We start from the raw sequence: 71,686 nt of genomic DNA, 5'->3' as shown, positions 1-71,686 counted from the left end.
ACTTGGGACCCATCATTAGTCCATATGAGTAATTGGTGAAGGATGGAGTTGGTACAAAAACATGCAATGTCCGTGAAAATGTATCTACTCATTCTTTTACATTTATGACTACTATCTCAACCAAAAAAATTATCAGAGTTCATATTACTCCAAAGAGGCCTTCATGTCTATTTTCCTTTTTCATGTGTTGTCACATCCAAGGTTTTGAATTGTTAACTTCAAGATAAAAATATTATATTTTTGAAATTTTGTATCATCTTGGCCTAAAATTTCTAAAACAAAAAACAAAAATCACCCTCTCACTTTGAATATTGATTATAGTGATCATAACGTTAAATAAGATAATGAAATTGTAAATAAATAACAGATGTATGAGATGGGAAAGTATCCATTCCATGGCTGTTAGGTAAAATTAGAGGAAGAATGGAAAGAATGGAAAGCCCCGGAATTCATTTAGGGGGGAAAGGAATCATGTGGTGGTTGAGCATTCACTATCAGTTCGTTGCATCTCCACATTTCAACTATTACTGCAGCCATCATTCAGTTACCCCACCACGCAAACTAAATAAATAAACAAGAATCCATGTGCTAAAAGTTACAATTCATTCAACATTGCTGCATTGTTTTGCAAACAAATAAGACAGATTTAATTTTTGAAACACAGAAGACTAACCACAAGCACAAAGTTTCGTGATTGCTACAACCATACACTGGAAAGGTCATTAAATTTGAAAGTACTAACAGGAAATTCTGTAACAATTTTGAATAGCATTACTAGATTTCAAATGATGGAGATGTTGTAGTGTCAACGAAAACAACCACATATAATTATGTACTACACAATTCGCTCCAACTCTCTCGCATAACTTAGTGTCTGGTTGATAAGTTGCAGGGATGGTATTTCCTTGCAAGGTGCGGTTTCTTTTGCTTTCTGGAAGAAAACAAATCCGTTCTTTACCTCCCACTCAGGATGATCCTGCAATCGAGCAAACATATCATTGCTTTGGTCCAATAAAATCATGTAATATTTCTAAAACAAACCCGTAATAATTAGAACAGGTACTAGCTTTACAATCCTCTCCAAAAGCAGTCTCAAAACTCCAGTAATATGAAACACTACAAAATTTTAGGACAGTGGCCCAAGTCATGGACCAAAGACAAATTTACCAGCAGCCTGCAGCATTGCTGGGAGCATGCTGATGCATTTTTTTAAAAAAAGGATAAAATCAATGTATATATTTTTTTATTTTAAAAAGGATAAAATCAATGTAAAAATAATTTCTGCATCCAAATGACATTTACCTCCTTGACGTACTCCAAAAGTTCTTTCTCAGAAGAGAACAACAACATTTTCGTGGCATCACTAATTGAAAGATAATCATATGCCTTCTCACTGCATCCAGCTATTTCATCCCTGGAATCAACAGGGGAGGAAAACAAAGTAGCATGTGAAAAAATAACATTTGAAAGAGCATACAAAATCATTGAATCTAAAGAACAAATGATGAAAAGGGTAAACTTCCAACTCCAATCATAAACAACCACTACTTACAAAACAATATACCTCATGCTAAGATTGAGAGGAATTAATTTCCACAGCACTCTGGCTTGAAATGGCAAAGGATAAAACTGACTTCAATGATGCAAAATTAACTACCACACCATCAAATATGCAAGGGGCAAACTCAAAATTTTGTCTATGCCAAACATGATCCATTTTTATTCCCACACAGGATGATCTATAAGCAACATTTTAGAGGAGGATGATATTAAAATATATCATCCATTTTTATGCAGTGCACACATCTCATCCCTAAGCACTTCATATGTGAAGGCAAGTAAGACAGCCTTTCATTGGCATCACAAGCATAAATAAAGCTAACTCCAGCCTCATAGCATCTGGATACAAGAACCTGTTGAGTGGTGTATCACTTCAAGTCGTGTTATATATCAGACTGTTATCATCAATTTGGGTACTCACCTGACTGTCTTTGCCAGGAGATCCATGAAATAAACATAAGTTTCATCAGGGGCAGTCTGCCTAGCACTCAAGACACGGTTGTAAGCACCTTCCATAAATGATTGCTCCAACTCCACAGCATGCTTGATGCAAGGATTCTCCAAAGCAGTGGATGAAAGTAACTCCAGTTCGGTGTGAAACTCAGCAATTCTATTTTGCACAAGTAGTCTCAGTAGATTAAGACCCAAGATTGGGTACTCCTGTGGTGATGGGGGAAGACGGCTACTGCTCCAGAAAAAGAAAAGAGAGGTTGTTAACACTGACTTCAATAAAAGAAATGTCAACAATTGCTATAAACTTTAATGTAATTCAAAAGAATTAGTCCAAACAAAACAGCCTGAAAATCTTGCAACAGTAGACTAACATATTCACTTACAATGTAGTCAGCAGTGATAAGAATCTTAGTTAATGAATCTTTATTAGAGAAACAAGAGAATAAAATCGCAGGGAGAGGACAGAGAGATGAAAAAATCTTTCTCCAACTACAAATTAACCCTTTAAGTAAAAGCTCAAACTTAAGGCAGAAGTATATTACCTGGCATCTGTATAATAAGGTTTCAACTGAAAGAAATCCCTCTCAAAGGCATCTTGATCCTCAACTTTCACACTTAAAACAACAGCATGCTCATAAATTTCCCCTGAAAAATTTTCATGCACAAAAAGCATGAGAGAATGCTTAAAACCCAAGAACTAGAACAAGCCACAATAACTAACATAATCTTCTAATTATGCAATCTTAGGATATCTACTTGTAACAAACTAAGAACACAATGCTTAAAGCATCCGACAAATATGAGATTTCTATTTCCCAAATTTCACTGGCTCGAAATATCTTCTTAAAGAGGATTTCATGTAAAGTCTAAATAGTATAAGTGACAGAGCAAACCAAAAAAAAAAAATTATAAAGGCATCAGAGGATCCATAAAAGTAAGCATATCATAATCAAGGGATTTACTTCTTCAGGTCAGGAACCTTACTTGCTATCATCAATTCCTGAACAGCATTAGGTGTATCTTCAAACAATGGCGGAAGGCTTCTAAATCTTGTTAGCAAAACCTGAATGAAATCCCAATCAATCATGTAAACTGCAACATAAAATAAAATCCAAAGGGGTATATGTATCAAGCAGTCATAACAGTGGCCTATTACGAAGAACCTAGCAACTCTGGACAGTAGAAATATCCTTTCAAAAAAAAAAAGAAAAAAAAATATATATCCTGCCAACAAGTGAAGGCCAAATAAAACTACCAGCAAAGAAAAACCTAAATATCCCGAACCAGATAGATTCACGAATATCGAACGATTCCTATTATTCCTAATAAACAAAAAGAAGCCCCAGTTTTCCCTCCCCATTTGCCAATGAAACTGGAACCAGAACATATTGCCATATTTATTGAACATCGAACAAGATGGAGCACATGAAGCACATAAGGATGAAAATCACGTAACAGAAGATTAGGGTTTTAGGATTTGAAACCTTAAGCTGCGAAAGTAAATTGATGCAACTATCGTAATCCCTCCTCAAAAATGCAGCCTTGAATCTTTCGAATAGCTGGGATACTTCTGTTAGATCCATGACTGACTCCTTGTTCTCAACTCTTGCTCTGATGACTTGGTTTCGAAGAAAGGAAGAGAATTCACTTATTTTAAATCTTCTTGGAAAATGGGGGAGAGGGTTAACTGGCGTAATAGAAAGAAATAATAATAATAATAAACAAAACAAATCAAAACAAACAAACAAACAAAAAAAGCCATAGGGAAGAGGATAAAAATTCTTTTTAATTATAACAAATTTTGATAAATTAAAATTTTTATGTTTTTAATCTAAACTAAGTTTTTAAGAATGATAAATTAAAATATTTTTATGTAATCGGATAATTTTAATTTTAATATAAATTTTAACTAAATATTTTAATATTGCAATTATAATAAAATTTTTAATCGAATAATTTAATTTTACTTAACCATATTGATAAAAGTTTCAATTATAAAATTTTAATTTTGATAAACTTTTATAACATCTTGGACAATATAAACCAATAAAACAGAAGACAAAGGTTTAGTAAATAAATATGCTAATTAGTGATGCGAACGAATTTGTAGAAACTTAATAGAACCAAACTATCGATGATCATAAATAAAATGACAATCAATTTTTAAAGAATCTCACTAGTTATAACAATTGAGGCACGAAAATAGTTTTCAGCTTCTTATTCTTCTAAGATATAAGAGAATCACCTAAGAAAATACAGAAATTCGTAATGAATTTTTAAGATCAAGATAGGAGACCCAATCAACATCTAAAAAGCCTGTAACTGTAACACCCGAATAAAAATAAATATTTTATTTATTTATTTTTATTCTTATTTATTTATTTAAATTTTTTATTTAATTTAATTCAATGAAAATAAAAATAATAATAATGATAAAATTAGGTAAAAATATTATCTGGATTTAATTGAAATTGATTTTGAGAAAAAGGGGTGAAAATTTAGATTTTGGGGGTGTTTTTGAAAAGAAAATCGGAAACCGGAGGTCAAAACGCAATTTAGAAGAGTTGTGCCACGTCAGTAGCCCCGGCCAACCAGAACGCGCCGCGTGGCAAGGCAATGCTGACCAGGGAACGGGCCACATGGGCGATCCGCGTGCGCGCGATCGGACGGCCCAGATTCGTTCCCGCGCACACGGACGACCTAGATCAAACGTGCGCACGGACGGCGCAGATTGCATCGCGATGAACGGTCCAGATTTAATCCCAATTAAATCGCGATCGAACGGCCCAGATTCAATCTTGATGGACGGTCGAGATTAAAAGGCAAAGGGTATAAATACCCCCACCCACACCTGACCAAAGAAACCCTAGCCGCCAGTGCTCACCGGAGAAGAAGAACCAGACACCGAAGGAGCTGGCAGCCGCCACCCGCTGCCGCACCAGGGAAGTTTTCGACAGCTGATCGAGGTAATTTTTCTCCCCCTTGCTCGTTTTTCGACGCTGAGTCCGCCTATGGTCAAACAGGAGCCAAACCACCGGCCAGACGGCAGGAAAACCCAGCCGAAACCCAGCGGCGCCACCGCGCCCCTCTTCGGTTTTTGCCTCCGATGAGGCCCTTCTCGGCCTCCGTTTGATGCAAATTTTATACCACTGTGATCACCGTTATTTTTTCTACAGGTTGATCGGAGCCAAACATCAAAACGCGACTCACGCTGGAGGAGCCGCCGCACCCGAGAGCACCGCCGCCAGTAAGTTTCAGTTTTTCGTGATTTTTCAGCCCACCGAGGGCCCTAGGGTTGTTCTATCGCAGGGACCGATGCAAGTGTGACCGAATTCGCCCAAAAACGGCCAACCCGAGGTGAATCGCCGCCGCTTGCGGCGGCGCCGTCGCCGGAGCACGCGGAGCCGCCGTGTCGGAATTGCGATATTAGCCGAAAAGGGGCCCTAGGTCTAATTTGGAATTTTTTGGGGCACGTGCAGGTACCAATAGTGCGTTTCAGTTCCCCGGAAAAAATTCAAAAAAAATTAGGGACAGCCTGTAGGCGCACTGTAGAGCCGTATTCAGACCCCAAAACAAGTAAGGACCCCTCACCCTATTTCCTATCACGGTATTAAAGATAAATAAATCATTAAACTGTACTGTGTGACTTTATAGATGTATAATTGATTAAGGTTGCCAATGGAGCCCGAGTATGATACTGGGTTGGTCTGTTATTGTTTGATTTAATTTCCATTATTAAATGCATTATGATGTTTGATGTAATTATATTATGGTCCCGTATGCATGAATTATAGTTTTCTTATTATGGTCGGTATTATGCTTAACCCGATACTGCGTTGTCTTGTTTGGTGTCCATTACCGGTTTACATGTTGTGTGTGTTTGGTTGATTGAAACCAAGAAAAAGGTCAAAAAGGTTATGTGAATTGATAGTGGATAATGTGGACAGCCTGACTAGATATCCTGGGAGATGGTGGACGGACCGGGTCCGTAGGGAACCCTACCGGAAACGTGGTCTCTCATACCGGACGGGGTATGGGGACGACCCGTTTCACCCTCATACCGGACAGGGTATGGGGATGGCCTTGGAATCAGGTTATAAATGTTAAGGGTTCACGGGTAGCGAGACCTCTATGGATCCCCATGGATACTAGTAGGCTGGTAAATGAGGAAAATATGTTGTTTAATGATTGAAATGCAAAAGCGTGGTAAGTATTATGTTATACAGTTCATATGATTTCATGATGATGATAATGTTATTGCTTTCATATGTTGTTTTATGGATCTCACCGAGGTAAGTGAACAGTAAAGGATTTTATTACTGATAAAAGAATTTGTTATAAATTATGCTCTATGGGTCTTTTTGTGTTTTCTACTCACCTTTACCTCCGTGGCAGTGAGATAGTGTTATGTCTTTACTGGGCTGGTGTAGCTCACTCCTTATTTAACCATTTCAGATCAGGAAGACATTGTTCCCGAGCCCGTTCCGCAGGAAGACGACGAAGGGGACGCCTAAAGACTCCGTAGTTATATTTATAGTTCTTATTTTTGAGTATCTCTTTTAGTTAGTTTCCTCTTTTATATTTTGAGCACGTTTTTGGTTTTGTGTAAGAGATGTTAATCAAAATTTTTGTTACGCTTCCGCATTTGACATTTTTAATACACATATTTCATTTTAAATTTTCAGGGCCGTTACAGTAACTGTAAAGAATATATTGTTGAGAAAAACAAACCTTATCCAAGTTTAGAATTAAGGTAATGCAAGAGGTGATGTGCGCTTCGCAAATGAGGTTGTCTTGGCTATGAAACAAGCTGAGAAAGTTTGTGCATAGCAAATGGCCGAGATATAGTAGCTTACTGACCAGGCACTTATGTTGTGTAGAATCATAAAGTAAAGGGCCATCATCAACAGTCAAATTAAGTTTGACATATAGAGAAAGAGGGGTAGGTTTAGAAGAAAAAAAATTAGTGTCCTCGAGTAACTGAAGAGTATAATATTATTTAGATAAATTGATTTCTTCCTTGGAATGAACAAATCTAAAGCCCCAAAAAGTACTTTAACGAGTCAAAATCCTTTAATTTGAATTGAGTCTATAGGAAAAACTTGATAGCTTAAATCACTTCTAAAGAGGGACTATTGATAAAAATGTCATCCATATAAACTAAAACAACAATAAAAGAGCCATTCCAACTCTTACTAAATAATGAGCAATTGAATTTAAACTAATGAAGCCAAATTGTAAGAAGGCAGAAGAAAGTTTTGCATTCTACTATTTTAAAACCTATTTAAACCCATAGATAGACTTACACAACTTGCAACCCAATTTTATACCATATTTAGGCTTTAAAAGCTCCCCCCTTATTTGGTAACTAAGGGCTAGATCCATATATACTTCCTCAAATAAGTCACCATTGAGAAAGTCATTGTTAATATCTAATTATGCCAAATGCCAATTCTGAGAGGGTGTAAGAGCTAAAAGCAATTTTAGAATGACCAGTTTAGCAACTGGAGAAAAGTCTCTAGGAATTCAATGAAACACCCCAAGTGTTTTTATTTTTTTTGAATTTTATTTTGTAATTATTTGAATTTTTTTTTTATTTTTAATTAATTTAATTTGATTTAATTTAATCTAATTTCATGAAAATAAAAATAATAATAATGATAAAATTGGGTAAAAATATTATTTGGATTTAATTGAAATTGATTTTGGGAAAAAGGGGTGAAAATTTAGATTCTGGGGGTGTTTTTGAAAAAAAAAATCAAAAACCGGAGGTCAAAACACAATTTAGAAAAGTTGTACCGCGTCAGCACCACGTCAGCAGCCACGTCAGCGACCCGGTCAACAGCCCGACCTACCAGGACGCGCCGCGTGGCAAGGAAACGCTGACCAGGGGACGGGCCACGTGGGCGATCTGCGTGCGCGTGATCGGACGGCCCAGATCCGTTCCCGCGTGCACGGACGGCCCAGATCACACGTGCGCACGGACGGCCCAGATTGCATCGGGATAGACGGTCCAGATTTAATCCCAATTAAATCGCGATCGAACAGTCCAGATTTAATCTTAATGGACGGTTGAGATTAAAAGGCAAAGGGTATAAATAACCCCACCCACACCTGACCACAAAAACCCTAGCCGCCAGTGCCTCGCCGGAGAAGAAGAATCAGACGTCGGAGGAGCCGGCCGCCGCACCGGGGAAGTTTCCAATCGCTGATCGAGGTAAATTTTCTCCTCCTTGCTCTTTTTCGATGCTGAGTCCGCCTATGGCCAAATCGGAGCTTAACCACCGGCCAAACGGCTGAAAAACCTAGCCGAAGCCCAGCGGCGCCGCCGCGCCCCTCCTCGATTTTTGCCTCCCATGAGGCCCTTCCCGGCCTCCGTTCAATGCAATTTTTATACCACTGTAATCACCGTTCTCTTCTCTACAGGTTGATTGGAGCCAAACATCAAAATGCAACTCACGCCGGAGGAGCCGCCGCACCTGAGAGCACCGCCGCCGGTAATTTCGGTTTTTTGTGATTTTTTGGCCCACCAAGGGCCCTAGGGTTGTTTTATCGCAGGAACCGATGTAAGTGTGGCCGAATTCAGCCGAAAACGGCCAACCCGAGGCGAATCGCCGCCGCAAGCGGCAGGGTCGTCGCCGGAGCACGGCGGAGCCGCCGTGCTAGAATTGCAATATTGGCCGAAAGGGGCCCTAGGTCTGATTTTGAATTTTTTGGGTCACGTGCAGGTACCGGTAGTGCTTTTTAGTTTTTCGAAAAAAATTCAGAAAAATTAGGGACAGCCCGTAGGCGCACTGTAGAGTTGATTTCAGACCCTGAAACATGTAAGGACCTCTCACCCTATTTTCTATCACGGTATTAAAGCTAAATAAATAATTAAACTGTACTGTGTGACTTTATAGATGTATAATTGATTAAGGTTGCCAATGGAGCCCGAGTATGATACAGTGTTGGTCTGTTATTGTTTAATCTAATTTTCAGTATTAAATGCAGTATGATGTTTGATGTAATTATGTTATGGTCTCGTATGCATGAATCATGGTTTCTTTTATTATGGTTTGTATTATGGTGAACCCGATACTGTGTTGTCTTGTTTGGTGTCCATTACTGGTTTACATGTTGTGTGTGATTGGATAATTGAAACCAAGGGAAAGGGCAAAAAAGTTATGTGAATTGATAAGTGAAAAATGTGGACAGCCTAACTAGATATCCTGAGAGATGGTGGACGGATCGGGTCCGTAGGGAACCCTACCAGGAACGTGGTCTCTCATACCGGACGGGGTATGGAGACCTTATGTGTTTTGGCGCCCATACTGAACGGGGTATGGGGACCGCCCTGGAATCAAGTTATAAATGTTAATGGTTCACGTGTAGAGGAGACCCCCTATGGATCCCCAGGGATACTAGTAGGCTGGTAAAAGAGGAAATTTGTTTCCTAATGATTGTAATGTAAAGGTGTGATATATGTTGTGTTATAAAGTGTATATGATTTCATGATATTGTAAGGTTATTATTTTCATATGTTGTTTTCATGGATCTCGCTGAGGTAAGTGGACAGTAAAGGATTTTATTATTGATAAAAAAATTTGTTATAAATTATGCTTCATTGGTCATTTTGTTTTCTACCCACCTTTACTTCCGTGGCGGTGAGATAATGTGATGTCTTTACTGGGCTGGTGTAGCTCATTCCTTATTTAACCATTTCAGATCAGGAAGACGTTGTTCCCGAGCCCGTTCTACAGGAAGACGGCGAAGGGGACGCCTAAAGACTTTATAGTTATATTTATAGTTTTTATTTCGAGTATCTCTCTTAGTTAGTTTGTTCCTTCATGTTTTGAGTACGTTTTGGTTATTGTATAAGGGATGTTAATCAAAAAAATTTATTACACTTCCGCATTTGGCATTTTTAATACATATATTTCATTTAAATTTCTAGGGTCGTTACAGTTGGTATCAGAGCCGCGTTCCTCGGACCCATCCCTTACACAATAATGCTTAGAGAAATATTCACCGATAAACCGTTACTCAACCATTCCTTATGAAATGCAGATGCAGAGAGATGAGGAGAGGAAGACCCCCACTAAACCGAGCAACCCGGGATGATTCCCTTCGGGAAGATGTGGACAGAATATTTGAGATGCTGGAAAGGATCATGGCCTCCCAACAAGGTCGAGAGGAGAGAAGGGAGTTACCCAAACCTCCCCCACTACCACGGGTTGAGCCACCGCTACAGCAAGCGGATCCCGAGCCACCCCGGTACGAGCCTGCTCCACCAGAGTACCACCCGGCACCACCGCCGCAGTATGAACCGGTGCCTCAGCCACCGTACTGCCCGGCACCGCCACAGTACAATTCGATGCCCCCACCATTTCAGCAGGTGCCACCACAGGGCCCCACAGTCTATCCCCAACCGGGTCCAGTCCCTCCTCCACGGGACCCCGCTCATTCCTTGATCGACCCGGGCTACATAGAGAGGTATAGGAGACTGAACCCTTCCACCTTTGCAGGGGGATCCTCTTTTGAAGAGGCCCAGTACTGGCTAGCGGAGACTGAGAGAGCTTTCAGGATCTTGGGAGTAGTTCCTGAGCAGAGAGCTGCCCTTACTTCCTTCATGCTGGTAGGGGAAGTAGGACGTTGGTGGGAGCTCAAGCAGACCACCCTGCCTACACCAGTCACTTGGGAGCAGTTCCTAGCGGCCTTCCATGCGGAGTATCTCCCTGAGCACATCCGACACCTAAAGGAAACGGAGTTTGTTCAACTGGTTCAGGGAAACATGACAGTATCAGAGTATACTCGTAAGTTCCTAGAGCTGGGCCGATACTCCCTGGAAACATTGATGGATGAGGGTCGAAAGGCCAGGAGATTCCAGTCGGGTCTTCGCCCAAAGATCAGGAAACACCTGGTAGTACTGGAGCTCAAGACATATTCAGCAGTCCTAGCAAAGGCACAGATCGTAGAAAGAAGCTTCAACACCCATCCTCAGCCAGGAGGGAGTTCACGACCCTCAGCTCCGTTCCGCAGGCCAGCACCTACTGCGCCTGCCCAACTAAATAAGAGGCCCAGATCAGCCATCTAGGCCCCTCCTCAGGCTCCAGGGGTAGCACGTGGGAAAATCTGTCAACACAGCGGCAGAGATCATGGGGACCGACCCTGCTACCGCCTCAACAACACTTGTCGCATTTGTGGCAGTGTCCAGCATTATGCCAGAGAATGCCCGAGGAACCAGAATTAAGGGAGGCCTCCTATTCAGGGTAGAGTTTACAACCTTACCCAGCAGGATGCCGATGCTGACCCGGATGTGGTAAAAGGTATGTATACTATCTGTGACCATATTGCTCATGTTTTATTTGACACTGGTGCATCACACTCTTTTGTTTCACATGCTTTTGCTTCCAAAATTAATGTATCACCTGATAAACTTGAATCATTATTGTTTGTGTCTACTGCAAGGGGTGAAACACTACTAGGGGAAGCTATCTATAGGGCTTGTGCCGTGGAGATAGCAAATAGGAAACTGAGGGTAGACCTGATAGGATTAGATACGGGGGATTTTGATGTAATCTTAGGAATGGATTGGCTAGCGGCGTATCACACCACCATAGATTGCTTTAACAAGAAAGTTGTATTTAATCCTCCTAAGGAGGAGCCATTTATAAATTAATAAAATTATTCATTACGTATTCCTTGATGGCAAGTTTTCTTAACTTCTAGTGCCTTAATCTTGTTATTTTCTCTGACTAGGCAAGTCCAAGAAGGAAAATTATGTTCAAGAGATTCTGGTAGTCCGAGACTTCTCAGATGTGTTTCCGGACGAACTACCCGGTCTACCAGTGGACAGAGAAGTCGAATTCACTATAGACCTACAGCCAGGTACCCAGCCAATTTCGGTTGCTCCTTACCGTATGAGCCATATTGAGATGGAAGAGCTGAGAAAATAGATCACTTAATTGCAAGACAGTGGTTTTATTAGACACAGTGTATCTCCTTGGGGTGCTAGAGTCACTTTTGCAAGGAAGGGAGATGGAACGTTGAGACTGTGTATTGATTACAAAGGATTGAACAAGGTCACGATAAAAAACAAGTATCCCCTTCCCCGGATTGATGACCTCTTTGATCAGCTGCAGGGTGCACATGTCTTCTCTAAAATAGACCTACGATCAGGTTACCATCAGGTGAAGATAAGAACAGAAGACATCCCCAAGACGGCCTTTCGAACCAGGTACGGACACTATGAGTTCCTGATCATGCATTTCGGGCTAACCAATGCCCCGACAATCTTTATGGATCTGATGAACAGGGTCTTCAGAGAGTTCTTGCATCAATTTTTCATCGTGTTCATCGATGATATCTTAGTATACTCAAAAAGCAGAGAAGAACATGCTCACCATCTAGCCCAAGTTTTGCAGGTCCTCAGAAACAAGAGGTTATATGCGAAGTTGAGTAAGTGTGAATTCTGCCTTGAGCAGACCGCCTTCCTAGGACAAATCATATCGAAGGAAGGGGTATCAGTGAATCTTGAAAAGGTTGAAGCGGTACTTGGCTGGGATAAGCTGACATCAGTCAAGGAAATCCGTAGCTTCCTAGGAATGACAGGCTATTACCGTAGGTTCGTTGAATGATTCTCCAGTCTAGCAGCTCCTCTAACCTGACTCACAAAGAAGAATGCCAAGTTTGAGTGGAATGAAGATTGCAAAAGAAGTTTTTCAGAATTAAAGAAGCGGCTGACCACTGCACTCGTACTAGCTTTACCGAGTGGATCAGGAGGATATACAGTTTATAGTGATGCCTCCTATCTGGGCCTGGGTTGTGTCCTGATGCAGCATGAAAAGGTTATAGCATACGGGTCCAGACAATTAAAGAATAATGAGAAGAACTATCCCACCCATGACTTGGAGCTTGCCACAATCATTCATGCCTTGAAAACCTGGCGCCATTATTTATACAGAGAGACCTTTCAGATCTATACCGATCACAAGAGTTTGAAACATATATTCACTCAGAAGGATCTCAACATGCGTCAGAGAATGTGGATGGAACTCCTTAAGGACTATGATTGTGATATTTTATACCATCCGGGTAAAGGCAACGTGGTAGCAGATGCCCTCAGCAGAAAAAGTGCAGGTATCTTAGCCCATTTGATGGTTTCAGAATGCAGACCAATTGGGGCCACACAATAGGTTTGACTTCATGATCTGAAGAGAGTCACATGTTTGGGCCGCTTGACAGTCCAGCCCGAGTTAATCCAGAGAATAAGGGAAGCTCAGACAGTTGACCCCGCCCTGGTAGCCCGCAGGAAGGATGCAGAACAGGGAGGGAGCTCAGAATTCCGAATCTCTGCCGATGGATAACTTCGTTTCCAAGACATGGTGTGTGTCCCAGATGACAGTGAGTTAAAAAGGGACATCATGATGGAGTCCCATAGCTCGAAGTTTGCCATGCATCCAGGAAGCACCAAAATATACCAAAGCATGCGGCCCCAATTTTGGTGGCATGGGATGAAGAGAGACATAGTCGACTTTGTCTCTAAATGCTTGGTATGTCAGTAGGTCAAGGCAGAGCATCAGCACCCAGGTGGGTTACTTCAGCCTTTACCGATCCCGGAGTGGAAGTGGGAACATATCACCATGGACTTCGTATCGGGGCTACCCAAGGCACGTTCAGGACATGATGCCATATAGGTAATCGTTGACCGACTTACCAAGTCTTCCCACTTCCTAGCCATCGGGATGACCGATTCATTGGACAAGTTGGCAAGGATGTATATCCGGGAGATAGTCATATTACATAGAGTTCCAGTGACAATAGTGTCCGACAGGGATCCCAGGTTTACTTCTCGGTTTTGGAGTAGCTTCCAGCAAGCTATGGGAACAAAGTTGTCTCTTAGTACTGCCTTCTATCTCCAGACTGATGGACAATCAGAGAGAACAATTCGTACGCATGAAGATATGCTCCGAGCTTGTGTCCTTGACTCCGGGGGCCATTGGGACGATCATCTGCCCCTGATAGAGTTTGCCTACAACAACAGCTACCAAGCAAGCATCGGCATGGCTCCATATGAGGCGTTATATGGGCGCCTGTGCAGATCACCGATTTGTTGGGAGGAAGTGGACGATAGAAGATTGTTTGGCCCGGAGTTGGTAGAGGAGACCACGTCCAAGATAGTTAAAATCAAGAAGAACATTCAGACAGCTCAGAGTAGGCAGAAGAGTTATGCAGATACCCGGAGGAGAGACCTAGCATTTGAGAAAGGTGACCGGGTGTTTCTTAAGGTCACTCATTTCAAGGAAATTAGTAGGTTCGGCAGGAGGGGAAAATTAAACTCCCGATATATTGGACCCTTTGAAATCTTAGACAAGATTGGTACTGCTACCTATAGACTAACACTGCCTCCAGAGCTCTCTAGAGTCCACAACGTGTTCCACATATCCATGCTATGTAAGTACAACCCGGACCCTTCTCATGTCTTGGCTCATGAACCGCTTCTACTCCAAGAGGACTTGTCTTATGAAGAAGTACCAGTCGGTATCACGGACCAAAAGAGCAGAATACTCCGTAACCGAGAAATATCATTTGTAAAGGTCGTGTGGCAGAACCATACGCCCAGGGAGGCTACTTGGGAGCTAGAATCAGAATTTAGAGCCCAGTATCCCCATTTGTTCGACCAAGAGTAAGAGGCAAATTTGGGGAACCAAATTTCTTTAAGGGGGGGAGAGTTGTAACACCCCAAGTGTTATTATTATTTTTTTAATTTTATTTTGTAATTATTTGAATTTTTTTGATTTTTAATTAATTTAATTTGATTTAATTTAATCTAATTTCATGAAAATAAAAATAATAATAATGATAAAATTGGGTAAAAATATTATTTGGATTTAATTGAAATTGATTTTGGGAAAAGGGGTGAAAATTTAGATTATGGGGGTGTTTTTGAAAAGAAAATCAGAAACTGGAGGTCAAAACGTAATTTAGAAAAGTTGTGCCGCGTCAGCACCACGTCAGCGGCCCGGTCAGCAGCCCCGGCCAACCAAGATGCGCCGCGTGGTAAGGAAACGCTGACCAGGGGACGTGCCACGTGGGCGATCCGCGTGCGCGCGATCGGACGGCCCAGATCCGTTTCCGCGCGCACGGATGGCCCAAATCAAACGTGCGCACGGACGACCCAGATTGCATTGCGATGGACGGTCCAGATTTAATCCCAATTAAATCACGATCGAACGGTCCAGATTTAATCTTAATGGATGGTTGAGATTAAAAGGCAAAGAGTATAAATAACCCCACCAACACCTGACGACAAAAACCCTAGCTGTCAGTGCCTCGCCGAAGAAGAAGAACCAGACGCCGGAGGAGCCGGCCGCCGCCGCATCGGGGAAGTTTTCGACCGCTGATCGAGATAAATTTTCTCCCCCTTGCTCGTTTTTCGATGCTGAGTCCGCCTATACCCAAACCGGAGCCCAACCACCGGCCAAACGGTCAAAAAACCTAACCGAAGCCCAGCAGCGCCGCCGCGTCCCTCCTCAGTTTTTGCCTCCGATGAGGCCCTTCTCGGCCTCCGTTCGATGCAATTTTTATACCACTGTGATCACCGTTCTCTTCTCTACATGTTGATCGGAGCCAAACATCAAAACGCAACTCAAGCCGGAGGAGCCGTCGCACCCGAGAGCACCGCCGCCGGTAAGTTTCAGTTTTTCGTGATTTTTTTGGCCCACCGAGGGCCCTAGGGTTGTTTTATCACAGGGACCGATGCAAGTATGGTCGAATTCGACCGAAAACGGCCAACCCGAGGTGAATCGCCGCCGCAAGCGGCACCGCCGTCGCCGGAGCACGGCGGAGCCGCCGTGCCGGAATTGCGATATTGGCCGAAAGGGGCCCTAGGTCTAATTTTGGATTTTTTGGGTCACGTGCAGGTACCGGTAGTGCTTTTCAGTTTTTCAGAAAAAATTCAGGGAAATTAGGGACAGCCCGTAGGCGCACTGTAGAGTCGATTTTAGACACCGAAATAAGTAAGGACCTCTCACCCTATTTCCTATCACGGTATTAAAGCTAAATAAATAATTAAACTGTACTGTGTGACTTTATAGATGTATAATTGATTAAGGTTGCCAATAGAGCCTGAGTATGATACACTGTTAGTCTGTTATTGTTTAATCTAATTTTCAGTATTAAATGCAATATGATGTTTGATGTAATTATGTTATGGTCTCGTATGCATGAATCATGGTTTTTTTTATTATGGTTTGTATTATGGTGAACCCGATACTATGTTGTCTTGTTTGGTGTCCATTACTAGTTTACATGTTGTGTGTGATTGGATGATTGAAACCAAGGGAAATGGCAAAAAAGTTATGTTAATTGATAAATGGAAAATGTGGACAGCCTGACTAGATATCCTAGGAGATGGTGGACGGACCGGGTCCGTAGGGAACCCTACTGGGAACGTGGTCTCTCATACCGGACGGGGTATGGAGACCTTATGTGTTTTGGCGCCCATACCGGACGGAGTATGGGGATGGCCTTGGAATTAGGTTATAAATGTTAATAGTTCACGTGTAGAGGGGACCCCCTATGGATCCCCAGGGATACTAGTAGGCTGGTAAAAGAGGAAATCTATTTCCTGATGATTGTAATGTAAAGGTGTGATATATGTTGTGTTATAAAGTGTATATGATTTTATGATATTGTAAGGTTATTATTTTCATATGTTGTTTTCATGGATCTCGCTGAGGTAAGTGGACAGTAAAGGATTTTATTATTGATAAACGAATTTGTTATAAATTATGCTTTATTGGTCATTTTGTTTTCTACCCACATTTACTTCCGTGGCGGTGAGATAGTGTGATGTCTTTACTGGGCTGGTGTAGCTCATTCCTTATTTAACCATTTCAGATCAGGAAGACGTTGTTCCCGAGCCCGTTCTACAGGAAGACGACGAAGGGGACGCCTAAAGACTTTATAGTTATATTTATAGTTTTTATTTCGAGTATCTCTCTTAGTTAGTTTGTTCCTTCATGTTTTGAGTACGTTTTGGTTATTGTGTAAGGGATATTAATCAAAAATTTTTATTACGCTTTCGCAGTTGACATTTTTAATACATATATTTCATTTAAATTTTCGGGGCCGTTACATTCAACACCATCTTGTTGAGTATATCATTTTTCCACCAAACATGTTTTATATATCTCAATAGTACCATCGTATATGTATTTTATCTTATAAACCCACCTATAACTTACAGAATGCTTGTTAAATGGTAATTTGATGACATATCAAGTGTGGTGACTCTCCACAGCTTATAACTCTTCTTCCATAGTAACTCTCTAATGAACCTGAGCCACAACTTAATGGTAAAACTATGGCTTAATATTATAAGACATAATTAAGCCAAAACACTTGTGATATGATGACAAATTGACTCAATATACATTTGAGTAAAACCATAATGAGAATCCCATAAATATAAGGGTTACTTACTACTTTGAAAAATTCCCTTACTACCGAAACTTGGACAGAGATGGAGATGATTGGTTAAAATGGCTATTCATCAATGATAGTAGCACGATTGAGACTAAGAGAATCATTTATAGACACTAATAGTACAAAATCTCAAAAAGGATCAAACTGACCATCTGAAAGTAGTAAATCATGAAATAGGAAAGTATTCTCATGAAGTACCACATGTCTTGATGTTAAAATAATCTTAATGGCCATATCATAAAGCTTGCAACCCTTTATATAAGGAGGATAACTAATTAATACATTTGCTTACCCCTTGGATCAAGTTTTGTCATCCAATGATCTAATATGAAAGCAAACACCAGACAATTAAAGATTTTAACTAGTCATAATCCACATGCCAACGGGAAAAAAATTCAAAAGGAAAATTATTATCAAGTAAAATGGAGAGAGTTTGGTTAATTAAATATACAGTAGTGAGAATACATTTGCCCACGAAAGAAAATAGAACTCTTGATTGGAAATACAATGAGTGGGCAACATTCAATGGGTGTTAATGCTTTCTCTCAAGAATAACATTCTATTAAGTATTTTAACACATGAAAGTTGATGAACAATTCCTTTGTTATTTACAAACTCATCAAATGCTATTTTTATAGCACTGTTAATGCTTAAAGCCTTAATCTTCACACCACATTGATTATGGATCAGACAAAAGAATGAAAGAAAGATATTAAAAAATTATGATTTATTCTTGAGTAGGAAAATCCAAGTAAATTTGGGACAATCATCTATAATGGTTAAGAAATATTGATGATTATTATATATAAGCTCATGAAATGGTCTCTAAACATCATAGTGAACTAAGTAAAAAAATATGGCCAGACAAACATATTATGAGATACAAAAGGTAATTTATTTTGCTTTGCTAAAAGACAATACAATAAAGTTGTTTATTATTGTTAGAAAATTAGGACTAACCTTAAACATAAACATTCAAGATTACCCGAAACAAACTTGGATAATATATTATCATTCTTTCTCTCACGTTGAGTTAAACCATAAACAGATTTAGATTTTGGGGTGTGAAGATTACCCGAAACACTAGTAGCATATAAGAGAAAACATTCAAGAGCGTCAACAATTAATGATTGTTCTTCGTTGGCATAAAAACAAACATCTTGTCCTATTACTTTCGCATTAAGATTAGTCTTAATTTTCTAGCTATGGTATCAAACCCTAGTTGTTTGTATCTAACCCTGCAATAATCATGCTCTAATATGGATTAAATTTGTTGATCTTTTTAAAACTTGATAATGATAAATCCATAGAACATGTTATTTTTTTTTTCCTTTTTTTCATGTATATTTTTGTTTTATAAGAATCTAAAAAAAAAAACACCACTTGAGTGGCATGTTTGATTTCCTTTGACTTGCCTCCTGAATGTAAGTGTTGAGATGACTGAATACATGTATGAATTTATGGTGGTTGTGGTCACTGATAATAAAAAAATTGGGTACTTTAGTTTTCCCACAAAGTCATCTAAAGAGGAAAAAAAAATAGAGTTTTAGCAACAGGTAAAAACTGAAAAGAAAAAAAAATAGAGAGAGGAGTTGCATTGTGTGTGCATGAAAGAAAAAAAAAGAGGATGATGCACTATATGGTGCATGAAAAAAAAGTTGCATCGTGTGCGCGTGAAAGAAAAAAAAAGGAAGAGAAAAGAGATTGAAGATATATATATATATTTAAAAAAACGACGGCTGATTCCTGGAAAAAAAAAAGTTTTTTTATTTTATTATTTTTTTTCTCTCATCATGATGATAATGATATCATCTATTTTATCTTTTACTTAGAAAAAAATTAGATGTTGAAAGTGGGATTTGAACCCTTAACTTCTCCAACCATTCCCTCAATTTAATATTAACCTACTACTTAATTAGCTCAACAAATACATGCATGTTTTTATTTTTGAGCATATTTGTTGGTTAGCAATATAGGTATTTTAATAATATTCCATGTATGCATATTATTTTATCATTTGGACAACATGTTAGTATTTTATAATGTTGTTTTTATCATCATTGTACTAATGTATATTAATTAGTTTATGTACATTAGTTAGTTACGTATTTTTTTGTTAAGTCGAGGTAACTACATATATTATGTGATATTTTTTTATGCTAATTAGTTTAATAAAATTAAAGGGTTACATGAATATGTTCTATTTAATTTAGTTTTTTTGTTATGATAATTGAATTATAATATTTTTAGTTTGTGTCATATATGATGATTATGAGTTTAGTGAAGTTTTCGAACATTTGATATAAACAATGAAATTTAGATAATTTAATTATGAAAAATCGTGCCTAATGTTCATTTTTTATAAATTTGTAGAAACAACAACAAAGAACATAACTACTAATTTTTCTACCAACAATAAGTTGGATGGAACAAATTATGATATATGGCATATGAAGATTCAGTATCTTCTTAATGAGTGCGAGGTTTTGAAACATTGACCACCACTATACTTGAGCCAAAAAATATCGGTGGTGACTGGTATAATGAGGATCTGGTTGCATACCAAGAAGGATCCAAGAAGGATCATTATGCACGTTATACTATGTTGCATTACATGCATAACAATCTCGTTGGAGAGTTTGAGAGTTGTTCTGCAGCTAAGGACATATGAGACAAGCTTAAGGTCACTTATGGCCAAACATTTGCTACAAGGCTCCAAGCCTTGGATTTAAAGTGGATGAAATATGAAATGAATCTAATAACTGAATACTTACGTATCATGAGTGTTATGGTTCGTGATCTTAAGGTTGGAGGACGTGACATAAGATATCAGGAATAGGTTCTGAATGTGATTCGTTCACTTCTTGATAAAATTGAATATTGAAAAAATTTTAAACTCTTGATGGTTCATAGTGAACACATTAATATTTTCTATGAAATTACTAGGCACATTGAGATGGTGGTTGAGGGTCAAAAGGTGTTTAATCCTTCCAATGTGGTATTTGTAGTTTATGAGGTCAAACCTACGGGAAACAAGCCTAATTGTGCTAAATAATTTAAAAAAGGTCGACACCCTTCTTAAGCCAATAGACCTAAAGGTGGTGTGGCCAAATAACATAAAGCTAATGGCTATGTAGAGAAAAATATAGCACCTCTGAAGTGCTACAACTGCGATAACAAGAGTCATTTCGCTTGTGATTGTTCCGACCTGAAAAAAAATACCTTTCTCTATTTTGCCTCTTAATTTATTTGTTTGTTCCCATGCATAGTTGTTAATTATTTTTCTAATTGGATTGTAGACACAAGAGAAAATAAACATGTAGTTGAAGATCGAGTTAGATTTGCAAACTACCATCGTGTCCTAGTGAGTTTGCAAACTGTTCTATTGGGCAATGGCAGCAAAGAGGACGTCCTTAGAATTTGAGCATACTAGCTCAAGCTATGTAGAAGAAATATTTTACTCCTTCATGATACTCTCTATACACTCGAGGTGCGATGTTGTTTACTTTCAGTTGTTTCTTTGTTGAGATTGGATTTTTCTTTTAACTTTAAGCTTGGTACTTTAGACATTTTATATCATGACGATGTATTTGGTTATGGTTCTTTAAGAAATAATTTATTTGTTCTTGACTTGGATGATAATATATATAATAATTCTATGTTTGCTTATGCTTTACTTTAATTATAATTTTGAATCTATTAAGTAGCATGCTAAACTTGGTCATATTGGCCAAGACCAAATAAATAGACTGGCTAAAGAAGGTCTTTTAGACCGGCTTACTATTGTTAAGTTGTCTAAATGTGAGTCATGCTTTGTCGATAAAACAAGTAAGAAACCTTTTGGTAATGCTTCAAGGGCATCATGTCTCTTAGAATTAATTTATTCTGATATTTGCAGACTTTTAAATATCAAAACACGTCATGGTACTATATATGTTTTCACTTTTATAAATGACTATTAATGATATGGACATGTGTATTTGATTTCTCAACACTATAAAGTGCTAGATATGTTCAAATATTTTGTACTGGAAATAAAAAATCAAACGGATAGAAGAGTAAAGACTTTTCGAACCGATTATGGTCGTGAATACCTTTCTGATATGTTCAAAGAATATTGTGAAAAAAAGGATATATGTAGGCAACTTACAATTCCTCATGCTCCACAACAAAATGGTATTGTAGAGTGAAGAAATCATACATTATTAGATATGGTTAGATCGATGATGACACATGTCAACCTCTCTAATAATTTTTGGGGAGATGTGTTGCTTACGACAACCTATATCTTTGACCGTATACCAAGTGTACCCATCACTCCATATGAGTTATGGAATGATAAGAAGCTCATTTTGGATAATTTATGTCCTTGAGGGTCGATAGACTATGTGCATAACCCAACCCACAAGTATGGAAAACTAGGTCTAAGAGCAACTAAGATGATGTTCATCAAATATCTTAAACATTCAAAAAGATATGTAATGTTTGGAGAACACCCGAATGGTGGCATGACCAAAATTAACTCTTCCAATATTCATTTTCTTAAGGATGAGTTCCCAATTATTTTAAGTGAAATAAAAGGGAATCTCGAACTATATAAATTGTAAGAGGACATGTAACTATTTATTAGTGAGAGGGAGGTACCAAAAACCTGTCGAGTCATCAAGGATAGTGATACTCTACCAAATGAAAGAGATAATCCACTGAAAAATGGAGTTAGTCCTCAAGATCTAAACTTGGAACATGAGGTAAGTCCTCAAGTTCCAAATCCCACACCAAAAAGGGATAGTGAGAGAGATTTATCGTCTACTTAAGTAGATGATGAAGGTCCTACAATCTGAAGGAGTGAACGTGAAAATTTTTTCTGATGATATTTCCAAATCAGTGGAGAAATTTTTCTTTGCACTCATTTGGAAATTAAGGAACCCACTTCTTTTAAGGAGGCTATGAATTCACAAAACAGTAAAGAGTGGATTGATGCAATGAGGGATGAGATAGACTCAATTATGAGAAATAAAGTTTGACAACTAGTTGATCTCTCATCTCGACGTAAATCAATTGGAAATAAGTGGGTTTTCAAGATAAAATGTGGAGTAGATGGATTAATTAAAATTTCAAAACCCGACTAGTGGCGAAAGGTTTTAGCTAAATTGATGGTATAGACTATGAAGAGACTTTTTCTCCTGTGGTGAGATTTGTCTCTATTTGCCTCCTTCTAGCCATGGTTGCCCATTTGGATTTGGAGTTATTTCAAATAGATGTTAAAACTACTTTCCTCAATGATTCACTTGAGGAAGAGATATAGATGGATCAACATATTGAGTTTGTCTCAAAAGGTTAAGAAAATAAATTTTTTCATCTTAAAAGATCCATATATGGTCTCAAGCAGTTTTTTAGACAATAATATTTTAAATTTTATGAAGCTGTTACTTCATTTAACTTTTCCATGGTAGATGAAGACCATAGTGTGTATGAAAAGAAGAAATAACGAGAGAGATTATGTTTCTCTCTTTACACGTTGATGATATACTATTGATTGGAAATAACATGGAGATAATCAATGCCACTAAATAGTGGTTATCCTATATTTTTTAGATGAAGGACATGGGTGAAGCCAGGTTTGTCCTTAGCATGAAAATAATGAGAGATTGTCCCAAGAAACTTCTAAGACTGTGCAAAAAAGCATATATTAAGCAAGTCTTGAAAAAATTTTGAATGTATTACTCCAAACTCGTTGACACTTCTGTTGAGAAGGGTCTAACCTTACGTCTTGATGAGTGCCCAAAGACATATGAAAAAAAAAAATAAAAATAAGTAACGTTCCTTATGCTAGTGCAATAGGCAGTTTGATGTATGTCATGTTGTGTACACAGCCAGACATTTGTTTTACGGCTAGTTTGGTAAATCGTTATCAAAATAATTTTGGATCTGCTCATTGGCAAGCAATCAAGAGAATCTTATACTACCTTCGTAGTTCAAGTGATCTAGTCCTCTATTATCAAGGAGGGGACTTAAAGTTGAAAAGATATTCAAATGTAGACTAGGGTGGCAACTGAAATGAGTCTAAGTCGACCTAAAGATATGTTTTTGTCTTTGATGGAGGTGCCATATCTTGGTGTAGTAAAAAGTAAGCTTGCATTATTTAATCTACAACGGAAGCAGAGTATGTCGCTAGTTGTCTTACCGTACAGGAGATAATTTAGTTAAATTTTTTTTTTGTAGAATCTCAACATCACCCCTAAAGTTGATGAACCTGTAGAAATATATTGTGACAATACTGCTACTATTCAGTATGCTCAGGATCCTAAATTTCATAGGAAATAAAACATATTAAGAGGTGTTATCACTTTGTTCGAGGCACCATCAAAAAAGGAGAAGTTTATATTAAGTATATATCCACTAGCAAAATATTTATTTATCCTTTGACTAAGCCCATACCTAGAGATGTTTTTTGAGGTCATGTGAAAAGTCTAGGTTTGTGTAGGCTTTAGTTTTCAAGTGGGATTTAATATGTAATGAACATATATTTTTTTATGTATTGATCATTTATGAAATAAAAGTTGTTATTTTCTTATGAAATGATTATGAATATAATTACATGATTAGACAATAATGTCACAAACTTTTTGATAAACCTTATCACACGAGTGATTTCCTTAATGGTTGAGTAGCGGGTAGGATAAGACTAAATCATGTTGGCGTTAACTATGTGCAATATGATATGTTTTTATACTTGTGTTGTATTAATGATAAAATATTAAAATTTTATAGTCATCTTAGTATATTTAAGATGAGATTTTAGAGAGTCGAATATGAAATATATCCAATTTCATAGTAAAGTTTTAGAGTCAAATATCGAGTGTCAGGTCACATATTGAGTATGTTGATCAAGTGGCTCAAGTTAAATACTTGAGTAGTATTTGAGCTTATGATTCATACGACAAAAAATAGTGATATGCCCAACTTGGTAGGAACTATGTTGTGATATATATATCATACTATATGTGCTATCCTATGGACTACTGTGTCCTCCTTGTATGATACCATTCGATTTGGAGCTATCATATGAAGTCAAGATTTGATGTTACTACTTTAATATGTTTCCAAGGGCCACGACTTATATGGTATAACAGAGCATGTTAGGAAAGTAGTTAAGTTGAGATGGATTGTCGTGAAGGTTTAAAGAAGAATCTTTCTGACATCATCACATAAACTCGAATAATTATATTTTATATATAACAAAGTAATATAATTATAGCATAGAGGGATAATATATACCAACGGTGATGTTTAAGTGATTTGAGGTATTATAAATATGAAAGTGTTGTATTAGTTAGATTGTGACTTAATATAACACTACTTATTAGCTTTTGGTCACACACCCTATTTCTTGTATGAAGCATGAGAGATATGTTAATGTGGTAGTATATTATGGTTAATGTGATTTTATGTGGTCTAGTGTGAGATGTTGCATAAAATTAGGAGCGCCCATAACACCCTCTGTAAAAAGACACGACTATTCACGAGTATGTAAGAGATAAACTATTTTGTAAAAAGATATGATTCTTGGTGAGCATATAAGAAAAAAAAAATACTTTTATAAAAAAACAAATAAGAAGATAACACTCAGAAAAATAATATATTATTATTCTCTCTTACATTAAGTTAAACCATAAATAGATTTGAATTTTAGGGTGTGAAAATTATCTAGAGTTCTGATACCACTGTTAGAAAATTAGGATTAACCTTAATGCGAAAATAATAGGACAAGATACTTACTTTTTTTACCCACAAAGAACAATCCTTAATTGCTAACACTCTTGAATGTTTTCTCCCATATACTATTAGAGTTTCGAATAATCTTTACACTCAAAAATTCAAGTCTGTTTATAATTTAACTCGACGTAAGAGAAAGAATGATAATATGTTATTTTTCTAAGTATTAATTATAGTAAGAAAAAGAAATGTTCATTTGATCGAAAAAAGATACCTTCTTAATTGCAGTAGCTTCGTCTTTGGAAATTGAGGCCGTGACTTTCTTAACAGAAAAGTGTACTATAAATTTACAAGACTAAGTAAGATAGAGACAAGCTATGGCCGCCAATATCAAGATTAATGCTTCTTCCTCTTCCTCCTCCTCCTCCGCATACCACCTACCAGTTTTTCCCAAATTGTGGATAGTGTCCTTCCCACATTTTTCCAGGAGATCCATATGTCCAAATGAATTACGTAAAGAAAAATATTTTATTGTTTAATAATTTTCATGAATTTGCATATCTTTACTCATCTTTTTCTTAATTTAAGCTAAACTACCTTGTTGAAAAAGAAATTTTAAATCAAATTAGATAGTATTGGGGATATATGTAACATAAATTCCTAGGCTATGTACAGCTCACGTATGAAAGTTCTGGTGTGGGGAGTATACTTTTTATTTTATTATTTCTTGTCTTTGGGAGAAAAAAAAAAGTAATATATATATATATATATATATATCCCTATTTTCAAAAATTAGAATGATCCATTAGTACTTACATTTGTTTTCTTGATCAGTTACGGTTCACTTGGTTCTAGCCCAAATAGCCATTTCTAATCAGAGAAGCCCAGTTTCTAGCATCCGCCCAGGATTGCATTTTACGCACCCCCCTTATCCTTTAGTATTTCTGTGAACCGCTCCACTGAAAAAACACAGTTCGACCATGGCGACTTCTTCGCTTGCTTCCTCTTTCACCTCTCCAACTTCATCGAGTTCCCCATTTTCCTCTCACCCTCTCTCCAAATTATCTACTCCGCCCCTTCTCTCCTTCTCATGTTCCCTCAAACCTTTCCTCGCAAAATCAAAAACCGATTTTTTCCTCCAAAAGCGAGACACTCATGGCTTGCCATCGTCCAGCATCAGAGCCCAGACCCTGGACTTCTCCAGCTCGTTCTTCGAGGGCGGTTTTGGGTCCGAAGATGACTCTCCATCACAGGCCGGGCCAGGAGTGACGGCCGTCGAGGACAAGCCTGAGCCACAGTGTCCGCCAGGCCTCCACCAGTACGAGACAATGGCCGTTTTGAGACCCGATATGTCTGAAGACGAGCGGCTTGCTCTTACCCAGAAGTACGAAGAGGTAATATAATGTACATCTTGATTGTCTTGGTGTTTTCATTTAATGTTTGTTTCTTAACTGTTTGGTTGGCGAGAAAATTTAGGAAAAGAAAAGATTTTATTAGGAATTAATTTTGAAATGATTAATGATCATAGAATATTATGTAGTTGGAGAATTTCTCTGGCTTAGTGGGTTTAGTAATATTGTGGCTGTTGGGAGGTGAATTTTCTCTGGGAAAAGTTCATCAAATTATGATGGAACTGAAGAAAATAAATCATTAACTTATGTTACCCTGCAAAAAAGTATCTGTTACAGCTGTACGCTTAATACTTCATGTCAAATCATGTGTTGCCCATGCATTTATTTATTTCATTATTCAAGAAAAGATGATACTTTTTAGAAGTATGTAATCTCTTAATGGGAGAAGAAGAATGGCAAGATTGCATAGGAAGAAGAATAGGCAGCCTAAGGCATAAAGGATCCTTTGGGAGAAGCACTTTAGAAAACATTTTTCAACCGGTTGGTTGTTCTGGAAGGCCTATAGAAATTTAGTCAATTATCAAGAAGCTTATTAGGGTGGATTCTCAGCATGAGTCTTGCAGATCTTGAGGAGTAAATATGAGGCTGAGAACCTTGTTTTTCCTTTAATATGTCCTATCAAGCAGCTCTTAGTGCAAGGTTGATCTAGATTTCTAGCACCTATAGAGAGGGGACACATTGTGCTGACAGATTAGCCAACTTGGCTCATGCGTTCCAAATAGAATCATTCTCTCCAGTCTATAGCTGCTGCTCTTGGGGAATAACTAAACTTTGATTTTTGTGACACTGGTTTTACTTTCTTTAAATAAGGGTTAATCTTTCATCTCTTCTCAGTTCAACTAAGAAAAAGAATGATAGTTGAACTGTTGTAAGGCAAGCTCTCTGTTAATACAATGGCCCGAGTTTAGCTTCTCTAACTTGATGCACCATTTTATTTGGAGGAGAGGATCTTAATGTGGACGTATAGTCATCACCTGCAGGGCCATTAGGATGGGAAGCTCATTTTTTATTGTTAATATATCCATAATCACTTTGGCGTCCAATGAAACGTGAAGTCTCTACATCTGAATTTCTCTTGACAGCTTTAGAGGATGTCAGTGGAATAAATAACTTAGCACAAACATTTTAATTTGTAACAATAGTTCTTAAGAACCACTTAATCCATTTGCTTTTGGCTCATTTCGCATAAAAAAAGGGCACCTGCACAGCCTGCATTACGTTCTTTTTAAGAAAGAAACATAGATGCCCGAAAGGGCACTAGGGGGTGCAACCCATGTACAAGAGGAGAAGATTTACAAACTTGTCAAGTAGACCCATCTGTACTTTGTTCTATTGGACCAGGGTCTGATGATTTTGACTTGATCTAAGATGTATTCGAGAATTGCTTATTTCATGCTTATCAGTAATTATAAGTTCTCTGTGTTAATTTACCAGTTTGGTAAAGAAATAAACAGTGTGCTTACAAGGTACTTTTAATAAAAAAAATGAGCAATTTATTTCAAATATTTTTCTAGGTGGTTATTTTTTATCTAAGGAACTGATATAAATTTCTCTTCTTATGCATAGTCACTTATTTTATAATAAGCACTTGAAAGTTTTAAGTAATTCAGAGCACCTAATACTTAATAACTTCAAAGTACATTTATTTAAACAATCCCAAAAGGCTCTCTAATGCCAGCTACCTTCTAAATTGTTTTCTCCTTGTTGATTTGTTCCTGGGGAGGAACTAAATGGAATAACTCAAAGGCCTACTTGTGTTTGACATCAACTTACAGCTATACCATGCATTTTGGTAGATCAGTGATGATAAACTTGGAAAAGAATATCTGTTGAGGAAGTTAAAGAACATGGTTTTCTTTCCATGGAGATATTAGAATATATAGAACTTTCATATTAATATTTGTAGCCAATAAATAAAAGGTGATCTTGCTTCTTTCTGTCTGTCTCTCTCTGTCTTTTTCAATGATGATATGAATGCTTTGTTTCTGCATCTTAGCTGCTCTTCAGCATGACAAGAATTTTGACAACAGAGAGATGCTTTTGAAATGAATATCATTCCAAAAGGTTTGATCACCCTAAGTTCACTGAGATAAAATCTGCCGCTATTTTTGTTTTACAAAGTTTATGATGGATATGTTACAAGAATTTTCATAAATTTATTGTAACTATGTTACTCAACCAGAAACCAAAATGTGCATTTAGTGTTATGAGAATATGTAAATCAAAATTATTTGGTCATATCTAGATCTTACAAGAGGAAGAATGCTAACACTTTCAATTGTCTAAAACATCAAGAAATCACATGAAATGTTGGTGAACTTAGGAAGTGTAAGCATTTCCATAAGCAACGCACGCACTTAAGTTCCAAGAAGTGATGGATGTAAAAGTCTGCGGGATGTTTTGTTATTTTTTCTGAGAAGAAATTAGGATAGATGTCATTTTTTCAAGTGGTAGCCTTCATCGGATGTGTTAACAGGAAAGTCTGAAACCCATTCTCATCCCTGCGAAGGAAGATGTCAATCATCTCTCCTTGCAACACACACCCGTGCGTTGTTTTGTTATTGTCTCCTCTGATTGTTTAAACTGACTACAGTGTCCTTAAGTGGCCTTTTGTAGATTTCTCTGTTGTGTAATCTTCTTGAGAGTCTTGTAGTCTGAATAGTTTGAGATCCATCATTTTTAGTTTTTCTTGGTATCTTGGTCGAACCAACTTGAGTTCAATGTTCATATCAAGTTAGTTAGGCTTTCAACAAAGGGTACCTGTAAGTAATATTTTTTTTATTATTATGAGAAAAAAAACTGATTGTTGGTGTAGCTAATGCTGGCTTGTTTTATAGGTGCTTGTTGCTGGTGGTGGCATGTATGTGGAGGTATTTAATAGAGGTGTGATTCCTCTAGCTTACAGTATCAAGAAGAAAAACAAAGCGGGGGAGACTAACACATACTTGGATGGTATTTATCTTCTCTTTACGTACTTCACTAAACCAGAGTCCATGGAGGTTCTTGAGGCAGCACTTAAAACGGACGATGATGTAATCCGATCATCTAGTTTTAAGATAAGGAAGAGGAAGTATTAGTTTATATGAAAGCTGTGTTCATCTCTGATTAGTTTCATTCTCTCTGTAGTCTCATGTATTGTTATTTCAAAGATTGGGGAATATTATTTGTTCTCTGTAACATAACTTGACTCATGGTAATAGAGAGAAAACATGTTAATCTTTTCAATGGAATTTAATATTCATTTTACCTTAAAAATCTTTGGAAATGAAATTTAATATCTAATTATCTATAATATTGACTCATCTTTACCCACAAAAATTATAATCTGTTTCCATGTTTATCATTGACATGCGGCTTGATAAGGACCCTTGAGGGGAGCAAAGTTATGAAGGATCAGTCAGCATCTGCAAATTGAGTTGAAGAAAAGAAACTTAAAAAAGTGACAGTTTGCCTAGATTATAGCTTCCCATATCACCAAATAATAAATACATACAGGGCAGGCCTAAAAACTTGTTCATTTGTAAGAGATTCTACAGATGCTGAGATTTTCTGGGCATTATATGACACTACTAGGAATAAGAAACTGTTAAAATGGCAATATATATATATATATATAGATATAGATAAAGAATTAAGCAGTAAAGAAAAAGAAAAGAAAAGAAAAGAAAAAAGAAATAAATGGGTAGAGAATCTGATAGTGGTGGGTGTATTTTGATATCTTATCTTATAACAGGCACTTTGAGTGAGAGAGGGTTGTGCTGAAGATCCACCAACAACAGTGAGATCTTCTCTGCCCACATTGAAATTGTATTAAGGATATATATATATATTATTATATTATATAAAGATAAGAAGAAGTTGGACCATGTAGGACAAAATAAATATGAAAAGAAATGGTAGAAAAGTGAAGAAAAAGTGCATGTGGGGTCTCAAACTAATTAAACAAAATTAAGATATTTCTTGAATAATAATTGAGATCATATGCACTGGTCTTCCCTGTGCTTATACATTAAATTAATTAATTGCACTTGTCACAACCAACCTGCTCAACTACCAACTTTCATTCATGACAAACCAACAACACAAAACATATGTCCTAAGTGGAAATAGAGCATCTGAAAGATGTGCTTGCATGCTCATTTAAGTAAAGATTGTTCAACCTCTCACCAATAACCTCAAAGAGATGTTTCAAGAAATGATGTCTGCTGACTTCTTAGGAACATTACAAGACAGGTTGAAGAGGTGGAAAACAACTTAAATGACCTTGTTAAATAAAAAAGTATGATCTAGTAAGACTTCTAATATACTTAGAATTGAGACTTTTCTAAAAAAGCACAAGATTAAACTCCTCTTCGAGGATAATCTACATGCATTGAATACGAAGGTAAATTTATTTTTTTAGAATTTATTAGAGGATTCTTATCCATCTAAATTCAAACTCCCGTAATTGAACTATTCTAATTTGAAGAGGATTTGTAGATTGAATCATTATAGGAATACAACGAAATTTTGAAGAGAAATAAAAAATATACTCTATATGAAATTTTAGGTCACCCTAAAAAAAGTGGCAACGTGTTGCAATATTAGTCTAGAAAACTAAAAGTGTTGAGAAAAAATAAATTTCAATCACACACACAATTCCATAAAGTAAAGAGTAGAAGAAGAAAAATACAAAATTTTACGTGGTTCGACAAATATTTCTAGATCTACAACTAAGACAAAGAAGAAATTTTTTACTACGATAATAAAAAAAGAATACATCACCAATTAATTTGTAAAGCCTAATATAAAAGATCAATAAAGAAAAAAAAACTAAATTGGTTTACCAAACTAAACTGGACTAGTTTAATATGACTTAAACTAAGTCAAATTAATTAAACCAAAATTTAAGCCACATTAATAAATCTTTCCATTGGCTTGAATTCACTTTATCGACATCAATAAAGAAAAAAAAACCATCTCATTACACTATTTTGCCAAAATGTCCTCATAAGGGCACTGTTGAATATTATGTACTCTAACTAAGTCTAGGAAGAGCCTAAACTTGTAAACAAGGATCGCCTTGGTCATCACATTTGTAGAATTCTCATATGTAGGCACCTTCTACACAACTATAGAATCTCATGACACAATGTCCCAAATTAAGTGATATTTAATATCAATAAGTTTGGTCTGCTCATGTTACATCTATTTCGTAGTGAGATGTATGACACTTTGGCTATCACAAAATACTAAAGGTTTATTCTGTGTCAACCTAGGATCACTCTTCTTCTGTGTCAACCCAAGATCACTCACCAAACCCTATAGCTAACTAGTCTCTTTTAGTACTTTTGTTAGAGCCATATATCTACCACATAGATATTTTCCTATTAGAATCCTCTGTATAATCTGAATCCACATAGTTAACAACTGAGTCACCCGTCTTCTCTTTGTAAAATATTAGTCTCATATTTATAGTACCCTTTAATTACCTCATAATCCATTTCACTGCCTGCTAGTGTTATTTCCTAGGATACACCATCTATCTATTCACTACACTAATTGTACATGAATATTAAGACAAGTGCAAACCATGACATGCATGATGTTATGTTTAACACTCGAATATGGAGTACTAGATGTATGCTTCATGTCCTCATATGTCTTCGATGATATGTTTGCAAATAACTTGAAATGGATAGCAAATAAAACAGTCACGGGTTTAAAATTACTCATATTGAATCGCCCCAATACCTTTTCAACATGTGATTGTTGAGACAAGGAAATATTTCCAAAACTTTTTCCTGAGTAATCTCTATTCTCAATATCTTTTTTACAACATCCAAATCGTTCATCTCAAACTCATCACCTAACTACTTTTTAAGAATATTAATTTGTGACATGCATTTACCAGCAATAAGCATGTCATCCACATACAACAACAAATAAATAAAAAAACCATCTAAAAGGCTTTTATGATAGATACAACTAGCATAAGCACAACGAGTAAAACTATTACATATGATGAATGTATCAAACCTCTCATATCACTGTCTAAGTGACTGTTTTAAACTATAACAAGATTTCTTAAGCAAATAAACATGGTTTTCCATATCTAGAATGACAAATCCCTTAAGCTAACTCTTATAAATCTATTCCTCCAGCTCATCATGTAAAAAAGGCATTCTTCATATTTAATTGTTCAAGCTTTAAGTCATGAAGAGCTACCGTAGCAAGTAATACTATGATAGACTATGTTTTATAATAAGAGAAAATATTTCACTAAAGTTGATCCCTTCTCTTTGAGTAAAGTATTTAGCCACTAACCAAGTCTTGTATTGAGGTGCATCCAACCTTGGAGTGACGTCTTTCTTCTTGAAAACTTATTTATAGCCTACCACCTTTTGTCCTTTTAACAATGACACAAGCTCCCAAATCGGATTCTTATGAAATGACTTAATTTTTTCACCCATAACACGAAACCACTAATTTGCATCTAAACTAGAAATAACTTCCTTATAACTACCAGGTTCTTATAAATTAATTATCTCTGTAACTAAGGCATATGAAACTAGAATTTTATATTTTTATTATGGTTTAATTTATCTTCTCTTCCAGTCTGTTGCAATATTATATGGTTACTGCTGGCTAGGTGCACTATCATCACTTTATTAATTAAGATCTTGCACCTCATTCTCTAGATATATTGGACTGAATTGTTTGAGTATCAGGCTCTAACTCCATTTATTTTATGATATTGTTATCTGATTGTGCTCTTGTTCTCTCCTTTGGAATGTCTAATGAAACAAACTCATTAAATATCTCATCTCTATTGATAATTAAGACTTTGGATCATTGCATCACAGCCTATAACATTTCACTCCAATTGCATATCCTAGAAATATGCATTTATTTACTAGTGGCTCAAGTTTACAATTCCTCACATGAGCATAAGTAGGACAATTAAACACTCTCAATTAAAAATAATCAACAGGTAAAACAGACCATACATTAAAAGAAGCTTTGTACTCAATAACTATAGATGAAGATCTATTAACTAAGAAACAAACAATGTTAACAGCACAGCCTTAGCCCAAAAATTCATGCACTAAACCTGAATGTGAACATATTTTGTGTGCTATCACAAAACGTACTATTCATGTGTTCTGCAATACCATTATATTGTATGTTTTTACACAAGTACAATATCTCACTATGCCTTTTTTGCTACATAAATCATTAAACATATGATTCCAAAATCTAATTCATTGATAGTTCTAAGACACTTAACTTCTTTTTTGTCTACTTCTCAATCATGGTCTTCTAATTGATGAATGTTGAAAATATCTCATATTTTGATTTTAGAATATATACCCAAACTATTCGAGATTAATCATTAATTAAAGTCATGAAATATTTGACACCACTTTTAGAAGAAATTTTGTTTGGACCCCATAAATTAGAATTGATATAATCTAATTTATTTTTGGTCTTATGCACTGCCTTCTTGCTAAACTTTACTCTGATATGTTTGTTAAACACACAATCTTCATAAAAATCCATGACTTCTTCTTTATATCCATCCAACAAATCCTATTTGCTCAAGACAAATAACTCCTTATCACTTATATGACCCAAATTTAGATGTTATAACTTAGTCTAATTTTGATCATTGCTCCCTAATGCTACAACAACTTCCCTGACGCTATAACGTGCTACTCTCATTCTAGTACTTATTGAATTGTGTCTTCTAGGAGTTAAATATTAGTTTGAAGAATCCATTAGATATTTATTGAGTTATTGATAATCATGAGTAGGGTTATCAACAAATTGAGTTAAGTAGAATATAATAGTTGAGTATTTAATTTTCATTTTTTATAACTGTGCCAAATTCAAATTTGGCTCAAAATATAATTTAAATACTTTCACTACTAAGTTTGAAGAAGCTTGCACTATATAAAAATGAGCTTGATAAACTTAGCAAAGAAATCCTTTAACATCTAACATATCTAACTTTGTTTAAAATTTATATATTTTAAATACAATTACATATAGTTATTTCTAAAATATATAATTTACTACATATTTAAGTGAAATATATTTAATTTATCATCATATCAACACGTTTGTGGGCTCATAGAAAAAGTAGCTTCAAACTCGAGTTAGGTTTAGTTAACTAAATATTTTTTTTCGAGTCTCAAATTAAATTTCAAATTTGTTTAAATTGAAATAAATATTTTAACATCAAAAAAGTCATTTCAATTAAAATAAACAAACATATTTGATTGTTATCACCTATAATCTCCAATCCCATGAAAGTAGGTTTAGAAAAGTGAAGTAGCCACTTCCTAATCGATTTTAGCAATTGTTTATATATTTGTAGGCTTATTGTAAATTATGGTAGTTTTGATGTGTTTAACAGTGAATTTTGAATTGGTTAAGCTAATGACTGGCCAACAATAATATTATTTTTCATTTACACTTGATGTTATCTGGAAGAGATAAGAAAGTATTATCAGAAATATGATGGTTAAGCTAATTACCAAATGAATCATATGTGTTTTTGTGAGTGAATTAAGCAATTGAAGAGTGTGTGCTTGGAGAATAAAGACAAAGAGAAGTGAGTGGTTGGGTGTGAGGACCCATGGCAAATAGTGGGGGGTCATGGGCTTGTCTCTTCAATTGAATAAAGAAGAGAATATATACCATCATGCAATTTTGATCTTTAAAATTATTTAATTAAATTATTTAATCTCTTAACCTCTTTCTCTCTAATTATTAGTAAGTGATGTTAAATAAACTCACCAAGCAAAAGACTTTTCTTCAACTTTTTCTTTCTTTCTTCTATTCAGCAGCATAGTTTGATTGGAAGAAGAAGAAGAAGAAGAAGAAGAAGAAGAAGAAGAAGAAGAAGAGAAGAAAAGAGATGGGTGTTCCCCAGAGTCCAAACCCTCCTCACCTTTATCCTCAAGCTCTTCAACTAAAACTGTATCAGGCATTCATCTTTTCAATTCCAATCCTTTTTTCAATCATTCTCTTTTTGTTGTTCTATCTGTTTTACCTCAAGAGAAGAGCTTCAACTCTTTCATCCCCTCCACACTCTCTTCCCATAAATTCCCGCCAGCCTCCTCCTTATATCCACTCGGTAACTTCTCTCTCTCTCTCTCTCTCTCTCCATGCAAGCACATATACGTATATGTACATACATCTGACAAAAACTTATTTTAATTTTATAGGGTTGTAAGATGGGAGTTAAAGGGGAGCTCAAGAACAAGCTTCCAATTGTTTTATTTGATGAAGAATTAAGAACAAGGGATTCACAGTAAGTACATGTATTTCTTTTATGAAAAAAAAAAAAAAAAAAAAAAATGTTGCAAATATACATATGAACCAAGTTAGATATGGCATGATGTTGAGAAATATTAAAGGGCATGTGATGATCATGCCCTACACCATGTGGGCGCATGGTGTTATACAGTTATGCATCACATGAGACATCCATGAATTGATCAGTACTCACTTTTCCATTAAGTGCTCATGCAGTGATATATTGGGTGAATTTAGTTATGCCATCTTTCTTTCGGACCAAAAAGAAAGAAAAAGAAATTATTCCCGTTTCAACTACACCACTTAAGAATCTCAATTAACATCCATTAATTGTTTTCTTTTAAAGTGGCTTTTTATTAGATAGACCAAGATGAAATTAGGCACATGATATTTTTTTGAAAGGTAAAACTATAAGTACCAAAGTATCAATTATTTATACATGTTTAAACCCATCAAGCTAAGCTAAAAACATAAATTAAGCCACAAACCCACATGTTATCAAGATTTAAATACTAGATATCAAATTCTTATATCATGTTAAAACCAATTATTTTAAAAACCTAAACAATAGAAAATGATCTAACTAATTATTTGTATTCTAACACTATCTCTACTCATACTTAAAAACTTTAAATGAACATTTTTTAACTCGCTCTAACATTCAATTTTTTATCCCCCTAATAACAATTTGAATTAAATTTTTTTGCAGATGTTGTGTTTGTCTGGGAGAATTTGAAATGAATGAGGAGTTGCTTCAGGCGCCATTATGCAAACATGTGTTTCATGCCGAATGCATACACCACTGGCTGCATACAAATTCAACTTGCCCTCTCTGCAGATCCTCCATTATCCCCACTACCAAGCTTCTCAATCCAACCACAAACTCCCATCTCCACCAACTCAATCTTTCAGTCAACCAAAACCAAGAATTAACCAGTACTGCTTGATTAATTATACTCAACAACAAGTAAGCAAACTTGTTCAAAGCTCATCAACTGGGAATTCATGTTTGCCTCATCATTGATTATCGGCTTTATACCGATATGGTTACAGGCTTTACACCAATATACCGTGCTCTTGGAATCGTCAACCAGCTGGTGAATCTAACTAATCATGGGCAAATATAAAGAGTATAGTTCTGAGATAGATGTTATCTCAGCAAAATTTTTGGTGTAGTTGATAAAAGTCGATTCTTCTTGATCACTACCTATTAATTAGTAAGAGAAAAAGAATATTGCATAGAGATTATTGGCATATACGTAGCTATAATATCCGTCTGAATTATTTTTTCATTGAACGCAAAATCTTTGTAATACATACAACTTAAAGCATGGTTTAGATACAACAAATGATTAACAGTGAAGATTAGTTGAGAAAGAGAGAAGAAATCGCAGAGAGAGCAGAAGCAAGAAATGTTGCCAGAAGAATAGTGTTGGTAGAGATTTTGGCGCCTTTATCACTCCAAAAAACTACAGCACTGTAAATTGGTAAGCAGTTGATTACAACAAAACCTGTTGTCAACATCTGCATAACCAGTTCTTCATTTAAAAAACTCAGTCGTATGAACCCTATGATAAAAGCAAACAAGTTGATGATTGCTGCAGTTGTCAGTGGCACAAACAATGGCGATGAGATTCCCAGATCGAAAATCTGTTCGTCATACTTTTTCACTTGGTCAGAATGAAGCAGCTTGTGGGTCAAGCTGAACCCGTGTTTAAAGATGCCAAAAGATTTAAGAGTGAACTCAGCGAGCCCAAATAACCAGCATGAGACTCCTCTAATCATCCACATTCTCTGTTCATTCCACCATCTTCGGAAACTTCCTCCTTCCAAAGCAGACTCCATGAAATCTTGTGCATACGCCCCAACAAAAAGTAGCACGTAAAGGGCGAACCATATTTCCAGTACCTTCATTCAATTTAGAAGAAAAATGATTAAATTTGTTAAATATAAGTTTACAAATGAATTCGATAATTGTAAAATACCTTTGGGAAAATAGGGAGTCCGTTGAGAAGAGCGAGGGGAGGGAGGAATGCGTATACCGTAAGAGGAATAGCCCAAAGGGGCCAGAATGTATAGTGCGAGTAGCAAAGGCCCATTAGCAGGCCCATTTTCCTGATACCAAAGGTTAGGGGACTATACTTACAAAACCCCACTTGAAGGAGACCAAAAGCCCATCTCTTGGTTTGACTTAAAGCATCAACCAGAGTAATTGGGGCATCCCCATGAAACGCTGCCGTTTTTGGATTGCAGAACACAGACCTCCATCCCTCACACTGCATTCTATAGCCTGTATAGAAGTCTTCAACCAGGGACCCATATCTAAATCCAATCTGCACAGCATATTAACAGTACATGTGGCTCAAGAGAAGAAATATATATATATATATATATTTTTTTTTTCCTCAAAAGAATAATTTGATTACAAGGTTTTTACCTGATAGCCCCATTGGGTATCAGTCTCATAATCGCAAGCTGCAACAAGAAGCGCTCGAGCTAAGATTTCGTCGGCCTTGATGGGCTTGTCCAGAACGTGGGTTGGGTGAAGGTGAGGGAGTTCGGGGGAGGGGGAGAGAAAGCTTGATGGGGTACTAAAGAAGGCTCGTCGGTTGAAAAAGCAGCCAGTCCCAACATAATTAGGGCCAATTGAGTTGTTAAAGCCCATGGGATTAATTTGAAATAATCGTTTAAACTCGCAAGCATAAATGTCATCTGGGTTGAGTTTTGGAAATATTTGAGGGAATTGGACATAGGCCAAATTGGAATTCATGTTGGGATCTAACAGGTAACACAATGCACGAATTGGGGTGTGTGGATCATTGGAGTACATGTCACAATCCAAGGTTAGGATAATGGGCGCATTGCTCATGCTTGCTGATACCCGAAGCTTGATTATTTTCCAACAAAGAAAAGAAAAATTAGTTAGTATAGAAGAAATTAATTTGTTTGAGTAATAAAATATTTAATTAAAAAGTAGGGATACCAAGGTATTAAGAGCACCGGCTTTGAAATGATGAGGAAAGCTCGTCTTCTTCTGTCTACAGACATAGGTTAAAGTGGGAAGAAGACAGCCACTTACGTCTCTGTCGTTGTTGTTATCTAATAATACCTGCTCAATATAAAATATTAAATAATAATTACTGACTTAATACTAAAATAATTGAAATTTACCTGAATCACGGGTGGGTGATTGCCGGGGTTAAACTCATCCGTCCATTGCTTCAAAGCTTCAAGTTGTTGGACGACGTCGTTTCCCACTTCTCCTCTCTCGACAACATCTTCAATTTTCTTTTTCATCTTCTCGTACATCATCTTCAATTATAATATTATACTAGTTAAGTATTTTATTATTTAATATTAATTGTACTTAATTTTGCAGTTTGGAACAACATTTTGTTTACCACCTTAACAAAATTTTTAGTTAAATATAATACAAAATATCATAATTAATTAATAATATAATAAATTCAGTTGGTCAACAGGAATATATCTTTATGACATGAGCTACCATTTGTAATACTAAAATTCGGTAAGGTGGATATATGATTGTGTGTCCTCATCGAGTGATATAGTAAAATTAAAATTAAAATGGAAATTGGAAAAAGCAATCAAACTTTATGAATAAAAGTAAAATATATTTACTGCACAACTATCCAGAATATGTTGCGGATAAGGACTCGTCAGTTGTTTGTTCAAAATTATTAATATTTTCTGGTTTTCATTCAAAAAAAATTTAAAGCAAGTGTATACATATGATAATTTGTAACTATAGTTATTGAATTCATAAGGAAATTAAAATTAATTTTCAATCTCAAGGCTTAGAAAAACATTTACGTACTAACCTTAATATTTTGGTTCCCAGAAGGATTAGATGCAAAATAAGCTTCTGGGCATCTATCCATTAAACTGTTTTCCCTGCAAAACGGTAACCAGTGAGTCGCAAACTTTGCAGCCTCCACGAGAGCAAACAGAGTCAACGCCGATCCTCCATCGTCCGACACGTAGACCGAAATCTTGTCCGTCGGATATTCATAAGCCATCACTGACAAGGCAGTATTCACGACGATCATCGGTGGTTCCTTGTACGGATCGGCGGTGCATACGAACACATCCAGTGCTGGAAAATCACATGTTTTCACCACCTTTTTCAGATTTTCTGGGAACTCAAAACGACGGATCAAATTAACGTAAAACAACTGCGATGTTACCCATAGGAAAGCCAGAATAAGATCAGAGACGAACAAAGATACGGCGACGGAGGAGGAGAGTGTAGTTTTTGAGGCAACAAGGGTTTGAACATGGTGATAAAACAAAGCTACAATCCCACACGCGTAAACAACCCCAAACGCCCGGCTCAACGCCGTCCGCCGGAGAGATTCCCAGCCGTTAAAACAAACCGTATACCTCACTTGGTTGGCTCTGCTGCTGCTGCTGCTGCTGCTGCTTCCCATATTCATTGGAATACTAAACATGAATCCGGGAGTAGTAGCCTAGTTTTATTATACATACAATGACATGAGGTCATCAGTATGGGTGATGGCGTCCGTTGGATCAATCATCTACTATTATCATCATAACGTAATTGGCAAACCATAATTCTAATTATCTTTTATGAAAAAAAAAACATATACATAAATGTAAATAATTAATGATGCTATTTTAAAGAGAATTAAAGATAATAATGTAATTAATTAAAACTAATTTTTCTTTTAGTTGTTTGCTTGTACAAATTGACTTGTCAAGGAAAAAAGATAATGTTGAGCTTGCAGCGATTTTGGCCTCCTATGATTGGATAGAGGAATTACATAATTCTAAAATCAAATCCTTAATTTGACACCCACAACCCATATATTTTGTGTACGCATGGATTTGTCCGATTGATGATGATTGGTTGTAGGTGTATTTATTTTGCAAATAATAACGCCACCTGCCCACGTAGAATTTAAAAACTCAAATTAATTTTTGTTTTCCAATATTATTATTATACAAAATCATTTTTCCAAATTAATTATTATATACTTGCTTCAGTAATTTTAGTATCAAAAGCAAACACTCGACTTATATACTTTTTAACTTAACACCACCGTTTATATAACAACTTTTGATTGATTAAAAATAATTTCACTCTGCTCCAACAGGGATGATAAATACTTCAAAAACTTTGTCTTATATTTTTCTATTAGTTTATCCAAAATTAACACCGTTAGTCTCATGCAGACGGTAAAAAAAACCACTATGTGGACAGCAAGTAAACAAAAACAAAAAAAAAAAAAATCAGCGCCCCAAACGTGTCCCTTTTTTGTGCTGGCAAAACCATTTCAAATTTTGTTTTCCAGCGTACCATCTCCCTTGTGTAAGTCGAAGCTGGAATTTTCTTCATAACTTGTGTGTGTCTGTGTCTGTCCTCTCACCGCTGCTGTGGCCCCTGCTGAAAGTCGTCGTACCAACATCAAAGGTCGTCTGTGAAAAAGTCGTAGTTGTTGCGGTCTTGAAAGCTCATCCCTACCTATTCCCACTCGGCTAAGAGGTAAATTTGTTCTTAATATTATTGTTAGAGACTTAATGTAGAAAATTCATTTTCTTTTACATATTTTTCATTGTCAATTAGTTGGTTGTTTAGTGGGTTTATAGTTTCTTATTTTTAGGAGAACAATTAGAGATCGTTGATACATTAGTGGAACATTTTTAGAGATTGCGGATATGTTAGTGGAGTGTTCTTCTCTGGTTGTTGGTCAAAGATTATGTATTTAAGGCTGGTTCATGGTTGAATACGCACATGTTTTTCTGTTTATTTTCTCTGCATACAAAAGTGTTTGACAAAAGTCCTCATAAAATTTATTTTCCAGCAGTCCTATTCTTTGTTCTCTATTATTTTATTCTAACAACCCTTGTTCTTAATATTTGTTATCAGCGTCAGGTTGACACTTCCAGATGGCCCACTATCATGCTGGAGGAAACCTCACACAACCATTAATTTCGATTTTTCAATGCAGCAAATGTGGTGTATGGAGGACCAAAATGAAAACTCTGTTTATTTCTCAACATTTATGAGATTTAGTGGAGAATGGTTGTAACAAAGATGGAGAGACAGCTGATAATGTTAGAGATCTTCGAAAGAAAGATGTCAATGCCTTGCTTTTCATCCAACAAGTTGTGGATGATGCAATTTTTCCTTATATAGCTGTTGCAAAAAAGGCAAAAGAAGATTGAGATACTTCATACAAAGTCCATCAAAGCACAAAAAAAGTGGTAACTATCAAACTGCAAACTCTTTGTAAAAAATTTGAAAGCTCACTAATGAAAGATGTTTGTTTGGAATATATTTCCTAATTACTTGATGTTGTTAATCAAGTTAAGAAATATGGCGAAACCTTGAGTCAGCAAAAGATTGTTGAAAAAAGTATTAGGAGTTCACCTAAGAAATATGATTATGTTGTAGCTGCAATTGAAGAGTCAAGGGTCTTGAGGGTACTAACCATTGATGAGCTGCAGGATTCTCTTTATTATCACGAAGTTAAGATGAAGAGATATGATAATATTTCTATTGAGAATGCTTTTTACAGCAAGATGCAGTTGTCAGAAGGTGGAAAAGGTGCTAATGAATCAAGTAACAAAAACATCCCTAACAACTGGCGTCGACATAACTTGCGTGGGAAAAAAGGAGAAAGTGGCAGTCGATCAAATGGGTATAACCAGCAGCCAAGAAACAATGATGGTGGTGAAAATAGGAACTGAAAATAATGTTATTACTGCAAGAAGTATGGACACATTGAGAGATTTTGCAGGTTTGAGGATAAACAAGCCAACTTAGCTCAAGAGAAAGAGGAGGATGAGACTGAAAATCTTTTCCTTGCATGCTTTCCAACCACAAAAACATTCTCCAGATGTTCAGTACATTGATAGTGGTTGTAGTCATCGTGACAAGTGATTTGAAACTTTTTACCACGCTCGATAAGCCAGTTACTAGCCAGATTACTATGGTTGATGAAATGTTAAACATAACACAAAGAAAAATACAATTATGATGAACTCTCTTGGCTTGAATTGTATTCAAAATGTGTTGTATATTCATAATTTGGACTTAAGTTTGCTAAGTGTGGGACAACTTTTGTTGAATGGCTACTTATTTTTTAGGATTGTATTAGAATTAATTATTTGTTTTTTCTGTTATCAATTTTGTTATCATTTTTCTATTATAACTAACAACATGTAAATTCTCTAGTTTAGCCCTTTACTTGTATATAAATAGCATACATTCAAATATTAATACGCAGAAAAATTAAGAGAATTTTTTCTTCTCTAAATCTATTGTTTGTTTCCTTTTCTAATATGGTATCAGAGCTGTAAGCTCTTACCATTTCCGCTGCACCTCATTAAGCTACTATGGCCAGAGGTGGTGGTGGCTCCTCATCACAGAATTGATTTCAGCCGTTGGTGGCACCTTCAATCCAAAATTCACAGACTATCCAAATCTCACAAAACACCCATTCAGATGAAATCCATAACCCATTTTTTCTTCATAGCTCAGATCATCCTGGGCTTATGTTGGTCTCTCACACATTGAATGAGAACAACTACAATACTTAGTCGCCCACGATGCGCGTCGCTTTGAACGCCAAAAACAAATTTGGCTTCGTGGATGGATTTATTGCTCAACCGACTGAGACAGATCCTATGGCAGGGGCGTGGTTCCGCTGCAACAACATGGTTCTCTCCCGACTTCTCAACGTCATGGCAAAACATATAGTAGACAGTCTCCTCTACCTTGATAGCATGCGGGCAGTGTGGGTCAACCCCCATGACCGGTTCTAACAAAGCAACGCCTTTCGCATTTTTCAGCTGAAACAAATGATAAACAACTCGGTGCAAGGGGCCCTCAATGTTAATGGCTACTATACGAGAATAAAAACGTTATGGGACGAACTTAAAACTTACCAGTGCAAGGGGCCCTCAATGTTAATGGCTACTATATGAGAATAAAAACGTTATGGGACGAACTTAAAACTTACCAGCCTGCTCTGGTATGCCGTTATGGAGGAATGAAAGCCTGGAATGATTATATGGAGCAGGAATTCGTCATGCTCTTCTTAATGGGACTCAAAGATTTCTACACGTCCATACGAAGCCAAATCCTCATGATGGAAACACCTCCTTCCATCTCGAAAGTCTTCAGTCTCGTGATTCAGGAGGAGAGACATCAGGTTGTCGGAAAGGCCGTTGGAACAGAGGCATTCAGCGGCGCGATGGAATCTGCCAATGTTTCCCTAGCACAGGGAGGAAGAAGAAGGCCCACGTGTACCCATTGTGGGCTTCTAAGCTATGTAGTGGATCGATGTTATAAACTACATGGGTACTCACCTGGCTATTGGTCCAAATCCAAAGGCACATTCGGCCCATCTGCTACCACTAAAGCCCAACAGCGTGGATTTTTACAAACTAGGTCTTCACAAACTAGGCCTTCACAAACCGGGTCTTCATAAACCGGGTCTTCACTAAAACCCATTGAGTTACAATCTTCTTCTTCTCCGCGTGTCTCCTCCACTGTTGCTCCCACTGGTTTCATCGGCATGCCGTCTGCCACCTCCAGCTCCGCCGTTTCTGTTATGTCTCTCACCATAGATCAAATTCAGGATATTATTGCCCATTTAAGCACGTGTCTCCATGTTACGCCTTCTGCCTCCATGCCTCTGGATTTTGTCTCCGGCTCTGACTCAACTGCACCGTCTGTTTCCCCCATCTCAGGTATACTTACCTCTTCCTTCTGTTTATCTCTATTTACACACTTACCCAACACCCACATATGGATTCTTGACACTGGAGCCACCCACCACACTTGCTGCCACCACCATTTATTCACAAAACTTAAGTATGTTGAACCTTTCCCTGTTAATTTGCCAAACAGTAGCTCAGTGATAGTCAATCAAGTAGGAAATATTATTTTGACAACTTCTCTTATATTGGTTGATGTGCTATTTATTCCCACATTTACTTTTAATCTCATAAGCGTTAGCAAGCTCACTTCCACTCACAATTGCACAGTTAATTTCTCACTTGATTCATGTGTGACGTTCAAGACCTTACTCAGGGCTTGTTGATTGGGAGGGGTAAACGAGTTGGGAACCTTTATCATTTCCTTACAAATAAATTTGTTTGTAATTCCGTTGTTTCCGAGTCTGTTGATTCTAAATGTAGCCTATGGCACTTTAGATTGGGTCATCCGTCTTTTATAAAACTTCAACATTTAAATAAAGATTTATATATTCTAGTTGTTCAGATGAATGCTCCTTTTCACTGCCCTATTTATCCTATTGCTGAACAAAGAAAATTATCTTTCATATCACATAATAATTTGTCTCCAAAACTCTTTGATTTAATTCACATTGACATATGGGGCCCTTTTGCCGACAACACTATTGAAAGATACAAATATTTTCTTACTATTGTTGATGATTGCACTATAGCCACCTGGGTTTACCTCCTTCGTCAAAAATATGATGTTACCACTATTTTTCCTGATTTTTATAGATTTATCTTAACTCAATACAAAAAACCTATAAAGTCAGTGAAGTCCGACAATGCACACAAGTTAAGTTTTCACTCGTTTTTTAAGTCTAAAGGCATTCTTCCCTATCATTCTTGTGTTGAAACTCCACAACAAAATTCTGTTATGGAATGTAAACACCAACACATTTTGAATGTTGCATGTGCTCTTCTTTTTCAATCCAATATTCCACTTGTTTATTGGGGTGATTGTATCTTAACTGTCGTTTATATCATTAATCGCCTCCCTTCTCCTTTACTTTCTAATAAAACTCATTTCGAACTTTTAAATAAGTGGAAGCCCTCTTATAATCATTTGTGCTCTTTTAGATATTTATGCTATAGTTCCGCACTTATACACCAGCGACATAAATTTTCACCTCGAGCACGTGCTTGTGTCTTCCTTGGATACCCATTTGGATACAAAGGCTATAAACTTCTTAATCTCGAAAGTAATTAGATCCACATTTCTCGTCATGTAGTTTTCCATGAGACAATTTTTCCTTTTTTCCATCATCGGCCAGATAATATTTCGTCTGATTTTTTTCATGATCGTGTCATACCTCTTCCACAAGATACTGATCACTCTCCTCATATTTCTTCTCCAGCCATCTCATCTCATTCCTCCACCACTTCTTGTCCTCAGCACCAGAGTAAACCTCTTTCCTACATGTCTGACTATCACAGCTACCACACCTCTTGCACACACCATCATATTTCCACTTTTCTTACATATGATAAGCTTACACCACAATATCACTCTTATATATGCTCTATTTCTTCACACACTAAACCCCAGAGTTTTTTTGAGGCAATCCGGATGCCAATTTGGCAAGATGTCATGCACACAGAGTTGCGTGCTTTTGACAATAATCATACCTGGACAGTTGTATTTTTACCACCTGAAAAGAAACCTGTTGATTGTAAGTGAGTTTATAAAATCAAGCATCAAGCTTATGGACAGATTGAAAGACATAAGACACGACTGGTTGCAAAAGGGTATATTTAACAGTTTGGAATTGATTTCCTTGACACTTTCTCATCGGTTGCAAAACCGGTCACTGTCAGGACCTTATTATCTCTGGCTACTATCTTCCACTGGAGTCTCACACAGTTAGATGTCACTAATGCTTTCCTTCATGGGGATCTGCATGAAGAAGTATACATGACTCTTCCTCTAGGCTATTCTCCTCGAGAGGGGGAGACGTTCCACCGAATGCTGTATGTCGATTACACAAGTCTATTTGTGGATTGAAACAAGCTTCGCGACAATGGTTCCATAAATTTTCCACAGCCCTGACTCAAAAAGGTTTTTCTCAGTCACAATGTGACCATTCACTACTTGTAAAAAATTATGGAGATATTTTCATTGCCCTCTTAATTTATGTCGATGATATTGTAATTGCAAGTAATAATGATAATGCTGTCAAAGATCTCATATACAGCTTAAATTAGAAATTCAAAATGAAAGAGTTGGGACCACTCAGATATTTCCTTGGGCTTGAAGTTGCTAGAAACAATGAAGGAATAACTCTATGTCAAAGAAAATATGCTCTTGATCTGCTTTCTGAGGCTGGGTACTTAGGTTGCAAGTCGTCATTTATCCCTATGGAACCCAATCTCAAGATTTTCAAGGAAGATGGAGAACTACTTGGTGATGTCACCAGTTATAGACGGTTAATTGAGAAGTTATTATATTTGACTATCACTCGGTCGGACATTTGTTACTCTGTTAATCGTCTGAGTCAATTCTTAGCTGCTCTCCGGACAAGTCACCTTCAAGCTGCTCTAAGGAATCTACAATATATTAAAGGAACACCAGGACAAAGAATTCACTTCCCTGCAAATTCTCATATTCAAGTAAAAGCCTTCTCTGATGTCGACTGGGGCACCTGTCTTGACACCCTGAGATCTCTGACATGATATTGTATTTTTGTTGGATCATCACTCATATCATGGAAATTTAAGAAGTAACAAACTGTGTCTCAATCTTCTGCAAAAGCTGAATATCGCTCTATGGCAAATACAACATGTGAAATAACATGGATTTTGAATTTAATGAAAGATTTGAATGTCAAGCACATAAGGCTAACATTATTATATTGTGACAATTAAGCTGCTCTTCACATAGCTGCCAATCCGGTTTATCATGAAAGAACAAAACACGTCGAATTGGATTGTTATTTTGTTCGAGAAAAAATCCAAGCTGGAAAACTCAAAACCATGCATGTCTCTTCCAACAACCAACTCGCGGATTTGATTACTAAAGCTCTTCATTCTACACAGTTCCATACACTTTTAAGCAAGATGGGTATAATCCATATGTACTCTCCATCCTTAGGAGGAGTATTAGAATTAATTATTTGTTTTTTTTGTTATCAATTTTGTTACCATTTTTCTGTTATAATCAACTATATGTAAATTCTCTAGTTTAGCCATTTACTTATATATAAATAGCATACATTCAAATATCAATACACAGAAAAATTAAGAGAATTTTTTCTTCTCTAAACCTATTGTTTGTTTCTTTTTTCTAATAGATTGTACTTGCTATATGTTTAAAAATAAGTCAAAATAAATTCTCCTTGCTAGTGTACCCATGGCAAAAAATAAGACTTTTCATATGTTACCACCTCTAATGAAAAGCATGCTATGAAGGTAACACTGACTGATGATAACTAGCTTTGGCATCATAAATATGGTCATTTGAGTTTTAAAAAGCTGAATTTAATGTTAGAACAAAATTATGTTGATGGGTTCTCCGTGATTCAAGATGTAAATAAAATATGTGAGAATTGTGTAGTTGAAAAACAATACCGCGACTCTTTTTCTAAAGGTCTAGCAAGAAGAGCTTCAAAACTTGCATAATTAATTCATGCAGATATTTGTAGACCCATGAAGACATATTCTCTTAACAACAATAGGTACTTCCTAGTATTTGTTGATGATTATAATCGAATCACATTGATTTATTTTCTTTAAGAAAAAATTAGAATCTTTTGTTGTTTTCAAGAAATTCAAAATGTTTATTGAAAAACAAGGTGAGTAGCCAATAAAAATTTTGGGAATTGATCGTGATGGAGAGTTTTTCCTAAAAGGAATTAATTAATTTTATGAAAAAAGTGACATTTAAAGACAGCTAACAGCCAACTACACTCCACAACAAAATGAAGTTGTTAAACGAAAGAATCACAGCCTTGTAGAGATGGGAGAAAGCATGTTGAGAGCTAAAAGTCTTCCAAACAGCTTTTAGGCAGAAGCATTCCATACAACTGCTTATTTTTTCAATTGATCTCCTATATTAGCTTTGACTCAGCAAACACCATTTAGAGCTTGGAACAGATGGAAACCCAAGGTATTTCAATTTAAAGTTTTGGGCCAAATTGGATTTGTTCATGTTCCATCACAAAAAAAGCTAGATGATAACAACATCAAATGCATTTTTGTGGGATATAAAAATGAAACCAAGGGATATTGTTTTTACAATCCTTTTATCAAGAAGTTATTAGTTGTGATGGTGTTTTTGATGAAAAAATTTATTGTTAGAAGAATATTGAATCAATTTTAGGTACGTTATTAGAAGATGGTGAATTAAGACCCTCAGAGAAATCCAAGAGATCAAAATGAAAGGAGTCCTCATTCATCTCTTTCATCATATTTGTCTACACCAAGCTCTTCTTCATCATAAACACCATCGAAAAATGGAGATCCTTGAAAGAAATTTGTGCAAGCACACAATGCCATTTTGCTCAAATTGAAAAACTAACCTATTTTAAAGATCCAAGCAAGTTCAAAGAATGGTGTACAACAATAAATAACGAAAGGACAACCTTAGAAATAAACAAGACATATGAGCTAATCGATTTACCAAAAGGTAAAGAAGCTGTTGGGTTGAAGTAGATTTACAAAGTCAAGTTCCATGCTGATGGAACTATCCTGAAATACAAGCAAGGCTGGTTGCACATGGCTACATACAGGGGGAGGGGATAGACTTTGAAGAGACCTTATCCCCGATAGCAAAGTTTGACAAAATACACATTATTTTTTCTCTTGTTACTAATTTTGAATTGGAAAGTCGATCAATTTGATGTAAAATCAGCATTCTTAAATAGAACTTTAGAAAAAAAGTTTATGTAGAACAACCAAAAGGGTACGAGATTACAAGTCAAGAAAAGAAGGTATATCACTTGAAAAAGGCTCTCTATGGTCTCGAACAATTGCAACATGTCTGGTATAGAAAAATAGATGGGCATTTCAACAACAATGGTTTTCAAAGGAATCCAAATGAGCTGAATTTGCATGTGAAAACTAGAGGTACAACTAACATTCTCATTATTTGCCTCTATCTTGATGACCTTATTTATACTAGCAATAACAGTGTCTTATTAAATGAGTTCAAAAAGTTTATGTCTACCGAATTTAAGATGATTGATTTGGGAAGGATGAATTATTTTTTGGGGCTAGAAATGCAATGAAGTTTCCTTTGTTTCTCAAGAAAAATATGTTAATGATATTCTTAAGAAGTTTTATTTGAAAGATTGCAATCTAAAGAGTACTCTCACGTGCACCATAAAAGTTTTATTTGAATGATAGAAACGAAAAGATTGAAACTCAAACTCATCGAAGTTTGATAGAGAGTCTATTGTATCTCACAAATAGTAGATCGAATATCTTGCAAGTAACATGCTTCCTATCTATATTCATGTAAAGTTCAAGCGAACAATATTTTGGAACTGCCAAATGAATTTTAAGATATTTGAATGGTATAAACTCATTTGAAATATGGTATATACAGTCTAACAATTTTAAATTACATGGTCTTTTTAATAGAGATTTAGGAAGTTGTATTAAGAATATGAAGAGCATAACGAGCTATGTTTTCACAATGGGTGCTAAAGCTATTTCATGAAGTTCAAAGAAGTAACCATCTATAACATTGTCATCTTCGGATGCTGAATATATGATTGTTATAGCAGCATGTCAAAGCAGTTTGGTTGTGAAGAATCTTGGCTGATATGAAGTAAGTTCAAGAAGAGACGACTATCATCTATTGTGATAACCAATCAACTATTACAATGACAAAAAAAAAAAAAAATCCTTTCTTTCATACCAAAACAAGGCAAATGACACACCTCATCACTTCAATAGGTAGCTAATTGCAAAAGGAGACATCAAAATGGAGTGTTGCAATACCAATGATCAAGTTGCTGATGTATTTACCAAGCCATTTCCAATGAAGAAATTCCTATATTTAAGGGAGTTGTCAGGCATTAAAGATTTCTACATGAAGGGGGGTGTTAGAGAATTAATGTAGAAATTTTATTTTCTTTTAGATATTTTTCATTATCTTTGAACTACTAATCATTTAGTTGGTGGTTAGTGGGTTTATGGTTTCATATTTTTAGGAGAACAATTAGAGATTGTGGGTATATTAGCGGAGTGTTTTTAGAGATTGTGGATATGTCAATGGAGTATTTTTCTCTGGTTCTTGGTTACAGATTGCGTATTTAAGGCTGATTTATGGTTGAATATAAGCAAGTTTTGCAATTCATTTTTCCTGCATACAAAGTTTTTGACAAAATTCCTCATAAACTTTATTTTCTAGCGGTCCCATTTTTTGTTCTATATTGTTTTGTTTTTAACAGCCCTTGTTCTTAACAAATATATATACATATATATGTATAGGCAAAGAATAGGAAGGAGATATATCTTTATCCCTCTCGCTATATGTATGCATATATAAGCGTTGAGATTAGGTTACGTGGTTGGTTTCGACCAATGAGCCAAAAATAGTGTTTTTTTTTTTTTTCCTTTTTCACAGACATGGCGAATTAAGATGAAGAAAAAGTAATCAAAGTGATGCAATAATCTAATATTTCCATAGCAGATAATATTATATAGATATATATTGTACAAGGGACGTGCAGAAATTAATAAATTCCTACTGCTGCTTTGTCAAATTCTCTCGAATTAGATGTTTCCCCCTTCACTTAAAATGTTTTCTCTTCATGTTATTCAACTGATTTGTTTAATGTTGCCTCTTTGGCTTGTAAAGAACCCATCAATTCATTAAATAAAAAGTTAGACAAGTCTCTGGACTCCTTAATTACAGTTACAAACTTTGGAGTTAAAACTCTTTAAAACTTTTGCAAAAATAGTTTGATCAATTATTTGATCTCCCTATGATCTTCCTAGACTAACTATTGTCATTGCTTTAGATAAGAAGTCTTGCACTGATTCTTTGTTTTTCATGATTAAAGTTTCAAACAAATGGCGAAGAATTTGGAGTTCCACGACTATTATCTTTGATGAGCCTTGAAACTCTGTTCGTAAAATTGTCTGTGTTTGTTTCGAGGTTATAGTTGTGGCAATTCGCGAAAAAAGCATCTCATAAACTGCTTATTGGATGAAGAATAATACTTTTGAGTCCTTCTTCTTATTCTCCTTCAATCGGTTCTCCTCATTTGGATAAGCAAATCCATTCTTTACTAGGTCCTAGAGGTCTTGAGAGTTTTCATTTGGATGCTCCAAAACTCTCAACTTTTGAAGCCATGGTGATTCCCTTTTTGTCACAAAGCCTGTTGACTCTCGACGTGCGCCGATGCCACTGTCCGTAGATCAAGGATACTCAAACACTGGAAAAGAGAGAATGTAACAGCCAATTAAGTACGAGAATTTTAGAAGAGGAATTTTGTCAAACACATAGTGGGCAGAAAATGAACTAAAAATTGTTTACTGCATAACCAAGGATGCCTTTACATAGGCATTACGTGTCAATAAAATAGCAGAAAGATGTAGCAGTAATGCAAACGTGCTTCAGCTGAAAGTAGAAAATAATGGACCAAATAATAACAAACTCAGACCAAGTCCAAACAAAGTAAAAATAAAAATAATAATAATAATAATAATAATAATAATAAAAAAGAATTGTTTGTCAATTTTGAAGAGGCTTCGTTCTCTCTCTTTCTCTTCCCGCATAGTTACAAACAAAAAACAAAAAAAAAAACAGAAAAGGTTCTATTTTTTCTTGTTTTTAATTTTATTTTTGGTGAATTACGTGGTAGTTAGTTGGTTCCAAATATAATAGATTACTTTCAAAGTTTGATTCTAAGTTTTTTCCTTTACACTTCGACATAAAATTATGTCTCCATTTTATTTTCGTAAGTAAAATTATTAAATTGACGACTTCAAATCATTCAATTTAGAAGTTAAAAATAGAAGATTTTATTTACTGTAAAAATTTGTATGATCCTATTAAAGGAGCTATCAAACCATCTAAGAGATCAAATAATGATTTGAAGAAAATGCACATGAAAATTATTAGAACTATCTAGTAGTGGACATATATCAGTGTCTACCACCACATAAGCAAAAAAGTTAATATACATGTCTTGTGGAAGAAATTGGAGACTATGTACGAGAAAAAAAAATTGCTCAAAATAAGCTTTCGTTATTAGAAAGCTAGTGAACCTGAAGTTGTAAGATGGGGCAATCAATAGCGGAACACTTGAGTAAGTTTCAAGATCTGGTAAATCAATTAAGCACCGTGAAAATAACTCTAGATGATGAAATACAGATATTATCGCTCTTGAGTTCGTTGTCAAACAGCTGGAAGACCTCGGTAGTGTCTCTTATTAACTCTACTCTAAACGGTATTTTGTCCCTATCTTTACTAAATGATAGTCTCTAAAATGAGGAGAAGGATATGAGCGTTGATACTTCACAAGCCCTTGTCATAAAGAGTAGGGGTAGAAGTAATAGTAGAGATCCTAAATGATGCAATAAAAAAAAATTAGTTGTTGTTATTGCAATAAGGAATGGTATATGAAAAAAAACTACCCGATGTTGGAAAAAGGAGCATAATAAGGAGAAAAATCAGAGAAATACAGTTGATCATAATACTACAACAACTGTAGCAGATGATTAGAAAGTTGATTGTACTTTCTTTTGTTGAGGATCATTGTCATGTTATTGATCTTGATACTGAGTTGGTTATTAGTTCAGCAGTATTCTACGATGCTACACCCAGGAGGGATGTCTTTCTTGTGTATAAAGTATGAGATTTTGACAGAATGAAGATTAGTAACACTAGCTATGCAGATATAGTGAGCATTAGTGATGTCTATGTACAAATAAATGTTGGTTGCACATTAACATTGAAATATGCATGACATGTACCCGATTTATGCATGAATCTAATTGTTACTCATTCTATTGATCTAGATGGATATTACAAATCATTTGATGATAAAAAATGAAAACTCACCAAACGTTCAATTCTTATTACTAAAGGTAGATTGTGTCACAAACTCTACAATACATAAGTTAAGGCAATTAAAGGTGATATAAATGCAGTAGAAAGTAATGTTTTATCAAATTTATTGTATAAGATACTAACTCATATAAGTGAAAAATGGTTACAAATCCTGGTAAAAAAGTCTCACATTCTTTTTGCTAAAGGTATGAGTTTAAATTATTGGTAATGATTGTTTATATGATAAACAATACAAAAATTTTTTTAGTAATTTTTCTGAAAGAAAAAGATATAATTGAATTAATCTATTATGATGTGTATGATCTAATTGATGTAGAAACATTTAGTATTAGTAGATATTTTATCGCTTTTATTGATTATCACAAAAGGTTTAAGTATTTGTTTTGAAAAAAAAATACTAAGTTTTACAATACTTCAAGCAATTTCATGTTATGATGTAAAGAGAAAAAATGAACATTTTTAAAGTATTTTTACAATGAGAATGGCGGCAAATACACTTAAAAAAAATTGAGAATTATGTTTACAATTTGAAATTAGAAATGAGAAGATTGTTTTTGGTACTGCTTAGGATAATGGTGTTATTAAAAGAACAAACATGATCATCTTAGATAAGGTTATATTCTTATTGAAAATGGCTAATCTATCAAAGTCATTTTAAGGCGAAATATTTTACACCACTTATTATCTAATGGCTAATCTATCAAAGTCATTTTAAGGCAAAATATTTTACACCACTTATTATCTAATGAATTGCTCTTCATAAGCTGTTTTGGATCTTGATATTCCTAAGAGATTATGTTCTAGAAAAGATGTTATATACTCTCACTTGAAGGTATTCAGATGCAAAGCATTTTTTCATGTGCCTAACGAGTAGAGACATAAACTAGATGACATGATTATTTCATGTGCTTTTTGGGCTATGGAGATACAAAATTTGGATACAAATTATGGGATCGAGTGAAGAAAGTCACCAGATCCAAAGATGTGATCTTTGATTAATATAAAACCTTATTAAACTTTAAGACATAGAAAACTATAAGAAATGAAGATATTCCTCTTCATGCTTTGATTTCTGTTTTAACTAAAAATGAAACTGATGAAGGAGTTGTGATTGATGATGTGCCAATACCAGTAGATGTCAACGATGGTGTTGAATAGGGGGAACAGCAGTCTCTACCTCAGATTATATGAGAACCTCATGTTAGAATGTCAACCAAAACACATCATTCATATACCATATATTCTAGTTCTAAAAATGTCATGATTATTGAAGAATGAGGGTTAGAGAGTTAGAGAAATTCCAAGAAGTTTATAATCGCAAAAAAAAAAAAGCTAAATGGACAAAAGCAACGTACAAGGAGATGAGTTCTTTGAATAAGATTCCTATTTATGAAAATCTAGTTTACATGTTAATTAAGATGATGATTTGTAACAAGAATCAGTCCTGCACTAAAGTGAGATTGAATGACAATTAAAAATATAAGTGAGTACATCTCCCCAAGTACAAGAGAGAAAAATTGTTAATTCCAGTCCATTAAAGGATAAAGATAAAAGATAAAAAAATATACAAGAAGATAAGCTTCGAAATTTTGGAAGATTTTCAGTGCGAGAATTTCAATGCGAATATAAGATAAGATCATATAATTTTTGAAAGATTTTCTAAACAGAAAAGCTTATCCAAATTGTTATTCTCGCCTATACAGGAAAATAGGTAGCATTAGAAGAGAACCAAGTCAAGAGAAGAAAGCAACAGAAGAAAAAAGGTTGTGTTGTGTGGGAGGTCGAGAAAGAGGGAGAGAGAAGAAAGAGGAGAAAGAGGGAGAGAGGAGAATGAGGAGAGAAAGAAGAAGAAAAAAAACGAAAATGCTTGGCCATTGATTTATACACATATATATATATATAGACACAATTGTGTGGTTGATGGCCCTTTTTTGTGTTTCTCTCTCATCACCATTACTCACACATTTTTGTTGTCTTTTTCTCTCTCTTCACGCGCATATAATAAGGAGAATTTATTCTCTAGGGATCATCTTTTACTTGTTTTCAAATATAATGGATTGTAGTTTTTTTTTTTCTATACTGAAATTTTTTTTCATTTATGTCTATTTTATTTTGAACTTATTTATCTACTTATGATTTTGATTGGTTATGCATTAATTGACTTTGATATTATTATTATTAGTTATTATGAATTAATATAATGATTACTTTAATTTACACAATTAATTATATTTATGTTCGATTTTCAACATAAATAACACATACAATGAGAGGCCTAATAGCACGCTAATTTTGGTTTTGTGACTCGTGGAGCCTCGGTTTACATTAGAGACAAAAAATTTCTTGTGTATAAATGTATGTATTTAAATTTTAAAGATTTCATAATAAAATTATGAATTAAGAGTCAGAAAACAATTATTTTAGGTATTTGTATTCATAAAAATATGTATGTCAACAACTAATTATGAAGTATTTATAACTTACAAACTACATAACTCATAATTTTATTTTATATATATATTTTTTTTTCAGATTGGGAAGAGGAGACTCATGCACAGAAAAATTAAAGGGGTGTAAATAAAAATATCATAACAGAATTGTAACATAAACCATAATTCCTTGACTAAATTAATAATTCTGTGTTTTTTTAGGGTTTATGAACGCAAGAATGGTGTAATAAGGGGGGCGAAGTGATGGAAAAATGAAATCACACCAAAAAAATTGTCCTTCAAGTACGGAACATGAAAATTATATGAATAGATTAGATATCACAACTATAAATACCGATGATCTTTTCCTGACTCGAGCAAGTAGCAGATCAAATTTGCAGAGAATCAATATGAGAGGGTTAACTGAGTGTTTAGCGATTCTGACACTGTTGGTTTCTTCCTGTGTGATTAGTAATGGAGCTGATACGGATTCACAGCTCTGCTCTACCATATTCCGCCAACTCAGTCCTTGTATTCCTTACCTGACGAAATCTGTCGTCTCCCCATCCAAAAACTGTTGCGATGGTGCAAAATCTCTGGAGAAGTACGGCCGAACCAAGAAAGATCGACAAGATTTCTGCATGTGTGTTAAGGCCCGCGCACAGTCGCTCAACGGCCTTGATTTTTCTCGCGCTAATCAGCTTCCAGACTTGTGTAATTTGTCTGTGGAGCTCCCACAAATGTCTCTTTCATTCGATTGTTCCAAGTAATATTTACAACTCATCTCTTTATATATTATATATATATATATATCACCAGATTTATACAGGAATAAGTTTCTATTTTCTCTTTTGTGAATCTCGCAGGGCTTAACGGAAGATCTGAGAGGATCGGAATAAAAGATGGTGAATCGTGTCTGTTGAGAGTTTAAACTAGAAGATCTGAGAAGGTTGTTTGTGCTTCATGTATATTAATAAACGTTTTGGAAGGAATAATAAACTTGCAATCCATTTTCGGTTTCTCCATTTTCAATTCAAAACATTACTCATAAGTTACACATTTACATACCCATTCATTTCCCACCTTCAATTTTTATTATCCCAAAAACCATTTAATTTCAAGTAAAGATATATCATTTATGTTCGCATTCCTTAAAATTAAAATTCTAACCCTACTCTACCTAATGCCACGAACATGTCTGCCAAATTTTCCTAAATGTTACATGCGGTTCTGTTTTCATTTCCCCCAAAACAAATGCAGTAATCAGCTTAAATATTTAATGAACACCGAAAATCTCCAACGACCAAAAGCACAAATCTATTTACAACAATAGACACAGGCTTCCTCCAATCCCATACATCAATATTCACATTTTCTACTCCTATGCTTCCTCTAACTTCCGCTAATGCATTCAGATCTCTCGGTCCAAGTCAATTTCTTTTGACTATCCATTTGTGGTTAGCTCCAAAAACCGAGCTATAATCAATTAGCAATTTGTCTCCTTCCCACTGCTCTACAGCCCGAAAAAGAAACACCAAGGAAAAGCAGAACCTACTCTCCCCTAAAACAAACAAACAACCAAGAATGGGGAAAAAGAAAACATTAATCTCAAAGAGAAAGATCAAGGGTTATATTTCAGTTTTCCACTGAATCTGAACTTATCACCGTCGCTTCACCCTCCATGGAGGACTTTGGCAATTTGCTTCCTGTACTCATCTTCTTCACATCCTCCCTTGAACATATAAATATTCTCTTCACCATGTTGCAGAATTCACTGCATGACAATAAGAACAAAGAACACATAATTAACTAAAGATAAAATAAATCAAAACCCATGGTTGCAAGTGTGTCCCCCCTTTCTTATATGAAGTACAATACTTACGACCAGGGGTCATCTCCCACAAGCATCACATCCCCTTCGTCATCAGTGTAGACAATTTCCCACTTATTCCTTGGATGAAGCTGCCCTTTGATGTCAAACATTTTCTCAAGCTCATCTATGAGACGATCATATCCTTTCAAAATGGTTAGGTCCACAGCCCGACCAACAGCTACACCCTGCATCTGGACCTGCTCGTGCATTCAGACAACAGAACCAGAAAGTTTTGTGAAACTAGATGAAAACTGAATATCTTAGAAAATTATATGTTCCTGCGAGTACCTTGGTACGACTTCGGGTAGAAGTGGAACAACTTTGCCTGCTATAGATCTCTTTTGCCGATACCTGTGCTTGCTCCTGTTTCTTCTCTTTAGAGGCCTTAGAAAGCTCAGATTTTTGGTCTGAATCAGCTGCTGACAAGCCACTAATAAGAAGCCCCTCAGTGGTTCCACTGTCAACACTGATGTGTTGCACAGGTGATGCCTTCTCCACTGGAACATTGCTAGTGCAGTGATTTTTAAGCTCAAAGCCAAACAATCTACAGCTAGCCAATGTGTCAGACTTCTTCCCCTTTTCCCCTGGGTCAAGAATTGGATTGTTGTTCAGCTTTGATGAATGTATGATAGAATAACCTGTTAGAACAGGCCATGTGGAGATACTTTTGCTATCCTCTGTGACATCCTGATACAAATGTGGATGAATACCCAAATGGGCAGATGGTAACCAGCCTGCTTCATTCTGTGTCCTTGAAATGGAGTTCCTGTTGCTGCTAAGATCTGTCTGCTTGTGATGCCGAATAACATGATCTTCATTTCTTTTGCCTTCAGCACTAACACTCAATTGCGTAAAATCATGGGACTGTTGCAATCCAGAATTCCAAGGACCAGATGCACTTGAACACAGATCTATAATCCAAACAACTTGAAAAAGTTAGGTATAACCACTTAGTGCCAATAGAGAATGTATACTATGAATTATTATGGACCTGGAACTTCAATAGGTGTTCGGGGCCTTTTGTTCTTTGGCACAATTGTTTGAGGCACATTTGTCGACGCAGAAGCCACAAAGGGTTCTATCTCCCATGGTGAAACCCTGTCAGGTCTTGGAATAGATGCAGGTTCATCCCATTGAACCTGGAAAAAAGACACAAATACATTGATAAATTACAACAATAGAAATTACAAAGGAAGGAGGCGTAAGCATCTAGATAAAAATTACTTTCAGTGATCGCCATTTTGAATCTTTCCAATGTGAAGAAAAGTTTTCAAGACCAATAATTGTGCCCGAAAACCTGATCATGCCAAAAAAAGAAAATTGTAGAGGCATTTATAAAGTAGCTCAAACAGCAAAATTCATGACATAACCATGTATCAAAAAGAACTTCACTACCTTCTCTCAGGAGAATCCTCTCCTTCAAATCTCATCTTGAACCTCATGCCAACAGCAAAATTATTGTTAACAGCCTCCAAATATGTGTTCAAGCTGATAATGAACTGACTTGTCCTGATTAATTGAATCAAGGAAAACGTAAGTTAAGATAAATATAAAATGCAACTCCATTGTATTTTGCACCTTTAATTACTTGCTAATAAATTATCATACCTCGGCTTATAATAAACTACAAAGAGAGTTTGGGTCGAAACAGCATGAGATGCAGTTGCAAGCACTCCCAGATGCATGCTTTGACTTGAAATCACTGATGATGGCATGCTGCTCTGCTGACGAGCAACACGCCTCACCCCAACTCGCAACTCTCCATTCTCTCCCCTAGATAACCATTTATTCAGATAGATTAAAGCCTGAACGGAAGCTATATTTGCCTCATACATGACAAATGAATCAGGAAACAGAAAAGAGTAAGTGGGAACAAGGTTGAAGATGAAACACATACCTAAGGAATACAAAGGAATCCCCAGCAACTAATCTTTTAGATGTGACAAACGTACTCCATCCTGTTGTCAGCAAGTGCCGCCGTGGTTGACCTAATAAAGAGAAATTGAATAACAGTGAAAATAGTTCAGTTACCAATTTGACTTTTCTATTATATGTTTATCCCATAAGATCTAGTTTGCTCCTACTGATAAAGACTTAATAAATAAGCTAATTCTTCTAAAAGCTGGGAAAAGACAAGCCAGCATCAAAAGATAAAGCTCAACGAAGATAGCTCATTACCTCTGAAGATATGCTTGAATCGCCATTCATATCCATGGAGATCCTTAGCAATTAACTCCTGAGTTGGGGTCAACTGGGTCATGTCCTGACAAAAGTAAAGAGACTAACTTAATTATGACTGGATACCCTCCAATCCCACAAAGAAAATTCAAAAACAAGTCAAGTACCAGTGGAGGAAGGCATTCGGTGGCATGCTTTCGCAGAACAGAGAACCCACCATGGGTGCTTGTGTCTGATGCGGTTAAAACTTTGCAGAAAGAGTGAAGAGTTGGTCTTGGAGGTTCAGGAGGGCACGAATCAGGATTTGTAGGCTCAGTTTGCTAGAGGTTTCAAATTTAGTCAAACCATTAGACATAAACACAGGGGAAGTTGTTCAATTTTTTGTTTCTTCTCAGGACAAGGTTGAAATTAGACAGGGAATCAAATTGTTCTTACATTTGGCTCTGGAAGCAAAGTAATTTGTGCATAAACATCATCTGTTTCTTGCTCCGCCTACAAACAGAATGAACAAATGAAACCTTAAATTAAACACTATTAGTAATGTTTTTAATGGTCTGTTTGGTTGCTGAAAAGTTGCCTGAAATAGAGAGATAAGAGGTTTTTCAAATAGCTGTGCGTCATCGATTGAATCTATGTATGTAAATTCATTAAATAACCCTAACGCAAAAACCACTAAAAGACAAATCTCATTGCAACAAAAACAGCAGCGTAGAATGTGCGATCTTGGTATCCATTTCCAATAACGGAAAAAAATCCTTTTTCTCAGCAACCAAAAAGGGAACGAAAGAGAAAAATGGAAGCAAAAAAATTGTGATCAGACAAAGAAATACCAGCAGCCGAATGTGAACAACACGACACAGAATCTTCGAAGGAAGATTAAATAATGGCGTCCTCTGATTCAGTTCCTGATTTGTCGATGCCTCTAACTACAAACCCCCAAAAATAGAAATTTTCAGTTTCACGCCAAAAATAAAAGAGAATTTTCGAAGAAATTAAGTGACTAACGACATATTCCTATTCATTATTACCAATTAATTTCCCCTGAAAAAAGGAAATATCCAAAAACAAAGGCTTCGCTCTGAAACACAAAGAAGTAAAGAAAAGCAATACAAAAACTCACTTGCTCCATGTGCCCCTGTGGAAAATAGAAGACCTTCTCGCCAGCTCGGGGAACCTCAACAAGCGGACCTGCACACGCCTTCCATAGCTCCGTATATAAATCATCTCCTCCACAACCTATAATCCCAGAGATGAAAGATATGAAAAAAATTTCCCGGAAAATGAAGAAAAGTATGTCAAAAATAAAATCAAACATCAAAATCAGCCATCACTTTTTTCACCTTCAGGCGAAACACCAATTGGCTGCGAAAACGACCCTCCCCGGGTAGCCATCACTTTAACCAACACCTCCGCCACCAGTCCACCAGTACTCCAGAAGTCAACAGCCACCAAAACCAAATCAAGAAAAAACTCAAAAAAGCTCGATTAACAGCCCTTTCTCTTTCTTCTCCCTACTTTAACTCATTATATACAGAGATAATCATTGTCATAAGCACACAATAATGACGATTATTAACAAGCCTTTATTACGATTTTATCCCAAAAGAAAACAGCGACTTTTGGATTCCTCTACCACGCTTTACACACAACTTCTCTCTCTCCTTCTCTGCACGTAACGACTGCGAGATCCAAAACGGTAACGCAAAACCACCAATCTTTCTCTACAAACGTTACAAAACCACCTTCCTTAGCTTCCAAGACCGCTTTCTCCTTGCTGCTTCAGATTTTCTCACAGAGAGAATCACAGTGAATCCCAAAACCGCTTTACGCGCGTCTTATTGTACGCAGCTACTCTTATTGCTTTAACTGTGTCTCTGTCTCTGTCTCTCTCTCTCTCTCTCTCTCTCTCTCTCTCTCTGAAATACCTTGTTTGCTTGCTCTGTATTTGTATATTGCCAGTGTAACGCTAACCTAACTAACCGTAGTTGGGATCTAACCGGAGGAGCTGGTTAGCAAGATGGTTGGACTTTAACGGAAAGGCTCTGCGCTATTATGTTACTGGCTCACCGCTTCATAACGGCCGGGGGAGGGATCTTTAAATAATTTTTTCAGGTGGGAAGCATCGGTATGCGTGTGATACGGGGTAACGGGGGCCGTTAGGTATTTGCCGTTACCGTTAGATGCCGTCTCTTTCGTTGTCTGCTTCGAAGCAGGCAACAGGGTTGGCTCGAGTTAACCCGGCAGAATTTGAGGGTCTTTTTTGCTTGGAATTTTTTATTTTTAATATTCTTGGGTTGGTTTGACCTGGAGAATAATTATTATTACGAGAATGCCATAGTAATGTGGGGTGAGATATGCCACGTGGCAACCACTGTATCCTCATTTTTTGAGCTGCCAGGTTTTGCTCGGGCAATACGTTCACCGGTTGGCTCAACCGGCTTAATCCGGTTCGATCCGGTTTTTTTACTGGATGGTCCCGATTGGCACAACAACATAATTGAATCATAGAGCTGCGCTGGTCTGGTCGTGGTTTGGATTATTTTATTTTTCAGTAAATTTAATTAACAGACTAACAAAGTATAATGATATATTTAATTTACAGATTGGTCAAGATAGTTTTAAACCAATTTCAAATATCGATACTAAATTTATTTTTTATTGCTCGAAAATAAATTATTCCCAATAAGACTTATAGGAGTACTTCCCGCACCCTTAAAAAGCCAAAACAGTAAAATTTTATATTTACTTTTATAAGTTTATAGTTATTTATAATAATAAACTGATTCTTTTCAATTAAATTTCTATAATTTTAACATTTTTTTTATCTGTAATTACTAAAATAAGGAGATGAATTACTCAAACTGATTTTCATATCATTAAATGTATAATATTAATTAAAAAATAAAATTTTATTGTTTATGTGATCAATCAAATAATTTAATTCATACATAGATTATGTGTGAGATCTCTAATCTCATATTTATAAGATGTTTTTTAATATTTCAATTATCATGTTTAGTCAAAAAATTTTATTATATTCTAAAAATTAGTCTTAAAAAGATTAAAAAAATCATTGTTAACTTTTTATATTCTTTATATATATATATATATATATATAACAAGCTTATTTGAATACATTTTTCATGTACATTTAAAATTAACAATATATAATGACATAAATTATGTAATATTTATAATAAATATTAATTTTTTTAGGAAAAATAATTGTTTATTTTTTGCAATCAATACTTACTTTCTAAATAAAAATAACTTCAATCACTCTAATGTTTTACATATATCATGCAGTTTTTTTTAACTTTACAATCAATATTTATTTTTCATAACCTAATTTTAAACCAATTCATTTGTTATCTCTATTTGATATTAACCATGTAACACTTAGGCCCGGGTTAATTTTTTTCAATTAATAATAATATATATATAAATAATTAAATCTTATTTTATTTTAATTTTGTGAAATTTTTTAGAAAAGTACGATTATAGATAAAATTGAAAATAATTCTGAGAAAAAAGAATGAGACTCTGAATAAGGGAGATGTTTTTCAAAGAAATTTTGAAAACAGGGGTAAAATTGCAAAAAACAAATATGGCCATGTGGGACGGCCCTGCCAGCAGCCACGATGAGTCAAAACGCACCGCGTGGCAGAAACGCTGACATCGACTCCACACGGGCAATCCGCGTGTCTAGGTGACCAACAGCCCAGATCACATCCTGTGCGCACGAACAATTCATATGTGTTTTCTCTTCAGACGCGATCAGATGGACGAGATTGATCTCAATGGACGGTCTAGATTCACACACACGATCGACATAAACAAGCAACAATCATACGGCTCTCCTCGCTCCATGTTGACGTGGATGAACAGCTAAGATAAAAGGGAATAGAGGTTTAAATACCTCTCTTCAGTCAGCCCCAAAAATCCTAGCTGACAACCCTGACCGAAGAAGAAGAAGGAGGGCGGCCGAAGGGATGTCATTGTAGCCACACCGGAGCTATCATTGACGCCGAAGGAGGTAAAATTTTATCTTTTCCACTCAAAATTAAAATTTCGAGCTTTCCCACACCCATATCGAAGCAAAAAGGGCAGTGGGTGAGCTGAAAAATACGAGTGGAGCTCAGCCGAGCTGTCGCAGTTACAACCTGAAAACTGCTCCAATAACCCCCTTCCCATTTTTCGTTTCTCTCGATTTTCTAACCATCGGGTTTCTCATCCTTTTCTGGTATAGGTTAGCCGAAGGAGAAACCCAACCGTGAAGGAGGAAAGTAGAGCCGCTGTACCTGGAGACCTTCCGCATTTAAAGTTTCGATTTTTTGCCCTTTCTGGCCAACTGAGGCCTCATAACTTATTTTTTTGTAGGTTTACATGTAAAACTAGCCAAATCGGACTAAACTGGCGAAAAACGGCTAGACCAAGGAGAACCACCACCGTGGGCGACAGAGCTGGCACCGAAGCACGGCGTCATCGCCGTGCTGAAACCCTAAAATTGGCTGAAAAAATTTTAGAACACCTATTTTGGCCTTTTGTGATATTTTTGGATACGTGACGGGTATTTTTAATTTTCGCAGGAAAAATTCAGAAAACTCAGGGACCGCCAAGATAAGCAATAAAAAGTACAGTATTTCGGACACCGATTCGGAATAAGAATCTCTCACCATTTTCTTTGTTTATAGTAAATTATAGTCCAATAATCAATATCGTTGTGTTTTGTGAAAATTAGAAAATCTTTAAATTAATTACAGGTCACTAGTATAGTTGAAACTGGTCAGTGCATATTTATCCTGATTTATTATTTATTTTTTCTTATACTGCATAATATGTTTACTGTTATATTGTGTGCTCTGAAATACTAGTTTTAGATTATTTTCTTGATTATTTAGTTTATCTAACTGTATTGCCCTCATATGTTGATTTGTTCCCAACCAATGTCCTAATCATTGTTTCTTGATTTACGTATCGCTTATTTACATGACTTAATGTTGATTTATGAATATGAGGTGTTGGTATGTAATTGGGATTGGTTGATAACATGTAATATATATATATAAAAGGTTTATCGGATACCCTATAGAATGGTGTACGGACCCGGTACATAGGGAAAGCCTATCATGGGCATTACCTCAGCCGAACGGAGCTGAGATGTAACGGCCCCGGAAATTTAAAATGAAATGTATATTAAAAATATCAAATACGGAAGCGAAGTCAAAAATTCGATTAACATCCCTTACACTAAAACCAAAAACGTGCTCACAATATAAAAGATTAAACTATCTAAAGAAGAAACTTGAAAGTAAAAGCTACGAGTATGACTATGGAGTCTTTAGGCGTCCCCTTCGTCGTCCTCCTGCGGAACCGGCTCGGGAACAATGTCTTCCTGATCTGAAATGATTAAATAAGGAATGAGCTACACTAGCCCAGTAAAGACATCACGATATCTCACCGTCACGGAGGTAAAGGTGGATAGAAAACACAAAAAGACCAATGGAGCATAATTTACAACAAATCCTTTTATCAATAATAAAACCTTTATCATTCACTTACCTCGATGAAATTCATAAAAACAATATACGAAAACAATAACATCATCATCATCATGAAATCATATATAAACTGTATAACATAATACTTATCAAGCCTATCGTAATTCAATCATTACACAACATATTTTTCCTCGTTTACCAGCCCACTAGTATCCATGGGGATCCATAGGGGTCCCGCTACCCGTTAACCCTTAACACTTGAAATCATATTCCAGGGCCGTCCCCATACCCCGTCCGGTATGGGCGCCAAACTATAAACCTCATTACCCCGTCCGGTATGAGGGTGAAACGGGCCGTCCCCATACCCCGTCCGGTATGGGCGTCAAAACACATAAGATCTCCATACCCCGTCTGGTATGGGAGACCACAATCCCGGTATGGTTCCCTACGGACCCGGTCCGTCCACCATCTCCCAGGATATCTAGTCAGGCTGACCACATTATACAATTTTCCATTTACATAATCTTTCATTCTCCTTTTCCCTCAGTCAACAATATCAATCACATACAAACAAACAAAACGATAATTTATGCCAAACAGACAACATACAGCATCAATATCCCAGTCATTCAATCCATAATCAATAAAATAGTAAAATATGCACACGAAACTATAAAATGAAAACATCGAACCTCATGCTGCATTTAAAACTGTAAAACAGGCCAAATAACAGTTAACCGACAAACACACTAGACTCGGGCTCCATTAGCGACCTTAAGCAATTTCACACATTCGTTGATTCATAAAATACCGTTTTATCATTTATTGAACTTTAATACCGTGATAGGAAATAGGGTGAGGGGTCCTTACTCGTTTCGGGGTCCGAACACGGCTTCACAGTGCGCCTACAGGCTGTCCCTAATTTTCCCTGAATTTTTCCCGGGAAACTGAAACGCACTACTGGTACCTGCACGTGTTCCAAAAAAATTCCAAATTAGGCCCAGGGCCCCTTTCGGCCAATATCGCAACTCCGGCACGGCGGCTCCGCCGCTTGCGGCGGCGGTTCGCCTCGGGTTGGCCGTTTTCGGCCACACTCGCATTGATTCCTGCGATAAAAAAACCCTACGGCCCTCGGGGGGCCGAAAATTTACGGAAAACCGAAGCTTACTGGCGGCGGTGCTCTCGGGTGCGGCGGCTCTCCGGTGAAGTTCGTGTTTTGGTGATTCGGCTCTGATCAACCTGTAGAGAAAAGAATGGTGATCACGGTGATATAAAAATTGCATTAAACGGAGGCCGGGAAGGGCCTCATCGAAGGCAAAAATCGAGGAGGGGCGCGGCGGCGCCGCTGGCTTTCGGCCGTGTTTTCCGGTCGTTTGGCCGGGATTTTGGCTCCGATTTGGCCACTGGAGAAATCAGCGTAGAAAAACGAGTCGGGGGTATGAAATTTACCTCGATCGGCGGTCGGAAATCTCCCCGGTGCAGTGGCGGGTGGCGGCGGCCGGCTCTGGTTCGTCTTCTCCGGCGAGGGCAGGCGGCTAGGGTTTTATGGTCTGGTGTGGGGGTTCTATTTATACCCTTTTGCCTTTTGATCTTAGCCGTCCATTTTGATTAAATCTGGGCCGTCCGTGCGCGCGATTGATCAGGGCCGTCCGATCGCGCGCACGCGGATCGCCAACGTGGCCGGTCCCCGGTCGACGTTGTTTTGCCACGTGGTAGGTCCTGGTTGGCCAGGACTGCTGACTGGGTCTGCTGACGTGGCTGCTGACGTGGCGCACACCTTTTTTTTTTCCCAATTCTTTCCGAGCGTTACATGAGAAGTCTCATACCGGAAGGAGTTGGAATGTATAATTCACCCTCATATCGGACGGGTTGAGGCGATGGAATGTTTTGCTACCCATTATCGGATGGGGTATGAAAATGACTAGTTAATCGATAACTTAGAATTTGGGCCCATACATAGGGGGACCCCTATGGACCACCAGAGGTACTGGTAAATATATAAAAAGGTAAGTTGCTATTCTGGTTTATTTAGATATAAAATTAATGTTATTCGAGTTATTGTCTTCATAGGTCGATTTTGGAAGTTCAGAACAGTAAATATGGAATAAATAGTTTTATATTAATTGAATTTATCTAAACTAATGGCTCTATTAATTATTTTATAATTTTTACCAACCTTTGATTTTTTTTCTTATAAGTGATTAGTATGATATTCTTACTGGTTAGTGTAACTCATCCCCCTATTTAATCATTTCATATCAAGAAAATCAAGATTTAGATCCTGAACAGCAGGAGGGTTGCGAGTAAGGTTGCTTCGCGGACCCAATCAAAATTGCTAGTGGAGGTTACCCCATAGGATTTTTATTGCTTTGGTTTTAATCATTTATTTCATTACTATAAACTGTTGTAAAAGGAATATTTTCGTATCCTTATTGAACATTATAATTTATTGTGTAATGAACGAAAGTCATAAATTATTATTTGCTTCCGTCATTATAATATATATTCTTTTCCTTAAGGTTTTGGGTTTTTATAAACCAAATAATAGACATTGAATTACTAAATAAAAAATTGTAGTTCTCTAACTCAATATGGGTTGAAGTTTTTATGAATTTATTTATAAAATGATTTGATTGATTAGTTTATTTAAGTATAATTTAGAATTTAAGTTTTTAATTATAGAACTTAAGATTGGTTTGGGAATAAATTTAGAAATATTGTGGCTTTATTCATAATTTTTTGCTCAATTCAATTACAAACAAATGTAGATTATGTTAGGCTATGTTCGAAATAAAGTTATTATTCTAAATTTACTTTAGAACATTGCATATCAGGTTATATTAAAACTAATAGAATTTTTAGAATATTCGACTAATTTAATGTTATGTGAATGCAAATAATGTATACTAATACAATTAAGTATATATAATATGTAATTATATACTAATACATTTAAAGTATTTTTTTTATTTTTAAGTGCATAATTATTTAGAAGATCCCAAATATACTTACATTTTTTGGTTAAAAAATATGTTTGTAGTTTTATAAATAATTATACTTGAAATTTTTTACTAAAAAATAAGGAAAAAAATGTGAATGAAAGATCCCACTGAATTGAATTGGGTCCATGAATTTAAGAAATAGTGAAAATTCTTAATCTCTATCAATATTTCTCTCAATTCGAAAATCCAGGATTTGAATTGATGTCCTTCCATTGATTCCTCCTAAATTGCATTGATTTATCATAAAGATTTCATTTCAATTAGAATTTGGTTATTCACCATGCACGAGGATCCCCACTAAGCATCCATGACTGAATGGTTAAAGCACCCAACTCATAATTGATGAATTCGTAGGTTCAATTCTTACTGGATGCGCGCTAATGGGACACTTTAATAAGTCTATTATAATTGGCTATGTATCAATGAAATCTCATCATCTATACATAACGAATTTGTGTGGTATATTCATATCATAACATATGAACAGTAAGAACTAGCATTCTTATTAAGACTAAAACTCATAGGGAAGAAAATAGATTTATGGATAGAATCAAATATGCAGTATTTACAGATAAAAGTACTCGGTTACTGGAGAAAAATCAATATACTTATAATGTCGAATCAGGATCAACTAGGACAAAAACAAGGCATTGGGTCGAACACTGGGCACTAGGTCCAATGTGAGTAAGATCGCTTAGCCATGCTTCATAATTGAAAAAACGAGCATCGTGGAAATACATACCACTCAGCCAAAGAAAGATGATGAAGAGTTGGCCGAAATGAGTGCTAAATACTTTTCGAGAGATCTCCTCCAAATCACTCTCATATGGCTATTGAAATCGTGAGCATCGGCATATAGGTTCCAAATCCAAGTGGTAATATCCCTTAGCTATTGTTCTTGAGAAATGATTCGGTTTGGCCCATGCCTCGAAAGAAGTTTTTATAGGATCCCTATCTACGAAAATTTTTACTTTTGGTTCCGGCGAACGAATAATCATTGAGTCCTCATCTTTCCGAATAGCACATACAAAGAGACCCGCCAACAGTCAAGTAATTACTGAACCTATGATAGATGTTTAGAATGAATTTATTTCTCTTCTAGCTCCCATCTATCCATTTATTTTCTTTAGTTATTCACTAGAGCAATTATGATCTGGAAGTCAATCTGGGGCAAGTGTTTAGATCTATTATGACATATCCATAAGGCACATGCTAGAGGAATCATTACCGCAAGGCATAGAGGGGGAGATCATAAGCATATATACCGTAAAATCGATTTTCGACAAAATAAAAAAGACATATATGGTGTAATCGTAACCATAGAATACGACCTTAATCCAAATGCATACATTTATCTCATACACTATGGGGATGGTGAGAAAAGATATATTTTACATCCCAGAGGGGCTATAATTGGAGATATCATTGTTTTTGGTACAGAAGTTCTTATAAAAATAGGAAATGTCTTACCTTTGAGTGCGGTTTGAACTATTAATTTACATAATTAGAAGTAACCAATTAGGTTTAAGATGAAATCTAGAAATCGATCACTGATCCAATTTGAGTACCTCTACAGGATAAACCTCAACAGAAAATTAAAGAGTAACGGCAGCAAGTAATTGAGTTTAGTAGTTTCTCATATAAAATTATTAACTCTAGAGATATAGTAATATGGAGAAGACAAAATTGTTTCAAGCACCGAACATAAGCCAGATATAGTAATTTGAACTAGAACCACCCCTTATTTTAAAGAGAGGAATGCGGGTTATTCATATTTCATTTGATGGTCAAAGGCGAATTGAAATCTAACCAGTGGTAATTCTAAAGATTTACCGAGGGAAAAATAGAGATGTCTCCTACGTTACCCATAATATGTGGAAGTATCGACGTAATTTCATAGAGTCATTCGATTTGAATGCTACATGAAAAACATAAGCCAGATAACGGAACAGGAAAACCTAGGATGTAGAAGATCATAACATGAGTTATTTGGCAGATTTGGATTTCTATATATCCACTCGTGTGGTACTTCATTATACGAGATATATAAGATCCATCTATATAGATATAATCATCTACATCTAGAAAGCCGTATACTTTGGAAAAAGCTTGTACAGTTTGGGAAGGGGTTTTGATTGATCAAAAAGAAGAATCTACTTCAACCGATATGCCTTTAGGCATAACCATACATAACATAAAAATCACACTTGGAAAGGGTGGACAATTAGCTAGAGCAGCGAGTGTTGTAGCGAAATTGATTGCAAAAGATGGGAAATCGGCCACATTAAAATTACCTTCTGGAGAGGTCCGTTTGATATCCAAAAACTACTCAGCAACAATCAGACAATGGTGAATGGATCACCATTTAGTGAGGCTACTAGGACTTGGGTCCCTTTCTTAGGCGAGACATCAAGTGCACGTATCTTTACCAGGTATTACTTGACGTAAAACAGTTAATTGATTTGTTTTTATCTTTTGTTGAATCTTTTTCAAGGCTCAATAGATAATTTGATAAGTCAATGATTTGTTTTCGTGTTTCAGAATACGGTTAACCAACATGTAAACTAATCGATTACGATAAATCGGATCAGATTTTGCAATTTTTTCTTCTGCAGTATCTCGATGTGACATGAGCGTGAAAGGGGTTCAAGAATCAATTTTCTTCTTATAAGGGCTAAAATTATTTGTAGGTTGGATCTCGAAAGATATGAAAGATCTCCCTCCAAACCGTACATATGACTTTCCATAGAATTCTATATGTATCTATGAGATCGAGTCTGGTATTCTATTTACTCACTTTAAATTGAGTATCCGTTTCCCTCCTTTTCTTGCTAGGATTAGAAATCTTGTATTTTACATATCCATACGATTGAGTCCGACCAGTGAGACGATGGGGCATAAGCTTCATCGTCGAGAGGAAAACAATCCGGATCACCAGCTAAGGCCCCTAAATGACCGTTCAGTGATAAA

At 36.1% G+C, this 71,686-nt stretch overlaps 5 protein-coding genes, 1 long non-coding RNA gene, 1 other non-coding gene and 1 pseudogene across 8 annotated transcripts; 4 read left to right on the top strand and 4 right to left on the bottom strand.

Moving 5' to 3' along the window:
- Window positions 1-586: 586 nt before the first annotated feature.
- Window positions 587-3,709, bottom strand: RPN12A (regulatory particle non-ATPase 12A). Its single transcript, XM_022039156.1, has 6 exons — window positions 3,498-3,709; window positions 2,998-3,076; window positions 2,556-2,658; window positions 1,982-2,245; window positions 1,303-1,414; window positions 587-976 (listed from the first exon to the last, which is right to left on the bottom strand). The coding sequence occupies exons 1-6, from the start codon at window positions 3,594-3,596 to the stop codon at window positions 836-838; spliced, it is 798 nt and encodes a 265-aa protein (XP_021894848.1). The 5' UTR covers window positions 3,597-3,709; the 3' UTR covers window positions 587-835.
- Window positions 3,710-26,043: 22,334 nt separating this feature from the next.
- On the top strand, window positions 26,044-29,837 carry LOC110820076 (Translation elongation factor EF1B/ribosomal protein S6 family protein). Its single transcript, XM_022049452.2, has 2 exons — window positions 26,044-26,594; window positions 29,450-29,837. The coding sequence occupies exons 1-2, from the start codon at window positions 26,181-26,183 to the stop codon at window positions 29,687-29,689; spliced, it is 654 nt and encodes a 217-aa protein (XP_021905144.1). The 5' UTR covers window positions 26,044-26,180; the 3' UTR covers window positions 29,690-29,837.
- On the bottom strand, window positions 29,030-29,155 carry LOC148266292 (U6atac minor spliceosomal RNA). The gene has a single exon (XR_015818868.1). It is a non-coding gene; the product is annotated as a U6atac minor spliceosomal RNA (small nuclear RNA).
- Window positions 29,838-35,360: 5,523 nt separating the features above from the next.
- LOC110820070 (RING/U-box superfamily protein) lies at window positions 35,361-37,159 on the top strand. The gene is made up of 3 exons (XM_022049444.2): window positions 35,361-35,736; window positions 35,828-35,913; window positions 36,628-37,159. The coding sequence occupies exons 1-3, from the start codon at window positions 35,518-35,520 to the stop codon at window positions 36,863-36,865; spliced, it is 543 nt and encodes a 180-aa protein (XP_021905136.1). The 5' UTR covers window positions 35,361-35,517; the 3' UTR covers window positions 36,866-37,159.
- Window positions 37,160-37,178: 19 nt separating this feature from the next.
- LOC110820068 (cellulose synthase-like protein G3) lies at window positions 37,179-40,486 on the bottom strand. 2 transcript variants are annotated; one of them, XM_022049443.2, is made up of 7 exons: window positions 40,127-40,484; window positions 39,761-40,035; window positions 39,090-39,230; window positions 38,902-39,027; window positions 38,356-38,805; window positions 37,904-38,251; window positions 37,179-37,826 (listed from the first exon to the last, which is right to left on the bottom strand). In XM_022049443.2, exons 1-7 carry the CDS (start codon window positions 40,128-40,130, stop codon window positions 37,284-37,286), a joined length of 1,887 nt encoding a protein of 628 aa, XP_021905135.1. In that variant the 5' UTR covers window positions 40,131-40,484; the 3' UTR covers window positions 37,179-37,283. The 2 variants fall into 2 exon arrangements, with proteins under 2 accessions (XP_021905135.1, XP_021905134.1); XM_022049442.2 differs by having other exon boundaries at window positions 39,761-40,486.
- Window positions 40,487-40,867: 381 nt separating this feature from the next.
- On the top strand, window positions 40,868-43,065 carry LOC110820059 (uncharacterized). The gene is made up of 2 exons (XR_002540803.2): window positions 40,868-41,445; window positions 41,830-43,065. It is a non-coding gene; the product is annotated as an uncharacterized LOC110820059 (long non-coding RNA).
- A 13,507-nt stretch (window positions 43,066-56,572) lies between these two features.
- LOC110820071 (non-specific lipid-transfer protein A pseudogene) lies at window positions 56,573-57,093 on the top strand (annotated as a pseudogene).
- A 362-nt stretch (window positions 57,094-57,455) lies between these two features.
- On the bottom strand, window positions 57,456-62,228 carry LOC110820036 (auxin response factor 9-like). Its single transcript, XM_088217903.1, has 14 exons — window positions 61,554-62,228; window positions 61,334-61,449; window positions 61,044-61,139; window positions 60,649-60,705; window positions 60,381-60,533; window positions 60,214-60,298; window positions 59,933-60,023; window positions 59,644-59,808; window positions 59,431-59,544; window positions 59,260-59,332; window positions 59,027-59,174; window positions 58,324-58,946; window positions 58,045-58,232; window positions 57,456-57,936 (listed from the first exon to the last, which is right to left on the bottom strand). Exons 1-14 carry the CDS (start codon window positions 61,603-61,605, stop codon window positions 57,798-57,800), a joined length of 2,100 nt encoding a protein of 699 aa, XP_088074029.1. The 5' UTR covers window positions 61,606-62,228; the 3' UTR covers window positions 57,456-57,797.
- Window positions 62,229-71,686: the final 9,458 nt, after the last annotated feature.

This window comes from Carica papaya, chromosome 4 (genome assembly GCF_054855325.1).
Source record: "Carica papaya isolate Zhongbai chromosome 4, ASM5485532v1, whole genome shotgun sequence".
In the NCBI taxonomy this organism is placed as follows: Eukaryota; Viridiplantae; Streptophyta; class Magnoliopsida; order Brassicales; family Caricaceae; genus Carica; species Carica papaya.
Note: the sequence above shows the minus strand (reverse complement) of the source record. Positions and strands in the feature narration are given on the sequence as shown.

Coding starts and splice junctions, on each gene's coding strand:
- RPN12A (XM_022039156.1), bottom strand. CDS start 3,596: ATGGATCTAACAGAAGTATCCCAGCTATTCGAAAGATTCAAGGCTGCA. Junction 2,659..2,997: donor TCAGGAATTGATGATAGCAA/GTAAGGTTCCTG, acceptor AAAATTTTTCAG/GGGAAATTTATGAGCATGCT. Junction 1,415..1,981: donor CTCCTGGCAAAGACAGTCAG/GTGAGTACCCAA, acceptor TGTTGATTCCAG/GGATGAAATAGCTGGATGCA.
- LOC110820076 (XM_022049452.2), top strand. CDS start 26,181: ATGGCGACTTCTTCGCTTGCTTCCTCTTTCACCTCTCCAACTTCATCG. Junction 26,595..29,449: donor TTACCCAGAAGTACGAAGAG/GTAATATAATGT, acceptor CTTGTTTTATAG/GTGCTTGTTGCTGGTGGTGG.
- LOC110820070 (XM_022049444.2), top strand. CDS start 35,518: ATGGGTGTTCCCCAGAGTCCAAACCCTCCTCACCTTTATCCTCAAGCT. Junction 35,737..35,827: donor CTCCTCCTTATATCCACTCG/GTAACTTCTCTC, acceptor TTAATTTTATAG/GGTTGTAAGATGGGAGTTAA. Junction 35,914..36,627: donor TTAAGAACAAGGGATTCACA/GTAAGTACATGT, acceptor ATTTTTTTGCAG/ATGTTGTGTTTGTCTGGGAG.
- LOC110820068 (XM_022049442.2), bottom strand. CDS start 40,390: ATGTTTAGTATTCCAATGAATATGGGAAGCAGCAGCAGCAGCAGCAGC. Junction 39,231..39,760: donor CTGGGAACCAAAATATTAAG/GTTAGTACGTAA, acceptor TTATAATTGAAG/ATGATGTACGAGAAGATGAA. Junction 38,806..38,901: donor CCGGTGCTCTTAATACCTTG/GTATCCCTACTT, acceptor AAAATAATCAAG/CTTCGGGTATCAGCAAGCAT.
- LOC110820036 (XM_088217903.1), bottom strand. CDS start 61,605: ATGGCTACCCGGGGAGGGTCGTTTTCGCAGCCAATTGGTGTTTCGCCT. Junction 59,809..59,932: donor GATTCCTTTGTATTCCTTAG/GTATGTGTTTCA, acceptor ATGGTTATCTAG/GGGAGAGAATGGAGAGTTGC. Junction 59,545..59,643: donor GTAGTTTATTATAAGCCGAG/GTATGATAATTT, acceptor TCAATTAATCAG/GACAAGTCAGTTCATTATCA.